Genomic DNA, 69,437 nt, shown 5'->3' with positions numbered 1-69,437 from the left:
GGCTGAAACTGTCTCGGGTGGGCAAACGATCATCTTTGATGGCATCCTGGCACTTGAGAGAAGAATCCTCCTCATGGAAGGATCCCAGTTTACGTTGCACCAGCAGATGGCAGACAGGGTGGGCGAGAGGTTTACATCATTCAGGAAGTTAGGCTAACAAGAGGTTCTCTGTTATCACCATCTGGACTAAGTGTTCACTTTCACCATTGCAGAGCTTGCAGAGAAGCACATCGATCGGTCTGGATGTGAGCTGGTGAAGTGCTGTCGTGATCAATTATTTCTGCAAGCCCCAGGCAGTGTTGTTCGCCTTTTGGTATAGATGTATTCCTATTGATCATTTCACAAATCAAAACCGCACCAAATTCAACTCTGCAGGTTTGTGATCTCCCGGCAACAAGTAACAGAGTTCAGACATTATTCTTAAGGAAGGTGCGTTACAGAGTTCAGACATTATTCTTAAGGAAGGTGCGTTACAGAGTTCAGACATTATTCTTAAGGAAGGTGCGTTAGAGAGTTCAGACATTATTCTTAAGGAAGGTGCGTTACAGAGTTCAGACATTATTCTTAAGGAAGGTGCGTTACAGAGTTCAGACATTATTCTTAAGGAAGGTGCGTTACAGAGTTCAGACATTATTCTTAAGGAAGGTGCGTTACAGAGTTCAGACATTATTCTTAAGGAAGGTGCGTTAGAGAGTTCAGACATTATTCTTAAGGAAGGTGCGTTACAGAGTTCAGACATTATTCTTAAGGAAGGTGCGTTACAGAGTTCAGACATTATTCTTAAGGAAGGTGCGTTACAGAGTTCAGACATTATTCTTAAGGAAGGTGCGTTACAGAGTTCAGACATTATTCTAAAGGAAGGTGCGTTACAGAGTTCAGACATTATTCTCAAGGAAGGTGCTTTACAGAGTTCAGACATTATTCTAAAGGAAGGTGCGTTACAGAGTCCAGACATTATTCTTAAGGAAGGTGCGTTAGAGAGTTCAGACATTATTCTTAAGGAAGGTGCGTTACAGAGTTCAGACATTATTCTTAAGGAAGGTGCGTTACAGAGTTCAGACACTATTCTTAAGGAAGGTGCATTAGAGAGTTCAGACATTATTCTTAAGGAAGGTGCGTTAGAGAGTTCAGACATTATTCTTAAGTTGCGTTACAGAGTTCAGACACTATTCTTAAGGAAGGTGCGTTACAGAGTTCAGACATTATTCCTAAGGTGTGCTACATAGTTCAGACATTTTTCTTAAGGTGCGTCAGAGTTCAGACACTATTCTTAAGGAAGGTGCGTTACAGAGTTCAGACATTATTCTAAAGGAAGGTGCGTTACAGAGTTCAGACATTATTCTTAAGGAAGGTGCGTTACAGAGTTCAGACATTATTCTTAAGGAAGGTGCGTTACAGAGTTCAGACACTATTCTTAAGGAAGGTGCATTAGAGAGTTCAGACATTATTCTTAAGGAAGGTGCGTTACGGAGTTCAGACATTATTCTTAAGGAAGGTGCGTTAGAGAGTTCAGACATTATTCTTAAGTTGCGTTACAGAGTTCAGACACTATTCTTAAGGAAGGTGCGTTACAGAGTTCAGACATTATTCCTAAGGTGTGCTACATAGTTCAGACATTTTTCTTAAGGTGCGTCAGAGTTCAGACACTATTCTTAAGGAAGGTGCGTTAGAGAGTTCAGACATTATTCTTAAGGAAGGTGCGTTAGAGAGTTCAGACATTATTCTTAAGGAAGGTGCGTTACAGAGTTCAGACATTATTCTTAAGGAAGGGGCATTACAGAGTTCAGACATTATTCTTAAGGAAGGTGCGTTACAGAGTTCAGACATTATTCTTAAGGAAGGTGCGTTACAGAGTTCAGACATTATTCTCAAGGAAGGTGCGTTACAGAGTTCAGACATTATTCTAAAGGAAGTTGCGTTACAGAGTCCAGACATTATTCTTAAGGAAGGTGCGTTAGAGAGTTCAGACATTATTCTTAAGGAAGGTGCGTTACAGAGTTCAGACATTATTCTTAAGGAAGGTGCGTTACAGAGTTCAGACACTATTCTTAAGGAAGGTGCATTAGAGAGTTCAGACATTATTCTTAAGGAAGGTGCGTTACAGAGTTCAGACATTATTCTTAAGGAAGGTGCGTTACAGAGTTCAGACATTATTCTAAAGGAAGGTGCGTTACAAAGTTCAGACATTATTCTTAAGGAAGGTGCGTTACAGAGTTCAGACATTATTCTTAAGGAAGGTGCGTTACAGAGTTCAGACATTATTCTTAAGGAAGGTGCGTTACAGAGTTCAGACATTATTCTTAAGGAAGGTGCGTTACAGAGTTCAGACATTATTCTTAAGTTGCGTTACAGAGTTCAGACACTATTCTTAAGGAAGGTGCGTTACAGAGTTCAGACATTATTCTTAAGGAAGGTGCGTTAGAGAGTTCAGACATTATTCTTAAGTTGCGTTACAGAGTTCAGACATTATTCTTAAGGAAGGTGCGTTACAGAGTTCAGACATTATTCTTAAGGAAGGTGCGTTACAGAGTTCAGACACTATTCTTAAGTTGCGTTACAGAGTTCAGACACTATTCTTAAGTTGCGTTACAGAGTTCAAACATTATTCTTAAGGTAGTTGCGTTACAGAGTTCAGATATTACTCTTAAGGTGTGCTACATAGTTCAGACATTTTATCTTAAGGTGCGTCAGAGTTTAGACATTATTCTTATTATTATATGTCTTGCTGAATATTACACCCCCGTTCATCATCATAACGCTAAGCCGTCACTGAGCTGGCGCTTACCTTTATTGAAATATCAATGGCCCAATTAAGGGGGCCATTGATATTAACACAACTCTTTTTTTTCTTTCAACAATGATAATCACCTTTCAAACTGAAATGCGAGGCGAAGACGTGACATTTATTCTGACTTAAAGTAGCAGAAACAGTCAAAAGGGTGTCCTGTGACAAATATCGCTTGTCTCAGGCAGATCCTTTCTCGACTCTTGAATCCGAGACGCGCTGCGTTTCACGTCTTGTTTCTCGCTCCCTGCTCGACGCCATGCTTTGTGTCCTTTGGCGTTGCAGGCGGGGGCTGCTCATTGGACAGGAGAACGGTGTCACCTCCTTTAAGGAGTTTGTAAATGTTCTAAATAATCCTCTTACTGTTGTAATGAATGAAGAGCGGTCCTCTCCATCGATGCCCTTCCACCCTTCCGTCCTCCTGCTTCACTCTTTTTGCTGTGCTCACTCCATTTTTGATTCCCATCACGTGCCTGCTTCCACCTCACGCGAGGCTTTTCGTACGATGTTTATTATGATCACTGAACTGTTACTAATGGTAGCTAACGACGCCACGATGACACGCGTCTCAGCCTCTGGCTCACTCGTGTTGACAGAGAGCAGAGCGAGTCGAGGGAAATCTGTCGGGTTCCAGTTTCAGCTAAACACATTCCAATTTCAAAGTCCTCATTGTGTTTCTTCTGATTGTAATTACAATGTGTCCACTTGGCACATTGACTACATTTAGCACGGTGCCGCTACGCAGCCCTTCATCACGTGCGATAGCAACGACCTGACATTTCTATTATGCTGACTGTAACTGCCAGAGTTGTATTTTGTCATTTATAGCGGCTGTCATTCTGGCCGACCCTTTAGCATACAAATCCATTATTCCCCCCAGAAAACTCATAATTCATAAGCTCATTACAGAGAGAGTGAATTAAAGAGGCTGTGCCCCCCCCCCCCCCCCCCCTTTGTGCAGTTTCCTGATCAGGAGTGGCCAACTTTTGAAAGTCAAGAGCAGCTTGAAAAGGATTTTATTCTTTCAACTTCTGGAAATTCTTTCCCTGACTTTGAGAGGATTCTGTTTGTCCTTGTTTGACGGACAGTTCAGACCACACAGAGAGAGTTCCGGGATGTTCTGAACACTTCTCCTTGATAGTACTCGTCGCTCTGCAGCCATGAACCAGGGACGGCCCACTCGGGCTTCTCCAGCCCTCTGAAAGGAGACGTTAACTGTTGTCCTGCTGCCAGCAGGGGGCAGACGTGGTCCATATTTCATGCTTTGAGTAATCTAATATACCTCCTATCTAATATAGCACAGGAGGGAGAACGCCTTTAGGCTCTGCTGCCTCTATAGGCCCAGATGCATGAGCGATGGTCTGCTGATCCAAGGTCAGCGTTCTGAGGGCCAGCAGGGCTCGCAGCTCTTCTCCGTCCACTGATGCTCGCTGGACTAATTGGCTGCGGGAGCTTCTGCAGCACTGAAGATGAAACTGAAGCGACATGACAGCCACTCTGGACTCTCTGAAGTGCAGCTTTTTAAAGGTCCCGTACGGCAAGAGACTGTTTGATCGTAGCTCTCAATATCCTCTTTCATTGGTTGTAATGTGGTGACAAAGCGTCTCAGTGCAACCTTTCCAGTCACAGCTGTGGAGCCCCCACGGTGGCACGCAGGCCTCGTGGGGGCTGATTGATGCAGCTAAATCTATTAAGAGGATTTGGAAGGGTTTAATATTCGGGGCAGAATGAGCTTAGACATTCTGAAATAAAACTTTAGGAAGGGGGGGGGGGGGGGGTATTCATTAGCTGTGAAAGCTGTTCAGTAGCAACGTGCTGTCTGTGTCGACAGCGTTTCACACAACTTCCTGACGCTATAGAAGATAAGACACTTTGAGTAACATCTATTTTATCATGCTGATAAAACTAGTCCAACATGCGTTCAATCAAGCTGTGCTGCTGCAACGAGTCATTGTACGCAAACAAATGAATAACCAGACCGGCACCCTGGCACTCTCACCATCACCAATATGTGTGATCTTTATATCGTAGAAATCATTTAAACTCTACCAGAGGTCCTGTATTCACCGCTCTATCAGCATCTAGGTAGCTGGATGGAGAGAACTTTATTAATCCCTCCGGAGGACTCACTCAGAGAAATTCATTTAACATCCAAATTAATTAGAAAAACACCCAAATCAAAGCTAATAACAATGGAAAACACACACACACACACACCTACACACACACACACACACACACACACACACACACACACACACACACACACACTAAATGATATATTACTGAAATATAAAATAAAATGTGTTTTATTATGAATTCTTACCTTCCAGACAGACGATAGTGCTAACGGCGGTGAGCAGTACAAGGAGGAGGGGAGTTGGGCGGTACGTAACACTTTATGCAGTAATTGTACCTTACAGGTACTCGTACATAAACTTAGACATAGTAGTTCTGCCTCAGGAAGGCTTCATGTTCTTGATAGCATCCTTCTGGTTGAGGATTGTACACGTTGATGTACTCCACTCGTACTGGCGTGTCCCATCACTTACGGACACCACGGTCCTGTTGATGAATTATTTCCTGCTTCATCTCCATCGTCATCATCGTCTTTTCTCCTCACACTCTCTCACAGGTACAGCCAGAATCACTGAACGAGTGAAGCGCGCTCGGAGCGCTCGTAATCTAGCGCCACCATCTGGAAGTTGCTCGCGTCTCAATTTTATGCTCGTATCTCGGAATGCTCGTATGTTCAACTGCAACAGGTCCATCTGGAAGCGATGGCACATGGCTCTCAAAACCATCTGTCCTCAGAGGACTGTCCCTTAAGGCCTCGGTAGGCTCATTCTATGTACATAATTGGACACATCTGTCCATAAATGTTCTGTTCAACAACGCCTACATACTTCCATCCATCATTTATTACATTAAAAACTAGGCGAAGGTCATCGAGGAGGTCTGTTTTCCTGTTTCCTTCTGCTTCTCTGTGTTTTAGGGGCAGACTTGGAGGAGGAGAATAGTTTCACGTATTCATTGTACACGTGTTGTGCTTGGCCTGAATTGTCGTTACACTGCGCCCAAACATTCTGCTTGTGTTTCTCCGTTTCATTCATCGGGTCCCGGACTCTCTGAAGATGTACCAATATACAAAAGTCATGCTTGTAAGGAAGGTTCCCACCATATCTGTCTGTAGCACAGAGCCATTAAAGGTTCATACGCTTCTAGCTCCGCCTCCTGTCTTTCCCTCAGAGACACTGTCTCTGAGCCGTCCATCATGCTGTCCTCACCACTGTCTCTGAGCCGTCCATCATGTCTGTCCTCACCACTGTCTCTAAGCCGTCCACCATGTCTGTCCTCACGACTGTCTCTGAGCCGTCCATCATGTCTGTCCTCACCACTGTCTCTAAGCCGTCCATCATGTCTGTCCTCACCACTGTCTCTGAGCCGTCCATCATGCTGTCCTCACCACTGTCTCTGAGCCATCCATCATGCTGTCCTCACCACTGTCTCTAAGCCGTCCATCATGGCTGTCCTCACCACTGTCTCTAAGCCGTCCATCATGGCTGTCCTCACCACTGTCTCTAAGCCGTCCATCATGGCTGTCCTCACCACTGTCTCTAAGCCGTCCATCATGGCTGTCCTCACCACTGTCTCTCAGCCGTCCATCATGCTGTCCTCACCACTGTCTCTAAGCCGTCCATCATGGCTGTCCTCACCACTGTCTCTAAGCCGTCCATCATGTCTGTCCTCACCACTGTCTCTAAGCCGTCCATCATGGCTGTCCTCACCACTGTCTCTAAGCCGTCCATCATGGCTGTCCTCACCACTGTCTCTCAGCCGTCCATCATGGCTGTCCTCACCACTGTCTCTAAGCCGTCCATCATGGCTGTCCTCACCACTGTCTCTGAGCCGTCCATCATGGCTGTCCTCACCACTGTCTTGTAGACCTGTCCCTTCGTCCTATCACAGAGCCCACCTGATACTTTCCTCCCCCCGTTCCAGCCTGCCTGCACACGATTCTTCACCTCCTTTCCACATTCTCTCCATGTTAGAGTAGAGTTGTATTTTCATTGTTTCATTGTAGAGTTTTTTAAGATGGAGGTGACCATGAGCGTTTCTCTAGGTAGAGATTCCTTTGTCTCTAGGGGGTAGGGATCTATGTAAATACCTGGGACAACCCACTTTCACCGTGTGAATAAAAAGACCGCGAGGTTTCGGGGGACAGGTTCTTTTGGTCGCAGCCGCTGGGCGAGCAGGGTCCCTCCTTACCGGTAAAGTATCGAAGTTTGTCTGCCTGATTCATTTTGTGTGCGTTTAATTATTTCTTACACAGTGTGTCGGGGAATAACCCCTACATAAGTTGGTCCTTCGAAGTGCCGGCGCTCAATATAACCGACGTCTCCGAGCCGCGGTGAGGAAGCTGAACGTGCACGCGCTCCGACGGAGCGGATCTAAAGTCCAGTGGAGCAACTTCTTCACTGGCCAGCCTTTCTCTTTCGGTTCGCCGACGGACGGTTTGACGAGCCCGAACAGCGATCCTACGCACGTTTTAAAGAAGGTAAGACAAACTTGTGTTAAAGTACTGCAGCTGCTTTAACCCGCGCTGGTCGCGCAAATAGTTACGCGCGTGCGGGTTCACGTGTATGGGTTTCGCACACGCCGGTCATGTGCATGAATAGTTACGCGCGTGCGGGTTCACGCGTATGAGTTTCGCGCACGCCGGTCGTGTGCATGAATAGTTACGCGCGTGCGGGTTCACGCGTATGAGTTACGCGCACGCCGGTCGTGTGCATGAAAAGTTACGCGCAAGAAGGAATCATTATTACAATGTTTACCTTAAAAATAAGTGAGAACTAGTCTGGCCAGAGGAGGAGGGGGAGAGAGAGAGAAAGAGAGCGAGAGAGCGAGCAAGCGGTTAGCCACGTGGGGAGTGTGTCTGTGTTTTGAATGCGTATTGCGTGAATGAAGTCTGAGCATTATTGGTCATCTGGCTGACGGTCCGTTAACGGCTGAAGATCATTTTGGCTTGATATTGTTTTGGCTTATGAGGAATCTAGGTGGCTATCAATTGCATCGAAAACAATATTAGTTCTGAGCAAAAGCTCCGGTGAAAGGCTGAATTTGAGGCCTCATCTGGCTAGCTTGCTGTTCAGAATCTGAATATTGGTCCGTGAGAACTTTGTATTTTGATAAACCACACTCTGTATTTAGCATAATGGGGATTTGTAACGGGAAAAAGAAAAAAGAGCCTGTTGTTAGTGAGCAACAGATCCCAACAGGGGATGAAAAATACATGAAATATCGCTACCCTGGTTCTTCTGAGCATGTTAAACACTGGAAAGCAGCTTATGGATTCACTGGTCATTTAAAAGTAGAACCGTTGAGGGAGATGCGGGTTCGCATGAAGGTTAGAACTAAAAATGATCCAGAGAGGGAGGAAGTTGAAGGTTTGCACCACTTAGAATTGTGGATTACTGAGGCGCTTAACAGAAGAGAAGGGTTGGTAAAATCAAAAAACAAAAAAAAAGGTGAAGACCAAAAAGACATAAATTATGTTTGTCAGGAAGATAATGAGGGAGGGGCGAGGCGAAGACTGCAGGCTTCGTCGCCGCCATTTGAAGGAGCTGCGGGGGGACGGTCAACTCCCCCGCCTATATATAAGCAAATAAATGAGGAAGTGCAGGACCAGATTAAACAGCAAAACAGGTATGATCTGCGTTCAAATGAAAAATCTAAGAGAGAGCAGCTGTGTAACTTTAAAAGGGAATCCGGAGAAGATGAGGGAGATAGAATAAAGGCAACATTTGATTTGCACCCACTTATAGAAGTGCCCAATCCAGCATGGGATGGACTTAATCCTGGTGATAGAATAATGAGAGTCTATAGAACATGGACCACAACAGATGTAAAAAAAACTGTAGAAGGCATCCCCTCTCCAAAAGAAGACGCTGAAGGATTCTTGGAGGGAATGCGTCAAATCGTAGAGTCATATTGGCTTAATGGCATTGAGGTGCAACAATCTTTCATGGCAGCCCTGGGAAAAGATTGGCACAAGATTAGAGGAAATTGGGATCCCACTGATGATGGACAGCCATTACCAGCTAGAAGCCATGAGCTACAACAGCGAATTCGGATTCTAGAAAATCAAATAAGAGAGCAGTTCAGAAGGAGAGCAGATTACGGCGTGATAAATCAAACTAAACAAAAAGATGATGAATCTATGGAAGATTTCCGTTACAGAATGGAAAAGGTTTTTGCTCAGAATAGTGGCCTTAACAATGATAATAATGAGCAGGGACCGTTTCAACAGCAGCTAAAAAATGCTATTCTCCAGAATTGCAAAGCAGAAATCGGACACTGGTTAACAAAAAATAATGTGGGGATGGCGAATCAAACTATAAGTCAGTTCATGACTTGGGCTATTCATGCTGAAAAAGTGACTGCCAACAAGAAGACAAGAGGGAAGAATGATGTGTTCTGGCAAGAACTTGAAGAGGAAGCAGAGGAAGTGTATTATTTTGGAGGACACGACAGACGAAGACGAGAGCGCAGTCGTGGAAGAGGTCGGGGACGAGATGGACAAGAAGTAAGTTGGAGAGATGGAGATCCAGAAGAAGACGACGGACTGTGCTGGAACTGCAACAGAAGAGGACATATTGCAAGAACCTGTCGTGCAAGGAGAAACAATGGAAGGAACTTTTCAGCATGACGAGTCAATCCAAAAGAAAAACAGGAGGCCTCGCAGCCAGCTACACTCACACATGACACTACTGATGAAACAGGAAAAGTGAATGTTTGAAGAACATAAATAAATAAGAAAAGTGATGTTTAAAAGGTGTTTAAAGAATTTTTGAGTGTTTCAGAAGCAGACAAAGACACGCCGCATGGTGAATTGAAGATGGACGCTGCACAGAAACCTCATGCAGACAACAACTCCAAAATGGCGACCAGTTCTGCAGGCCTCGACTGGACATTCGTGCGAGGGGGGATATCTTTCCCTGTTGAAAATAGACATCTAGGAAGGTAGACTGTTTGTTTGTAAATAGATTTTTTCTAGCAGAGAAGAAGGAAAAAGTGATGTTTTAGTAATTAAGGTACAAGAGGAAGTTTAATGATGGAGGAGATTTAAGAAGGATTGAGAAGGTCGCTTAGATGGAGGAGTGGAGAAGAACGTCAGAAGGAAGAAGCAGGAACCGGTGAGTATACGGAAAGTATTGAGAATGTGTGGAGGAACAGCTAAGTTGAGGAAAAGAAACCAGAATGTGGTAAGTGTTGGAAACGTAACATGTAAGAAATATGATGTGTAAAGATTGTTTTGAGCATTTCAGAAGAGACAAAGACGCAGCATGGCGAAACAGCATGCTGAGACCACATGGCACCTCCAAGATGGAGACCAGGACAACCACAAAATGGAGGCTTAAGCAGAAAAAGTCTTTGTGAATTCCAAATTAGCATGACAGAACCATCCATGTCTGTGCTGTGAGAGAGTAGCTAACTCTTGCGGCACAGCCATTTGATGTGCAAATTTTTCTGGAGACACCTTTTGTTTGAGAGAGACTGGCTGGTTGCAGACCCATTGTCCATGGTTTGTGGAATGCATAGCCACAAAAGGTCTTCTGAAACAAAGGCTGAATCCATGAAGACATGTAGCAGGAGTTCAGAGTTTGTTGATAGATTAAAAACTAAAGTAATCTCAGGATCTAAATAAAATCTAAAAAAAATTGGTGATGATTCAACGGCGGACAGGTAATTGCACAAACACACGCACACATCTAAAGGGACTTTTGACTACGGTACAAGACAGATAAGGAGGTTAGAGACTGACTTCAGACTGAAGGAAGATGAGACGACTAGAGACAGACTTGAATCAATTCGGACGTGAATTGGGAACTTGACATTTGTGAATATAACATGTAAATTTAATGCTATTGCTTTTTCTACCATAGCAGGAGGGTCCCGGACTGGACTGGGAGCAGATAAACTCTGCCAACATATGGGTTCTCAATAGTGAAACGTGAAAGGAAGGAAGGAAGAGGTTCAAAGATTTTATCGTGTGTCAATAAAGAAATGTGTTTTGTTCTGAGTTGCAAATGCCGATAGCAGCTCCAGGAACACCAGGAGAGACTGCTAAGCTGTGATGCAGAAACGACAGCCAACGGAAGCGCTGTACGGTCGAAGGAACATCTCAGACGAGCATAGGGTGAGAGGCACATGGAAACTCTTTTGAACTTATTTCATCCCAAATTGAGTGATGTATATAATATGTTGTGAATATGATGTAAGAGTAGGAATTATTTTGAGACATTGTATTAACCAAGTTAGACTAATGCTGATAAGAGTAGACTAGATTTACTAATGGAAGCAAGTTTGAACCATGGACTACGTTCATAGTTCAAACAGGAGGGATTGCACAGCAGTAATTAAATCAATAGTTACTCTGGAAGAACAAAAATAATACTAAAAAATTGTTTGCTGTATATATGTGTGTAGAATCACTAAATGCTGTTCCAGTAGCCATAATAACTAGTTATAACGGTGATGATTTTGTGAATCAGGTGGTAAGATGTAAAACAACACGCAGATCAGATGTCACTGTATATCAGAGCGCTAGGCTAGTGTAGAGAAGGCTAAAATGAGGTTTGGCCAATGCACGGAAGAAACCAAAAGCCATGGATGCAGTACATCGATTTGGTGAAGAGGAAGCGTTGAGTGAATAGATGAAGCACACTCTTTCTGAACGATGTCCAGAGAGCAAATGATCTGCCGAAGTTTTTCTTTGTCCCGACAGGAGGGCGAATCTACAGAGCATGTTTGGTGTTGCGTCTTCATGGAAACCATCAGGAAGCAGCAGACGGTCCGGACCGAGGAAGGGAGGACCACTCAGGGTCATGCTGACGACACCAACGAGACGTGAACATCCAGAGTTCTTCCTGAATCCATCCGTTGCACTGTAGGAGGAAACGGCTCTTGCCAAACTGATCCAGAGATGCAGACAGGAAGTCTGATCAGAGAGAGGTGGTGAGAGATAGAATCACACTCATTTTAAGATCCGTGAGGAAGAGGCCCTCACAGTGTAACGCAGGACAAGAACACTGACAGTGAAGCTGAATCACTTTCAAGAAGATTTGCTGATGGACAAGGAACGAGAACAACCAGACTGACCTAACACCAAGAACAGTTTGCATATTCCAAAGTGTAATCTGTTTGAATGTTTGTCTAGAGATGTGTGACTAGAAGAACGTCATAAAGTAATCTATGCAGATTAGGAGAGTTTCATAGGAGTAGTTAACCAACACCTGGTATCGTTATACTATATTAATTGCAACTGTCAGAAATTTATGATTAAGTGGAGAAGCGTACGATGCAATTAGAATCCTAAAATAGATCAAATAACACTAATGAGCAGGATGTAGATTTAAATTCATAAACTAAATTTAACTAAACCATTGCTATTTGATATTCCAATAGGCATGAAATTAATAGAAAGATAGGTTAACAATTATACTAAAATAGAAGTAAGAAGTCTACAACAACGTAAAAGTGTGTAAGCATGTGACTTTTGATAATGTTAGAGTAAGTAAAAGTAGCTAAATTATAGTGACAAGTTGAGTTAATAAGACAGTAAAAGATTGTTATGATTTTCCATCCATAATAAAGACATTGTAATAATTTAATTTAGAGTTCAGAATGTTCCAGATGTGTTAAAACTTTGGAGCAATAAAGATAAAATAATCATGTCACTGTTTTCAAATTTCAGTGTAGAGAAGATAATGCTGGTAAAATATTAAAGTAATTCAAACTAGGAGAAATATCCGTAATGCTCTAACGTAGGATTTGTGAATAAAGGGTTTGACAGTAACATTTAGATTGTGGAAATGAATGTTGATTGTTTTTGTACGGATTTGAATTTATGTTTTTTCATGTTTGTTTTCCTTGTTGACGATGAATGAGATGTTTGATATTGTATTAGGAAGATTGTTAAAATGCCTGGATTGGGGGTCGTTAAGATAATCGCAGGTGCAGCTGGATTGTGGAAGGAATTTTCCCGTTTGAAAGATGTATGCTATATGAAGATGGAATCTGCAAACTACGGGTTTTTCGCCTTCCTCCCTGATTCAGGTCAGATCTTGAATGTAAGAACTCAGATCATGAATGTAATAACTCAAGTATTGATTTTGATTGTATTGATTTTGTTCTGTGATTGTTTTCTGATAGTGTTTGAAGCATGTTTAGTTATCACCGAATGTTTTGTAGTAACCATAGAGATAAGGATGTTACAGTATAAGTATTAGGCCATGTGAAATGAAAATTCCAGGAGGGAAATGTTAGAGTAGAGTTGTATTTTCATTGTTTCATTGTAGAGTTTTTTAAGATGGAGGTGACCATGAGCGTTTCTCTAGGTAGAGATTCCTTTGTCTCTAGGGGGTAGGGATCTATGTAAATACCTGGGACAACCCACTTTCACCGTGTGAATAAAAAGACCGCGAGGTTTCGGGGGACAGGTTCTTTTGGTCGCAGCCGCTGGGCGAGCAGGGTCCCTCCTTACCGGTAAAGTATCGAAGTTTGTCTGCCTGATTCATTTTGTGTGCGTTTAATTATTTCTTACACAGTGTGTCGGGGAATAACCCCTACACTCCATCACTCTGCTCTGTTGACCCGAGGTACCTGAAGTCCTCTCCCTTCTTTACGTCTATTCCTTGTAGCTTCACTGTCCCCCCTGGGACCTTCTCATGTACACACCTGTACTCTGTTTTACTGCTGCTCACCTTCATCCCTCTCTTTTCTAGAGCAGACCTCCACTTCTCTAGATTCTCCTCTACCTGCAGATCACAATGTCATCTGCAAACATCATATTCAGAGGAGCTTCCTGTCTCACCTCATCTGTTAGTCTATCCATCACCATGGCAACAAAAAGGGGCTCAGAGCTGATCCCTGGTGCATCCCACCTCTACACTAAACTCACCTGTTACTCCGACTGCACACTTCACTGCTGTCCTACATGTCCTGAACTACTCTGACATACTTCTCTGTCCCTCCAGACGTCCTCATACAGTACCACAGTACCTCATACAGTACTACAGTACCTAATGCAGTACCACAGTACCTCATACAGTACTACAGTACCTCATGCAGTACTACAGTTCCTCTCTGGACACCCTGTCCTAGGCTTTCTCTAGATCTACAAAGACACAATGCAGCTCCTTCTGACCTTCCCTGTACTTCTCCATTGCTAGCATCAATGCTAACGCTGCGTCTGTGGTACTCTTCCTCAGCATAAAACTATACTGCTGCTCACAAATACTCACTTCTGTCTCCAGACTCAACTACGTTTTTGCAGAACCTCATCGTATGAAGTTCTGGGAACTTAAATAGCTGACTTAAACAGCTATTTAAAAAAATACTGGCTTTGTAACTTGTCTTCAGAGATTTACAGGAAAACCAGTGCGGTCCTTTCAGATAATTTATTTCAGAGATCATTTTGATGAGACAAGTCAGAGAGAAGATTCATCTTGTTGCTCTGCTTCTTATTGGATTTCACTTTGTTTTATGTGAAAGGGTGCTGAACCGTTGGCTTCTGAGAGTATGGGGGCCATTTGATAAGAAAGCACTGTCAGGATTCACTGGTGCAATTACCCCCAGGGTGTGGGCAGCAGTAACTGAAGGACACGAGTGTGTGTCTCTGTGTGGACATGGTCAATGTCAGCCAAGGCCTATCAACGTGGAGCTGAATTAGTTGCTATTTATACTTGAATACCAACTTTCTCAGAGACCTTTTGAAGCGTGCTTCCTCTTCAGATACCTGATACAATCATTTGGCAATGACAGGGATCAATACTCCGATAATAAAACATTGCAATAAAGGCTTAGTATTTAATTCTATTTCAGGGTTCTTGCAGGCGTCAATGTGTCTTTCTATAACTGTGCTAAACCACAGCTGAACCTAAATGTTCTCAACGACTTTGCTTCCAGGTTGGTGGTGGTCAGCGGTTGATCAGGTGTTCTTCACCTGAAGCAGGTCCCTGCTGCGTCTGTACACAATGCAGGTGAGCTCTGTGAGAGGGAAACAGCCGAGCCTGAGATAAGTCACCGTATTCTTTACCCAAATCACAGTAGAAATTGTTATTTAGCGCTGGGAGCGGAACAGTACTTCACAGTGCAGAGTCGTTATGTTCTCCCCGTGTCTGCGTGGGGGTTCTCCGGGTTCTCCCCACCTTTAAAAACATGCCACTTAGGTGAATTGATCACTCCAAAATTGTCCGTAGGTGTGAGTGTTAGCATGAATAGTCATTTGCCGATGTGTAGCCCTGCGATGCGTTGGCGACTCATCTGGGGTGTGCCCCGCCGCTCGCCCATAGTCAGCTGGGATCGGCTCCAGTAACTCCCGTGACCCTCAAGGAGCATTTTAGTCAGTCATTGTGCAACGACTCAAGAACAAATGACACAACTTCTGTTACTACTATCCTGCATGAGAAAATGAGGCTTTTTCTTTTTTCTTTAAGCTGAACTATCGTCTTGACCTGTAAGTTGGGGAACTGGACAATTGACATGTTATTGATTTGATGTCAGTCGGATGATTTTGATCAAAACAATACTTCACTGATCCCTAAATAAAAATCAGCATTCATGAGAACGCCCGTTGAACAGGAGGGACTTTGGTGTCTCTTGTGTACGTAACAAGGTCATTTAAAAGGTCGAGGGTAAAAACGTGGACACACAGCAGAGCATCTGCAAAGCGCTCTTCTGAAAGGGCTGGCGAAGGCGTTCCATCATTGGCTGAGTATTACTTGGCTTTACCTTGACCTTCGTGGAGAGGGCACGTGCACCCCAATCTGGCTGTCATCGGGTGCGTCTGTGGACGTACATTCAGCTCTGGACAAACCCATCCACACATTGCAACATGGGCGATTTAAAATGGCTTCAAGGAAAAGACAAAAAGACGAAGTGAAGGTCTTTCTACCGCCGTCACTGATAATCAATAATCGATTGATCCCATTAGGCTTTCCTTTGTAAATTCACATTTCCTCACAGTGTCTTGTCAGTGATGGAAGCAGCGTTCCATTAGACAGACACGGCTGTTACCTGCCCGTCTTCTAATTCACACCCCAGTGAATTCAATAGACGATAGACACGTTTAATAATCTAATTATTCTTTTTCTAATTACGGTCATGATTAGTTATGATTTTTCTGGACCTGCTATTTCACAAAGTGGGGAAGATCACAGATGGCATCAATGTTCAATCCAGATAAATACAACATTTTAAAAACCATCGTAACACTGGTGAATTAAAAATACAATTTATATTATTACATTTACCAAAGATTATTTTAATTAGTAGGTTATTATTATTATTGTGACATAAGAACAGGCTCATTCATGATGTCATTGTCACCAGATGAGTTTTCCAGGGTGCCAGCAGCTGTCACAAGAACATCGAAGCAGCGGCACGGGTGAAGTTTTATGGCCAAATAAAAAAACACAGTAAAAACCCCAAACAAACCTTTGTTACATACATAAAATGGATTCTATGAGTTCCAGGTCTTTAGTAGAGAAGGTGTTTGTTTCTACATGACAAACCAAACACGTTCACCCAGAAGGAGATTCACTCTTACTCTGCTCGACATGAACAGTGTCCATATATTTGGGTTTTGATATCAAGTAGAAGTGAGTGCAGCACTGATGCATATCGTTAGCCTAATTGTCTAATTGTTAGTCAATGCCTATTTATGATGGACAATTGTGCTATGAGCCTAACAATATAAAAACTGAGTAAAAGAAAAGAGCCTTCGGTGAAATATTTAAATCCCTTCAGTTTGTTCCTCAGCGAAATATCGATATCCTTGAAAAGCATGACCGAGAAATCACCAGGAAGATCTTCCTATTGTACTACATTGAATTTTCATCCATTTTGGTGAATATAAATATATGTCAGTAATCTCTCTCTCTCTGTTTGTCCCTCTTTCTGTCTCTGTCTGCAGGTCCTTCTGTCCGTGGTGCTGCAGAACCTGGACCAGTGTCACAGACTATATGTTGAAAATCACTGGATGCAGCGTAAATACATTATGTTTGAGTCTGTTTGTGCTCTCTCTATCTCTCGCTCTCCCTCTCTGTCTTTGACTCTCCTATACCTGTCCTTAATGTTTTCTCATACAGCCGTACCAGTCGGAGGGCGTTCATCCCAAAGTTTGTTCTCAAAGGTAAAAAACAAAGAATCAAATGGACGTCTTCAAGTCTGATTGAAGACGTTTCATCTCTCGTCCAAGACTCTTCTAGAAAACTGGCAAACTACAGGAACCACCTTCGTTTTAATATAAAATGCAGGCAGATTCAGATCCACTTTATTGTCACTTAGATGCACTGTTTAGGTACATACATGTGAAAAACTTATGCTCTAACGCTCCAATACAATAAAACATGATCATAAAAACACGATAAGAAAGACCTGAAAATACTAAGTAAGTCAGCTAAAAACTCTTAATTAACAAACAGAAGGCAAGTATCAGTCAAAAGAAACAACAAGTGCAGGTGCAGTACTTTTGCAAAGTCACCTTTCAATGTCCTTCAGCAGTCTGATAGCCTGATAGGAGAACAAGACTCTTATTGTCCTGCTGCTTTGGGTCCTACGTTTGTTTTAGTGTCTGGACTCTCTACCAGTCCTTTAGGACTGAAGACGCCTCTTGGATGAGAGGCAAACGTCTTCATCCAGACTTAAACATAGTCCAGTTGATTCGGTTTCTTCTCTTGGTGATTTACCTCGACCTGGATGTTGTTACCGTCTCACACGGGGCAGGGTGGCACTGCTTGGTGATGCAGTGCACACAGGAACCGACGGTCCTCTGCTTACGATTCGTGGCTGGGACGGAGCGACCTGTCTTTGAATGACACCTCGACTCTCTTGACAGGTGGGAGCTGCCGTCACCTCAGCCTGCTTGTGCATCAGCAGCAGTTTGTCTCTCAGCGTCCTGGAGTTTCAGAGACAAGTGGTGAGCATGAGACGGAAATAGACCAGCTGAGGACAGGACACCGTTTTTGGGGGATTTATTTTTACCCATCAGGCTAATTAACCTATCTGCAGTGAGGCTGCTGCTCTGTATCGCCAACCATCTGCTGATGCGATGTCTGTGCCATTACGGTCTCCCTGCCCACGTCTCTGAAGACACACCACCCATCAATCACAATCTGCTGCTCTCAGGATTAAAGCCTTCTGCTTCATCACAGGCTAATTATTAATGAGGGGGACATGCTGAAGGATATATGGCTGGACAAAGACATGGCGTCTGCTTATCTGCCGTGGCGTCCTACATTCAGGCATGGGGGGAGAGATGGTCGACGTGATGTTCATTCACTTTGTGAAGACAGTGTGACACAAAACACTTTACATTCCTGTAGATATAATTACAACACCTGAACTCGATGAGTAACAAAGCGCATGTTACATGTTACATGTTACATGTTTAGGCAGGAAATCTACCTGGATAGATTTAGGTAAATATTTCTAACATGCCACCGGACCTTTAGTACATGGAGATAAACAGGACATTCGCGTAGCATCAGGAGATCTGCTAGTCATTATCATTAGGGCAGGATGAAGGTCTCAGGATACGTGGTACAGCTCGATTAACACGTCACAAGATGATCAATACCATCTCCAGGTCGACTCCAAACCAAACAGACAGATGGAGACCAATCACAATCGGTTTATTACTTGTCAATACTAGGAATATTCTTTGGCGCAATCGTGCAACATGTAACAGAACGGCGTGTACATGTAGAATAAATTAGCTCAAATGTGCATTTAAAGGAGACATTGAAAGGTGGGTTTTGAGTTCTTTCTTCAGAGCAGGCTCGTTGGGGTCGTGAGTTCCAGAGGGTGGGGGCAGCGATGGAGAAGGCTCTGTCTCCCCAGGTACGGAGCTTGGTCCTACAAGGGAGGGACAGGAGGTTGGGGTCGGAGGAGCGGAGGGAACGAGATGGGGTGTGATGGTGGAGCAGATCTGTGAGGTAGGGGGGGGCAGATTATGGAGCGCTTTGAATGTGATGAGGAGGACTTTGAACTGTATTCGTTGGGGGGCCGGGAGCCAGTGAAGGTTTTGAAGGACCGGGGTGATGTGTTCACGGGAGCGGGTGTGGGTGAGGAGGCGAGCAGCGGAGTTTTGGATGTATTGCAGTTTATTGAGGGTTTTTGATGATGTACCACAGAGAGTACTATTGCAGTAGTTCATTATTGTTGACTTATCAATGAGTTGAGAATAATTTGCACATTTGATGGCGACTCAGGTGAAGCTGTGGTAAGTAAGACGTGACCCCCTCCAGCACCGGCAGATGCCTCACTTTATTATAGCTGCTGGAAAGAAGAGATTAAGGGTGCGTTCACACTGCGCTGTTTGTTCCCTTTTAAACTGACCAGAGTTCCTTTCCTCGGTTTGGGCCAGTGGGAACGCGCCTCCGGACTCTGGAGAGGATCAAAAAAGTCCGCCTGAAAAGGAGGGTCTCGGTCCCTTTGGGCGGAGCAAAGGACGGAGCAACGTACGTAGTGACGCTACGCGGTGCGTCTCCGGAAGAGGAAGTACAGCGGGTACTCCAAGCTGCTCCAAGTGGTGAAATATGCACTGCTGTGTGTAGATTTCATGAACTAAATACTTTAATATTTTGTTTAGAACCAGCTACGTATCACCGGTAACTGACGCGACTTCTCCCTGCAGCTCCGCGGCGCTTTAACAGTCCAGCGCGGAGCGGAGAATCAGCTGATCGGCAGCGACAGTTTCTCATTCCGTTGTTCTGAACTGATCCGGAGACTTTACGGATCCCCAGCGACTTTGTGTTTGTTAAAAACATTTATGATTTGGGCCAGAACTAAATGAGCTTCCCTCCGTGAATGAGCAGCAGCCGTAACGGCGCACTCAAAAAATCTACTTTGTCCAATCGACGAGCGCCCTTTTCAGCGACGCGACGTTGCTCCGAAAGTTCGTTCCGTGAAGAGATCACAGTGTGAACGCAGACCTTTCAACGAATTATAAATGCAGGAATTTGCTCCCAAAGGAACCGAGTCCTCTTGGTGCAGTGGGAACACACCCTTAGTGCGATTGATCACATTTTTTCACCCAAGCATGGGACTCTGGGGGAGCCCACCTGTCCAGACGGGACCCACGCAGCAGGCTACACCATGGATCCCTGGGAGAAATGGAGAGTGGTCTGTCTCTCGGTCCTATCTGTAGAGGATGTGGAAGATATTTGGCTGTTTGGCTTATTGGTGGGGGCGGGGCATCTGCTAATCGGGACGGGAGTTGCCCTGGTGTACCGGAAAGTCTCCAAGACGGCGGCTTTCAAAGTTCTGGATAAATTGACCATGGATCTAAAAGTGCTCTTGGGTGCTCTGGGGGACCGTGTGATGGCCTTATAATCAAGGCAACACATGCTGTATCTATCTATATTCCCAAACGGCTCTTTTTCTCTCATCTCCATCCGGATATTTTTGAGCAAAGTATGTGTGTTTATTCTGAAAATGTTTTGCGTATCATTAAACGTTCGGTTTTCTTCAGACACTTTTCTTTTCTTAGATTTATCCATAGTTGTCCTCCCATAGTTGGGAGACATCCGTGTTGGGCAGAGTGTTCTGGTATCTGCAGTTTAACCCTTCCTCTGCCGCCCGATATCACATCCTGCCACAGCGCTGCTGCTGCAGAGATTCACTTTCAAAGGTGAGTTTTACTGCCATCATTTTCGTTTATCTATTTTAGTTTTTGCGTTAAGCATATTTATAGTCATTTAATAGCGGAACTATTGTTAAGGAAATGTTTTCCGCACGTACACTAATTAGTGATGCACGCTCGTTAAGGAGAAGTTACAGAGAAGTACGACCAATAAGTGTTACGGTCAAGGTTAAAGTCCTCATTTCTGCCTCGAAGTAAGGGTCAGCCAGCGAGGTATGTTATTTACGGTTATATATTTATTTGTATGCAATTATTTGTACTTCATTGTATTTTACGTTGCTTTTAGTTCGACGGTGGCACTGATGGTGGCGTCGTATGCATGTAAAGCAAGCAAAGTCCTACAGCCTACATTAAACAGAACTCTTGATTGACTTTGAACGGACAAGATGAGGTGGAAGTGATAGTGAGGTCAAAGGTGAGCTAGCAGCGTTCAAAGTAGGACTGAACGTCTTTGTGCTAAATATTGAGCAGCTCTATCTCAGATTGCAGCTAACAAGTAAGATGTATCCTAGTACCCGCTGGCAGCACGATATCACGAGCCTCCATTTACATTTAAAGGTAGTGTGTTTTATTGGTGCATTGTGAAGCGGCTTCATTATGTCAGGCTCTGTCAGGATACCGTTGATTATAAAGAAAGCCGCCACTGGAGCCCTGAATGACAGATGAGGTTACGTTTTGCCTGATATAAACAACATGCTGCTTGTTCAAAGGAGAACAGGAAGGGAAAAGCTGGCCATGGAGCTGCACCATAAAAGACAAAGCATTGTATTGTTAAAGTTAATCTGCATGGGTAGCACGGTTAGCAGGAGCTGGTGTAGCCAGCCAGTGTCTCCCTCGAGCCGGTCCCAAGCCCAGTTTGGTGGACCGGGCTTGGGACCACCAAGCGGTGGCAGCTGCCATTTGTGGTTCTGCCTGTTACTTGCGTACCACGGTTAATAGCTGTGGTTGTCTTCCTCTGACATCACTGTTTCTTTTTCTTTTATTATAGTCTTGTTTGTGTTCATAATGAACGATTAATGTGGACTTGTCTGATTATTATATTCGGAAATCAGATGATTCCACTGTTCTTCTGTTTTATTAAATAAATATGCTTTCTGCCATCGTGGAACCTATTGAACCTGTGCTCTTGGAGAGCTCCAAGAGCACAGGTTCACATATACATATATTTATGATTAGATTTTCTGAACAAATCTTTTTTTTCTGAAATACCTGATTAGTGTCATGGACCAAGGCAGGAAAAAACCCAAACGCAGGACAGTAGAGTGGGAATCCAAAAACGGAGCTTTATTTTTTGTTACCGGGTAGTCAGTTCAAACCAGCAGACAGCTCCAAAGGGGCAGGCGAAGGGAAGGTCCAAAAGACAGGCAGTAGTTTGGCACTAGTTTTGATTCTGTGAGCAGAGAAACACAAACATCACGGACCCGTCCAGAACGAGACGATCGTCGCTGTGAAGACTCCGATAATTCAGAAAGTCCTTCAAAGAGTCAAATGGGCTGGGTCGAAAGATGAGGTCATTTATTACGTCCGGGTAGGAAACATCAGGGAACAGGAAGTGATCGCTTCTCTACTCAGACTTGTCTATCTTGTAAGGATCTTCACCCCCCAGTCAGCCGTTTTCTCCTTGGAATGAGTTAAAGCCTTCTTGTCGAGCGACTCGTAATACTTCATGTTACAGAATCCAATGAAAAGTTCATGTCCAGTGAGTACTTGGGGGGGGGGGGGGGGGTGGGGGGGGGTGGAGCTTTATGATTAGCGATCGTGTACGTCTCTGTAAACACAGCCTACGAATATGGCTGGCAGCGTTGCATCTCATGTTACAACGTGGATAGCTGGCTCATAGACAGGATGGTGGAGTTTCCTAATGGAGCAACCTGAATATCACACCCTAGCAAAGACGGTGAAAAACGCCGGAGCAGCGAGCGGACTGAGAAGTGCGTGTTCGGGCTGCTTGGTCAAACCGCCTTGAGTCTTCATTTTCCGTAAGATCGCCGCCGTGAAAAGGGAATATCATGGAGCATTTGAAGTGAGCACGTTCAAACGGACTTTCCCAGTGGGTTGCGATGTCTGTTGCTTTTAATTTAACAATTCCCTTTATTATTTATAATGCCACTGAATAAATTGGTTGCAAAATGTTAATGATAAGACTAATTCTAACTCGTTATTATTGCTGTCATGCGGATGCGAGATTATGTGGTTCCTGCTTAAAGTTCATTGTCATTATGCAGCTCCATTCTCTGATAATTGAATCTGCATTGGCTTTCTCTGAAGTGCATACATCCAGTGGGACATTTTAATTAAGACATATCAGGACAACTTCCCATGTCTAATATAAAGTATTCTGCTGCTGTTTGGTAGCAGGAAACTTTCACGTTTCTCATCAACGCGGAGAACATCTGAAAGGGTTCCTCTTCGAGTCGCGTTCGCCCTGATCAGACCCGTCGAGCTCCAATTCAATCCTCCACTTTTATTTTGCACATCATATATGCAGTGAAATATGAAATGACTTTGAGATAAAAATAAATAATAAAAATCTATAACTCTTTGAGTGCCATTCACGTCTAAAGACGTATTTTCAAACCCAAACACTCACTGCCAACCCTGACATTGAAATCTGCCTCTCTTCAACGGCCAATAACTCCGGAATGAAAAATGGTAGGAACACAATTTTATTTCTAATGAAAGAAGAGATGTGAATCTTTCATTTGGTAGGTTCGACGTTTGCATAGTCATAGTTAAGAATATTCTGTTGGGCTTGGACAATCGGGAAACTGCGCGAAAACTGGGGCATTCAGCATATAGCTGAGTTGAAAATGGCTGGCACTCAAGTTAGTCGTCACTGTTTGCTTCTTTTATTACAGACTGCTCACGGCAAATGTAAAACTGTACAGTAGTTGAATTCCACAGACTCAGATTTCAATTGATGTCTCAGCTCCAACCACCTGGATATAAATGATGGCATGAGAACTGCATGATGATGATTTTTTCAGAGGATTAGTGGACAACAGGAACAGTACAAACAGTCTGACTTTAATAACGCTACTCAGAGTTCAAGCACAAAGTCTGAGGTAAGAACAAGGTGGGAATGAACTTGAATGCTAATCCTGATATTTCACACAGTTGCCTACAAACGCTCTTACTGTTGTAGCGCAATGAAGTCAACAGAAAGCATGACTGAGAATTTTGAAATAAAAGCTGCTGTTTTTGCGTTGTCATCCAGCAAACAGTCAAATGTGAACTCTTATTTTACTCTGTTTTTCTTTTCATAATTTAGCCACTCAATTCTGCCGTTCTTATCAGCTAGTTTCTAAGCCAGCTTTGTCTTTGGTCTGTGTGGGAAGCATGAAGCTGGCTCATCACAGCCTTTCTGAGGAAAACATCAGTTTTCTTCATTTGGAAAGGAGTGATGAGAGTGATGAGGGTGATGAGTGGTGTGAGTGATGAGAGTGATGCGAGTGGCGAGTGATGCGAGTGATGAGTGAGATGAGTGGTGCGAGTGACAAGTGATGAGAGTGAGACGAGTGGCGAGTGATGCGAGTGGCGAGTGATGAGTGGCGAGTGATGCGAGTGATGAGTGAGATGAGAGTGAGACGAGTGGCGAGTGATGCGAGTGATGAGTGAGATGAGTGACGAGTGATGAGAGTGACGAGTGATGCGAGTGACGAGTGTTTACTAGACAAGCACTTTGACCAGCTAAGCCACAATGCCATGTCTTCAAATGTTTGGAAGAAGAAAGTTCATTACACCCATCTCACGTTCAATACTTTAGTCAAAGTTCTTATGGATCATGCTTCTTACAAGATTTTTCAACTCTTCAAGACACTCATTCTGTCTCAAGGTATGATGGGGAGAAATATGGCCTCCAGCAATCATAGCTAAGAGTATCCATTTTCATATCTTCGTGTTTGTCGACATGTCCTTGAAACGTCATTGATTGCAGTTTTAGTCATTCTCTCCAGCATGACATAAAACCAAAAGGCCAGGCACTGCTGGGATTTGAACCCAGGATCTCTTGTTTACTAGACAAGCACTTTGACCAGCTAAGCCACAGCACCTTGTTTGCAGAAGTTTACAACAATTTTCTTGTGAACATTTGAAAAGCAATGCAATTCATCAAATGATTCATTTATTTCACTGAATAAAAGGGTTGTACTTGTTGCGCATGAGTCCACGTTGGTTTTCAACGAATATCATAAAGAGATGGACGAAGGCACCGCTGGGATTTGAAGCCAGGATCTCCCGTTCACAAGACAGGCGCTTTCACCAGCTAAGCCACAAGGCCACGATTCCAAACACCTTGAAGAAGGAGGATCTCGTGAACTCTTGAAGAGTACTGGAATTCAGCCTAATCTGAGTCCCTTTTTTATGAAAAAACATTTTAGTTTGAAGTCATTTTGATTAGGATCCCTGTGATGTCAATGAAGGACAGTCTGAGGGTCTTCTGAGCTTTCACCATCTTTGTCAAAGATCTGTCAAGTCCCCATTTTTCAAGTTTTTCTTTCAAAGACTCAGAAAATAAAATTAGTTCAAAATGATTGACCTTTACTTCAAACACGCCCACATGAATTAGTCGACCATCCTGATACGACACGTAATGTCTGGTCGGCATGTGCGTGCATACATTTTTTGGGGGAAAACACTGCCTCAGACAAACAAACCTACTGCCCCTTAGTGTCTCGTACAAATGCTGAAACATTGTAGTCAGTCACGATCGTAATGCTGTAAAGGAACTCTTTCTCCAACACTTCCACGAAGGGCAGAAACGCTTGTGCAATATTACACACCGTCCCCGGGTGGGCTTGAACCACCAACCTCTCGGTTAACAGCCGAGCGCGCTGACCAATTGCGCCACAGAGACATAAGCAGCGGTGTTGTTTGATAAATAGGAGCACAGAAACTTGCTGGTCACTCCTCTTCCTCACAATGAATACAACCCCACCAATGGACTATTCTGACAGTCCAGCAGGCTGTCCATTACACCCATCTCACGTTCAATACTTTAGTCAAAGTGCTTATGGATCATGCTTCTTACAAGATTTTTCAACTCTTCAAGACACTCATTCTGTCTCAAGGTATGATGGGGAGAAATATGGCCTCCAGCAATGATAGCTAAGAGTATCCATTTTCATATCTTCGTGTTTGTCGACATGTCCTTGAAACCTCATTGATTGCAGTTTTAGTCGTTCTCTCCAGCATGACATAAAACCAAAAGGCCAGGCACTGCTGGGATTTGAACCCAGGATTTCTTGTTTACTAGACAAGCACTTTGACCAGCTAAGCCACAGCACCTTGTTTGCAGAAGTTTACAACAATTTTCTTGTGAACATTTGAAAAGCAATGCAATTCATCAAATGATCCATTTATTTCACTGAATAAAAGGGTTGTACTTGTTGCGCATGAGTCCACGTTGGTTTTCAACGAATATCATCAAGAGATGGACAAAGGCACTGCTGGGATTTGAAGCCAGGATCTCCCGTTCACAAGACAGGCGCTTTCACCAGCTAAGCCACAAGGCCATGATTCCAAACACCTTGAAGAAGGAAGATCTCGTGGACTCTTGAAGAGTACTGGAATTCAGCCTAATATGAGTCCCTTTTTTATGAAAAAACATTTTAGTTTGAAGTCATTTTGATTAGGATCCCTGTGATGTCAATGAAGGACAGTCTGAGGGTCTTCTGAGCTTTCATCATCTTTGTCAAAGATCTGTCAAGTCCCCATTTTTCAAGTTTTTCTTTCAAAGACTCAGAAAATAAAATTTCAAAATGACTGACCTTTACTTCAAACACGCCCACGTGAATTAGTCGACCATCCTGATACTACACGTCATGTCTGGTTGGCATGTGCGTGCATACATTTTTTTGGGGAAAACACCACCTCAGACAAACAAACCTACCGCCCCTTAGTGTCTCGTACAGATGCTGAAACATTGTAGTCACTTACAATCATGAAGCTGGAAAGGAACTCTTTCTCCGACGGTCCAAGACTTCCACGAAGGGCAGAAACGCTTGTGCAATATTACACACCGTCCCCGGGTGGGCTCGAACCACCAACCTCTCGGTTAACAGCCGAGCGCGCTGACCAATTGCGCCACGGAGACATAAGCGGCAGTGTCGTTTGATAAATAGGAGCACAGAAACTTGCTGGTCACTCCTCTTCCTCACAATGAATACAACCCCACCAATGGACTATTCCGACAGTCCAGCAGGCTGTCCATTACACCCATCTCACGTTCAATACTTTAGTCAAAGTGCTTATGGATCATGCTTCTTAAAAGATTTTTCAACTCTTCAAGACACTCATTCTGTCTCAAGGTATGATGGGGTGAAATATGGCCTCCAGCAACGACAGCTAAGAGTATCCATTTTCATATCTTCGTGTTTGTCGACATGTCCTTGAAACCTCATTGATTGCAGTTTTAGTCATTCTCTCCAGCATGACATAAAACCAGAAGGCCAGGCACTGCTGGGATTTGAACCCAGGATTTCCTGTTTATAAGACAGGTGCTTTCACCAGCTAAGCCACAATGCCATGTCTTCAACCGTTCGGAAGAAGAAATTTCTTGTGAACTCTTCAAGAGTACTGGAATTCAGCCTAATCTGAGTCCCTTTTTTATGAAAAAACATTTTAGTTTTTTCAGCCCAAATAGGTAATCCCAAATAGGTAATCAGCCCAAATAGGTAATCTCTTCTTTGCTGGAGATTACTGTATTATCGACTGTGACCTTGAAATCATTAACATTTATCTCACGCAGAGAGTGTTTAGACCCAAAAAGAATCGATTCGGTTTTACCAAGATGTAGTGACAGTTTGTTATCGGTAAGCCAAGTACGGATTCTGGTGAGCTCAGAGCTGAGAGCCTCCTCAACCTGCACTTTGTCCTCTCCCGAAATCAGGAGTGCTGAGTCATCAGCAAACAGGAACAATTTGCAGTTACAGGCAGCATTCATGTCGTTAATGTATAGGAGGAACAGTAACGGACCCAGAATGCTGCCTTGAGGAACCCCGCAGCTTACCGGGAGGGACGAGGACAAGGTTCCGTTTATGTCCACCATTTGTTCTCGTCCCTCAAGGTACGATTTCATCCAGTTTGTTGATGTGCTATCAAAACCAATCGCCCCTAGTTTATTCAATAGGATTGAATGGTTGACCGTGTCAAAGGCCTTCTGGAGGTCCAGCATGACCATGCCGCAATACTTGCCCGAGTCTACTTCACGCTTAATGTAGTCGGTCAGATATATGAGGCACGTGTCAGTGGAGTGGGATGTTCTGAAGCCTGATTGGAATTCAAAGAGCAGGCTATGCTCGGCGAGGTAGCGGTTGATTTGCTCCTGGATTATTCTCTCCATAACCTTTGAGATGGAACAAAGGATGGAAACAGGGCGGTAGTTGCCAGGTTCTAATTTGTTTCCTTTTTTATACAGAGGGATAACCCGCGCCGTCTTGAGTTCCTGTGGGACGTGGCACTGATTGATGGATAAATTTATCAGATGGGTTACCACGGGGGCGATAGAGACAGCTGCGTCTCTGAGGAACCGGGTGGGTATGTTGTCAAGGCCTGTGGCCTTGTTAGGTTGAAGGGCAATTAGTTGTTTTAGCACATCAACGGTATTTACAGGTGTGAAAGAGAAAGTGTCCTTTTTAGCACCTAGCTTCTCATAGTGAGTTTGGATGTGGTCAGAACCGTACAGACCTGAATGCGGGGGGAGTTTGCTGACCAACAGGGTGGCAATAGTGGTGAAAAAGCTGTTAAAACAATTTGCTACCACCAACCTGTCGGTCTGGAGCAAACCACTTGAGTTAATGCAGATATTACTGGTTTTTGTTTGGAGTCTGTTGCTGCAGCCTAATTGTTTTAGGGCCTCCCACAGTTTTTGTGGGTTGCTTTTGTTTGCCTCAATGTTCTCATTTAAGAAATTCTTTTTGGCATTTTTTATCATTTTGTTAACCTCATTGCGTAGTTTTCTGCTTTTTTCAAGTAGTTCCTCGTTGTTGGTTTTTCTGTACTCAGAGTAACATTTGTTTCTGAGCTTGATGGCATTCAATATTTCCCCCTTCATCCAAGGTTCTGTACGGGCTCTGACCCGAACAGCAGTTATGGGTGCTATCTTATCGATTACGGACAGAAATGCAGATTTAAAGGAAGACCAGGTCCCCTCGACAGAGGCGGAGTTTAAAGTTTCAGACCAATCAGTTTCCTCCAGCGCTGTTGTTAGAGCTTCTGGGGAGTAATGCTTCAACAATACGTCTACAATACGTCTACAATACGGCCACCCAAGGGTGGAACGGATTGACTCCCGCCCTCAAAACATGCACCTCTTTGGCCTCCTTCAAAAAGGCCCTAAAAATACACCTTTCAGGGGGACAGAAACGGAGATAGTCATCACGACTCTCTCCGGGTCAAACCCCCCCTCCTTTTTTTTTGTCCACCTATGTTGCACGTATTAATTGCTTTAGTAATTTATTGTAATTTATGTAAGTTATTTATTGTCATCTCGCATCAGTGGTGTAATTTATTTTAGATTAATTGTTAGTTTGCACTGGCGGTGTAATAACATTTTATTTTTGTCTTTCTAATGTTACGTTGCATCAATTGCGTAATTTAATATTGGATTTATTTTTATTTGTATTGTTATTTGTATTGTTCTTTGTGGATGATTTATGTACGAAGGACTTTCAACGGAAACAAGCCCGCAAGGGCTTTTTTGAAATGCTCCTCTTAGACAGGATGTTTGACGTTATTTGTACTGTAATACATGCTACTGTTTGACTGTACTTGTACTGTAATACATGCTACTATGTGACTGTACTTGTACTGTAAATACATGCTACTGTGTGACTGTACTTGTACTCTAACATTCTATCTAATAAATATATTCATCATCATCATCAGTTGATGTGATTGAAGTCAGTTTGATTAGGATCCCTGTGATGTCAATGAAGGACAGTCTGAGGGTCTTCTGAGCTTTCATCATCTTTGTCAAAGATCTGTCAAGTCCCCATTTTTCAAGTTTTTCTTTCAAAGACTCAGAAAATAAAATTAGTTCAAAATGATTGACCTTTACTTCAAACACGCCCACATGAATTAGTCGACCATCCTGATACTACACGTCATGTCTGGCCGGCATGTGCGTGCATACATTTTTTGGGGGAAAACACCGCCTCAGACAAACAAACCTACTGCCCCTTAGTGTCTCGTACAAATGCTGAAACATTGTAGTCACTTACAATCATGAAGCTGGAAAGGAACTCTTTCTCCGACAGTCCAAGACCTCCACGAAGGGCAGAAACGCTTGTGCAATATTACACACCGTCCCCGGGTGGGCTTGAACCACCAACCTCTCGGTTAACAGCCGAGCGCGCTGACCAATTGTGCCACAGAGACACAAGCGGCAGTGTCGTTTGATAAATAGGAGCACAGAAACTTGCTGGTCACTCCTCTTCCTCACAATGAATACAACCCCACCAATGGACTATTCCGACAGTCCAGCAGGCTGTCCATTACACCCATCTCACGTTCAATACTTTAGTCAAAGTGCTTATGGATCATGCTTCTTACAAGATTTTTCAACTCTTCAAGACACTCATTCTGTCTCAAGATATGATGGGGAGAAATATGGCCTCCAGCAATGATAGCTAAGAGTATCCATTTTCATATCTTCGTGTTTGTCGACATGTCCTTGAAACCTCATTGATTGCAGTTTTAGTCATTCTCTCCAGCATGACATAAAACCAAAAGGCCAGGCACCGCTGGGATTTGAACCCAGGATCTCTTGTTTACTAGACAATCACTTTGACCAGCTAAGCCACAGCACCTTGTTTGCAGAAGTTTACAACAATCTTCTTGTGAACATTTGAAAAGCAATGCAATTCATCAAATGATCCATTTATTTCACTGAATAAAAGGGTTGTACTTGTTGCGCATGAGTCCACGTTGGTTTTCAACGAATATCATAAAGAGATGGACGAAGGCACCGCTGGGATTTGAAGCCAGGCTCTCCCGTTCACAAGACAGGCGCTTTCACCAGCTAAGCCACAAGGCCACGATTCCAAACACCTTGAAGAAGGAAGATCTCGTGAACTCTTGAAAAGTACTGGAATTCAGCCTAATCTGAGTCCCTTTTTTATGAAAAAACATTTTAGTTTGAAGTCATTTTGATTAGGATCCCTGTGATGTCAATGAAGGACAGTCTGAGGGTCTTCTGAGCTTTCACCATCTTTGTCAAAGATCTGTCAAGTCCCCATTTTTCAAGTTTTTCTTTCAAAGACTCAGAAAATAAAATTATTTCAAAATGGCTGACCTTTACTTCAAACACGCCCACGTGAATTAGTCGACCATCCTGATACTACACGTCATGTCTGGTTGGCATGTGCGTGCATACATTTTTTTGGGGAAAACACCACCTCAGACAAACAAACCTACCGCCCCTTAGTGTCTCGTACAGATGCTGAAACATTGTAGTCACTTACAATCATGAAGCTGGAAAGGAACTCTTTCTCCGACAGTCCAAGACTTCCATGAAGGGCAGAAACGCTTGTGCAATATTACACACCGTCCCCGGGTGGGCTCGAACCACCAACCTCCCGGTTAACAGCCGAGCGCGCTGACCAATTGCACCACGGAGACATAAGCGGCAGTGTTGTTTGATAAATAGGAGCACAGAAACTTGCTGGTCACTCCTCTTCCTCACAATGAATACAACCCCACCAATGGACTATTCCGACAGTCCAGCAGGCTGTCCATTACACCCATCTCACGTTCAATACTTTAGTCAAAGTGCTTATGGATCATGCTTCTTAAAAGATTTTTCAACTCTTCAAGACACTCATTCTGTCTCAAGGTATGATGGGGAGAAATATGGCCTCCAGCAACGACAGCTAAGAGTATCCATTTTCATATCTTCGTGTTTGTCGACATGTCCTTGAAACCTCATTGATTGCAGTTTTAGTCATTCTCTCCAGCATGACATAAAACCAGAAGGCCAGGCACTGCTGGGATTTGAACCCAGGATTTCCTGTTTACAAGACAGGTGCTTTCACCAGCTAAGCCACAATGCCACGTCTTCAACCGTTCGGAAGAAGAAATTTCTTGTGAACTCTTCAAGAGTACTGGAATTCAGCCTAATCTGAGTCCCTTTTTTATGAAAAAACATTTTAGTTGATGTGATTGAAGTCAGTTTGATTAGGATCCCTGTGATGTCAATGAAGGACAGTCTGAGGGTCTTCTGAGCTTTCATCATCTTTGTCAAAGATCTGTCAAGTCCCCATTTTTCAAGTTTTTCTTTCAAAGACTCAGAAAATAAAATTAGTTCAAAATGATTGACCTTTACTTCAAACACGCCCACATGAATTAGTCGACCATCCTGATACCACACGTCATGTCTGGCCGGCATGTGCGTGCATACATTTTTTGGGGGAAAACACCGCCTCAGACAAACAAACCTACTGCCCCTTAGTGTCTCGTACAAATGCTGAAACATTGTAGTCACTTACAATCATGAAGCTGGAAAGGAACTCTTTCTCCGACAGTCCAAGACCTCCACGAAGGGCAGAAACGCTTGTGCAATATTACACACCGTCCCCGGGTGGGCTTGAACCACCAACCTCTCGGTTAACAGCCGAGCGCGCTGACCAATTGTGCCACAGAGACATAAGCGGCAGTGTTGTTTGATAAATAGGAGCACAGAAACTTGCTGGTCACTCCTCTTCCTCACAATGAATACAACCCCACCAATGGACTATTCCGACAGTCCAGCAGGCTGTCCATTACACCCATCTCAAGTTCAATACTTTAGTCAAAGTTCTTATGGATCATGCTTCTTACAAGATTTTTCAACTCTTCAAGACACTCATTCTGTCTCAAGATATGATGGGGAGAAATATGGCCTCCAGCAATGATAGCTAAGAGTATCCATTTTCATATCTTCGTGTTTGTCGACAGGTCCTTGAAACATCATTGATTGCAGTTTTAGTCATTCTCTCCAGCATGACATAAAACCAAAAGGCCAGGCACTGCTGGGATTTGAACCCAGGATCTCTTGTTTACTAGACAAGCACTTTGACCAGCTAAGCCACAGCACCTTGTTTGCGGAAGTTTACAACAATTTTCTTGTGAACATTTGAAAAGCAATGCAATTCATCAAATGATCCATTTATTTCACTGAATAAAAGGGTTGTACTTGTCGCGCATGAGTCCACGTTGGTTTTCAACGAATATCATAAAGAGATGGACAAAGGCACTGCTGGGATTTGAAGCCAGGATCTCCCGTTCACAAGACAGGCGCTTTCACCAGCTAAGCCACAAGGCCACGATTCCAAACACCTCGAAGAAGGAAGATCTCGTGAACTCTTGAAGAGTACTGGAATTCAGCCTAATCTGAGTCCCTTTTTTATGAAAAAACATTTTAGTTTGAAGTCATTTTGATTAGGATCCCTGTGATGTCAATGAAGGACAGTCTGAGGGTCTTCTGAGCTTTCACCATCTTTGTCAAAGATCTGTCAAGTCCCCATTTTTCAAGTTTTTCTTTGAAAGACTCAGAAAATAAAATTATTTCAAAATGATTGACCTTTACTTCAAACATGCCCACATGAATTAGTCGACCATCCTGATACTACACGTCATGTCTGGTCGGCATACATTTTTTGGGGGAAAACACCGCCTCAGACAAACAAACCTACTGCCCCTTAGTGTCTCGTACAAATGCTGAAACATTGTAGTCAGTCACAATCATAAAGCTGTAAAGGAACTCTTCCTCCGACAGTCCAAGACCTCCACGAAGGGCAGAAACGCTTGTGCAATATTACACACCGTGCCCGGGTGGGCTTGAACCACCAACCTCTCGGTTAACAGCCGAGCGCGCTAACCAATTGCGCCACAGAGACATAGGGGGCAGTGTTGTTTGATAAATAGGAGCACAGAAACTTGCTGGTCACTCCTCTTCCTCACAATGAATACAACCCCACCAATGGACTATTCCGACAGTCCAGCAGGCTGTCCATTACACCCATCTCACGTTCAATACTTTAGTCAAAGTTCTTATGGATCATGCTTCTTACAAGATTTTTCAACTCTTCAAGACACTCATTCTGTCTCAAGATATGATGGGGAGAAATATGGCCTCCAGCAACGATAGCTAAGAGTATCCATTTTCATATCTTCGTGTTTGTCGACAGGTCCTTGAAACCTCATTGATTGCAGTTTTAGTCATTCTCTCCAGCATGACATAAAACCAAAAGGCCAGGCACTGCTGGGATTTGAACCCAGGATCTCTTGTTTACTAGACAAGCACTTTGACCAGCTAAGCCACAGCACCTCGTTTGCAGAAGTTTACAACAATTTTCTTGTGAACATTTGAAAAGCAATGCAATTCATCAAATGATCCATTTATTTCACTGAATAAAAGGGTTGTACTTGTTGCGCATGAGTCCACGTTGGTTTTCAACGAATATCATAAAGAGATGGACAAAGGCACTGCTGGGATTTGAAGCCAGGATCTCCCGTTCACAAGACAGGCGCTTTCACCAGCTAAGCCACAAGGCCACGATTCCAAACACCTCGAAGAAGGAAGATCTCGTGAACTCTTGAAGAGTACTGGAATTCAGCCTAATCTGAGTCCCTTTTTTATGAAAAAACATTTTAGTTTGAAGTCATTTTGATTAGGATCCCTGTGATGTCAATGAAGGACAGTCTGAGGGTCTTCTGAGCTTTCACCATCTTTGTCAAAGATCTGTCAAGTCCCCATTTTTCAAGTTTTTCTTTGAAAGACTCAGAAAATAAAATTATTTCAAAATGATTGACCTTTACTTCAAACATGCCCACATGAATTAGTCGACCATCCTGATACTACACGTCATGTCTGGTCGGCATACATTTTTTGGGGGAAAACACCGCCTCAGACAAACAAACCTACTGCCCCTTAGTGTCTCGTACAAATGCTGAAACATTGTAGTCAGTCACAATCATAAGGCTGTAAAGGAACTCTTCCTCCGACAGTCCAAGACCTCCACGAAGGGCAGAAACGCTTGTGCAATATTACACACCGTCCCCGGGTGGGCTTGAACCACCAACCCCTCGGTTAACAGCCGAGCGCGCTAACCAATTGCGCCACAGAGACATAGGGGGCAGTGTTGTTTGATAAATAGGAGCACAGAAACTTGCTGGTCACTCCTCTTCCTCACAATGAATACAACCCCACCAATGGACTATTCCGACAGTCCAGCAGGCTGTCCATTACACCCATCTCACGTTCAATACTTTAGTCAAAGTTCTTATGGATCATGCTTCTTACAAGATTTTTCAACTCTTCAAGACACTCATTCTGTCTCAAGATATGATGGGGAGAAATATGGCCTCCAGCAACGATAGCTAAGAGTATCCATTTTCATATCTTCGTGTTTGTCGACAGGTCCTTGAAACCTCATTGATTGCAGTTTTAGTCATTCTCTCCAGCATGACATAAAACCAAAAGGCCAGGCACTGCTGGGATTTGAACCCAGGATCTCTTGTTTACTAGACAAGCACTTTGACCAGCTAAGCCACAGCACCTTGTTTGCAGAAGTTTACAACAATTTTCTTGTGAACATTTGAAAAGCAATGCAATTCATCAAATGATCCATTTATTTCACTGAATAAAAGGGTTGTACTTGTCGCGCATGAGTCCACGTTGGTTTTCAACGAATATCATAAGGAGATGGACAAAGGCACTGCTGGGATTTGAAGCCAGGATCTCCCGTTCACAAGACAGGCGCTTTCACCAGCCAAGCCACAAGGCCACGATTCCGAACACCTTGAAGAAGGAAGATCTCGTGAACTCTTGAAGAGTACTGGAATTCAGCCTAATCTGAGTCCCTTTTTTATAAAAAGACATTTTAGTTTGAAGTCATTTTGATTAGGATCCCTGTGATGTCAATGAAGGACAGTCTGAGGGTCTTCTGAGCTTTCACCATCTTTGTCAAAGATCTGTCAAGTCCCCATTTTTCAAGTTTTTCTTTCAAAGACTCAGAAAATAAAATTAGTTCAAAATGATTGAGCTTTACTTCAAACACGCCCACATGAATTAGTCGACCATCCTGACACTACACGTCATGTCTGGTCGGCATGTGCGTGCATACATTTTTTGGGGAAAAGCACTGCCTCAGACAAACAAACCTACTGCCACTTAGTGTCTCGTACAAATGCTGAAACATTGTAGTCAGTCACGATCATAATGCTGTAAAGGAACTCTTTCCCCGACAGTCCAAGACTTCCATGAAGGGCAGAAACGCTTGTGCAATATTACACACCGTCCCCGGGTGGGCTCGAACCACCAACCTCTCGGTTAACAGCCAAGCGCGCTAACCAATTGCGCCACAGAGACATAAGCGGCGGTGTTGTTTGATAAATAGGAGCACAGAAACTTGCTGGTCACTCCTCTTCCTCACAATGAATACAACCCCACCAATGGACTATTCCGACAGTCCAGCAGGCTGTCCATTACACCCATCTCACGTTCAATACTTTAGTCAAAGTGCTTATGGATCATGCTTCTTAAAAGATTTTTCAACTCTTCAAGACACTCATTCTGTCTCAAGGTATGATGGGGAGAAATATGGCCTCCAGCAACGACAGCTAAGAGTATCCATTTTCATATCTTCGTGTATGTCGACATGTCCTTGAAACCTCATTGATTGCAGTTTTAGTCATTCTCTCCAGCATGACATAAAACCAAAAGGCCAGGCACTGCTGGGATTTGAACCCAGGATTTCCTGTTTACAAGACAGGTGCTTTCACCAGCTAAGCCACAATGCCATGTCTTCAACCGTCTGGAGGGGGAAATTTCTCGTGAACTCTTCAAGAGTACTGGAATTCAGCCTAATCTGAGTCCCTTTTTTATGAAAAAACATTTTAGTTGATGTGATTGAAGTCAGTTTGATTAGGATCCCTGTGATGTCAATGAAGGACAGTCTGAGGGTCTTCTGAGCTTTCACCATCTTTGTCAAAGATCTGTCAAGTCCCCATTTTTCAAGTTTTTCTTTCAAAAACTCAGAAAATAAAATTAGTTCATAAGAATTGACCTTTACTTCAAACATGCCCACATGAATTAGTCGACCATCCTGATACTACACGTCACGTCTGGTCGGCATGTGCGTACATACATTTTTGGGGAAAAACACTGCCTCAGACAAACAAACCTACTGCCCCTTAGTGTCTCGTCCAAATGCTGAAACATTGTAGTCACTTCCAATCATGGAGCTGGAAAGGAACTCTTTCTCCGACACTCCAAGACTTCCATGAAGGGCAGAAACGCTTGCGCAATATCATACACCGTCCCCGGGTGGGCTTGAACCACCAACCTCTTGGTTAACAGCCAAGCACGCTAACCAATTGCGCCACAGAGACGTAAGCTATGGTGTTGTTTGATAAATAGGAGCACAGAAACTTGCTGGTCACTCCTCTTCCTCACAATGAATACAACCCCACCAATGGACTATTCTGACAGTCCAGCAGGCTGTCCATTACACCCATCTCACGTTCAATACTTTAGTCAAAGTTCTTATGGATCATGCTTCTTACAAGATTTTTCAACTCTTCAAGACACTCATTCTGTCTCAAGATATGATGGGGAGAAATATGGCCTCCAGCAATCATAGCTAAGAGTATCCATTTTCATATCTTCGTGTTTGTCGACATGTCCTTGAAACGTCATTGATTGCAGTCTTTGTCATTCTCTCCAGCATGACACTAAACCAAAAGCCCAGGCACTGCTGGGACTTGAACCCAGGATCTCTTGTTTACTAGACAAGCACTTTGACCAGCTAAGCCACAGCACCTTGTTTGCAGAAGTTTACAACAATTTTCTTGTGAACATTTGAAAAGCAATGCAATTCATCAAATGATCCATTTATTTCACTGAATAAAAGGGTTGTACTTGTTGCGCATGAGTCCACGTTGGTTTTCAACGAATATCATCAAGAGACGGACAAAGGCACTGCTGGGATTTGAAGCCAGGATCTCCCGTTCACAGGACAGGCGCTTTCACCAGCTAAGCCACAAGGCCACGATTCCAAACACCTTGAAGAAGTAAGATCTCGTGAACTCTTGAAGAGTACTGGAATTCAGCCTAATCTGAGTCCCTTTTTTATGAAAAAACATTTTAGTTTGAAGTCATTTTGATTAGGATCCCTGTGATGTCAATGAAGGACAGTCTGAGGGTCTTCTGAGCTTTCACCATCTTTGTCAAAGATCTGTCAAGTCCCCATTTTTCAAGTTTTTCTTTGAAAGACTCAGAAAATAAAATTAGTTCAAAATGATTGACCTTTACTTCAAACACGCCCACACGAATTAGTCGACCATCCTGATACTACACGTCATGTCTGGTCGGCATACATTTTTTGGGGGAAAACACCGCCTCAGACAAACAAACCTACTGCCCCTTAGTGTCTCGTACAAATGCTGAAACATTGTAGTCAGTCACAATCATAAAGCTGAAAAGGAACTCTTTCTCCGACAGTCCAAGACCTCCACGAAGGGCAGAAACGCTTGTGCAATATTACACACCGTCCCCGGGTGGGCTTGGACCACCAACCTCTCGGTTAACAGCCGAGCGCGCTAACCAATTGCGCCACAGAGACATAAGGGGCACTGTTGTTTGATAAATAGGAGCACAGAAACTTGCTGGTCACTCCTCTTCCTCACAATGAATACAACCCCACCAATGGACTATTCCGACAGTCCAGCAGGCTGTCCATTACACCCATCTCACGTTCAATACTTTAGTCAAAGTGCTTATGGATCATGCTTCTTAAAAGATTTTTCAACTCTTCAAGACACTCATTCTGTCTCAAGGTATGATGGGGAGAAATATGGCCTCCAGCAACGACAGCTAAGAGTATCCATTTTCATATCTTCGTGTTTGTCGACATGTCCTTGAAACCTCATTGATTGCAGTTTTAGTCATTCTCTCCAGCATGACATAAAACCAAAAGGCCAGGCACTGCTGGGATTTGAACCCAGGATTTCCTGTTTACAAGACAGGTGCTTTCACCAGCTAAGCCACAATGCCATGTCTTCAACCGTCTGGAGGGAGAAATTTCTCGTGAACTCTTCAAGAGTACTGGAATTCAGCCTAATCTGAGTCCCTTTTTTATGAAAAAACATTTTAGTTGATGTGATTGAAGTCAGTTTGATTAGGATCCCTGTGATGTCAATGAAGGACAGTCTGAGGGTCTTCTGAGCTTTCACCATCTTTGTCAAAGATCTGTCAAGTCCCCATTTTTCAAGTTTTTCTTTCAAAAACTCAGAAAATAAAATTAGTTCATAAGAATTGACCTTTACTTCAAACATGCCCACATGAATTAGTCGACCATCCTGATACTACACGTCACGTCTGGTCGGCATGTGCGTACATACATTTTTGGGGAAAAGCACTGCCTCAGACAAACAAACCTACCACCCCTTAGTGTCTCGTCCAAATGCTGAAACATCGTAGTCACTTCCAATCATGGAGCTGGAAAGGAACTCCTTCTCCAACACTCCAAGACTTCCATGAAGGGCAGAAACGCTTGCGCAATACCATACACCGTCCCCGGGTGGGCTTGAACCACCAACCTCTTGGTTAACAGCCAAGCGTGCTAACCAATTGCGCCACAGAGACATAAGCTATGGTGTTGTTTGATAAATAGGAGCACAGAAACTTGCTGGTCACTCCTCTTCCTCACAATGAATACAACCCCACCAATGGACTATTCTGACAGTCCAGCAGGCTGTCCATTACACCCATCTCACGTTCAATACTTTAGTCAAAGTTCTTATGGATCATGCTTCTTACAAGATTTTTCAACTCTTCAAGACACTCATTCTGTCTCAAGATATGATGGGGAGAAATATGGCCTCCAGCAATCATAGCTAAGAGTATCCATTTTCATATCTTCGTGTTTGTCGACATGTCCTTGAAACGTCATTGATTGCAGTCTTTGTCATTCTCTCCAGCATGACACTAAACCAAAAGTCCAGGCACTGCTGGGACTTGAACCCAGGATCTCTTGTTTACTAGACAAGCACTTTGACCAGCTAAGCCACAGCACCTTGTTTGCAGAAGTTTACAACAATTTTCTTGTGAACATTTGAAAAGCAATGCAATTCATCAAATGATCCATTTATTTCACTGAATAAAAGGGTTGTACTTGTTGCGCATGAGTCCACATTGGTTTTCAACGAATATCATCAAGAGACAGACAAAGGCACTGCTGGGATTTGAAGCCAGGATCTCCCGTTCACAAGACAGGCACTTTCACCAGTTAAGCCACAAGGCCACGATTCCAAACACCTTGAAGAAGTAAGATCTCGTGAACTCTTGAAGAGTACTGGAATTCAGCCTAATCTGAGTCCCTTTTTTATGAAAAAACATTTTAGTTTGAAGTCATTTTGATTAGGATCCCTGTGATGTCAATGAAGGACAGTCTGAGGGTCTTCTGAGCTTTCACCATCTTTGTCAAAGATCTGTCAAGTCCCCATTTTTCAAGTTTTTCTTTGAAAGACTCAGAAAATAAAATTAGTTCAAAATGGTTGACCTTTACTTCAAACAAGCCCACACGAATTAGTCGACCATCCTGATACTACACGTCATGTCTGGTCGGCATACATTTTTTGGGGGAAAACACCGCCTCAGACAAACAAACCTACTGCCCCTTAGCGTCTCGTACAAATGCTGAAACATTGTAGTCAGTCACAATCATAAAGCTGTAAAGGAACTCTTTCTCCGACAGTCCAAGACCTCCACGAAGGGCAGAAACGCTTGTGCGATATTACACACCGTCCCCGGGTGGGCTTGAACCACCAACCTCTCGGTTAACAGCTGAGCGCGCTAAACAATTGCGCCACAGAGACATAAGGGGCAGTGTTGTTTGATAAATAGGAGCACAGAAACTTGCTGGTCACTCCTCTTCCTCACAATGAATACAACCCCACCAATGGACTATTCCGACAGTCCAGCAGGCTGTCCATTACACCCATCTCACGTTCAATACTTTAGTCAAAGTGCTTATGGATCATGCTTCTTAAAAGATTTTTCAACTCTTCAAGACACTCATTCTGTCTCAAGGTATGATGGGGAGAAATATGGCCTCCAGCAACGACAGCTAAGAGTATCCATTTTCATATCTTCGTGTTTGTCGACATGTCCTTGAAACGTCATTGATTGCAGTTTTAGTCATTCTCTCCAGCATGACATAAAACCAAAAGTCCAGGCACTGCTGGGACTTGAACCCAGGATTTCCTGTTTACAAGACAAGCACTTTGACCAGCTAAGCCACAGCACCTTGTTTGCAGAAGTTTACAACAATTTTCTTGTGAACATTTGAAAAGCAATGCAATTCATCAAATGATCCATTTATTTCACTGAATAAAAGGGTTGTACTTGTTGCACATGAGTCCACATTGGTTTTCAACGAATATCATCAAGAGACGGACAAAGGCACTGCTGGGATTTGAAGCCAGGATCTCCCGTTCACAAGACAGGCGCTTTCACCAGTTAAGCCACAAGGCCACGATTCCAAACACCTTGAAGAAGTAAGATCTCGTGAACTCTTGAAGAGTACTGGAATTCAGCCTAATCTGAGTCCCTTTTTTATGAAAAAACATTTTAGTTTGAAGTCATTTTGATTAGGATCCCTGTGATGTCAATGATGGACAGTCTGAGGGTCTTCTGAGCTTTCACCATCTTTGTCAAAGATCTGTCAAGTCCCCATTTTTCAAGTTTTTCTTTGAAAGACTCAGAAAATAAAATTAGTTCAAAATGATTGACCTTTACTTCAAACACGCCCACACGAATTAGTCGACCATCCTGATACTACACGTCATGTCTGGTCGGCATACATTTTTTGGGGGAAAACACCGCCTCAGACAAACAAACCTACTGCCCCTTAGTGTCTCGTACAAATGCTGAAACATTGTAGTCAGTCACAATCATAAAGCTGTAAAGGAACTCTTCCTCCGACAGTCCAAGACCTCCACGAAGGGCAGAAACGCTTGTGCAATATTACACACCGTCCCCGGGTGGGCTTGAACCACCAACCTCTCGGTTAACAGCCGAGCGCGCTAACCAATTGCGCCACAGAGACATAAGGGGCAGTGTTGTTTGATAAATAGGAGCACAGAAACTTGCTGGTCACTCCTCTTCCTCACAATGAATACAACCCCACCAATGGACTATTCCGACAGTCCAGCAGGCTGTCCATTACACCCATCTCACGTTCAATACTTTAGTCAAAGTGCTTATGGATCATGCTTCTTAAAAGATTTTTCAACTCTTCAAGACACTCATTCTGTCTCAAGGTATGATGGGGAGAAATATGGCCTCCAGCAACGACAGCTAAGAGTATCCATTTTCATATCTTCGTGTTTGTCGACATGTCCTTGAAACGTCATTGATTGCAGTTTTAGTCATTCTCTCCAGCATGACATAAAACCAAAAGCCCAGGCACTGCTGGGACTTGAACCCAGGATCTCTTGTTTACTAGACAAGCACTTTGACCAGCTAAGCCACAGCACCTTGTTTGCAGAAGTTTACAACAATTTTCTTGTGAACATTTGAAAAGCAATGCAATTCATCAAATTATCCATTTATTTCACTGAATAAAAGGGTTGTACTTGTTGCGCATGAGTCCACATTGGTTTTCAACAAATATCATCAAGAGATGGACAAAGGCACTGCTGGGATTTGAAGCCAGGATCTCCCGTTCACAAGACAGGCGCTTTCACCAGTTAAGCCACAAGGCCACGATTCCAAACACCTTGAAGAAGTAAGATCTCGTGAACTCTTGAAGAGTACTGGAATTCAGCCTAATCTGAGTCCCTTTTTTATGAAAAAACATTTTAGTTTGAAGTCATTTTGATTAGGATCCCTGTGATGTCAATGAAGGACAGTCTGAGGGTCTTCTGAGCTTTCACCATCTTTGTCAAAGATCTGTCAAGTCCCCATTTTTCAAGTTTTTCTTTCAAAAACTCAGAAAATAAAATTAGTTCATAAGAATTGACCTTTACTTCAAACATGCCCACATGAATTAGTCGACCATCCTGATACTACACGTCACGTCTGGTCGGCATGTGCGTACATACATTTTTGGGGAAAAACACTGCCTCAGACAAACAAACCTACCACCCCTTAGTGTCTCGTCCAAATGCTGAAACATTGTCGTCACTTCCAATCATGGAGCTGGAAAGGAACTCCTTCTCCGACACTCCAAGACTTCCATGAAGGGCAGAAACGCTTGTGCAATATCATACACCGTCCCCGGGTGGGCTTGAACCACCAACCTCTTGGTTAACAGCCAAGCGCGCTAACCAATTGCGCCACAGAGACATAAGCTATGGTGCTGTTTGATAAATAGGAGCACAGAAACTTGCTGGTCACTCCTCTTCCTCACAATGAATACAACCCCACCAATGGACTATTCTGACAGTCCAGCAGGCTGTCCATTACACCCATCTCACGTTCAATACTTTAGTCAAAGTTCTTATGGATCATGCTTCTTACAAGATTTTTCATCTCTTCAAGACACTCATTCTGTCTCAAGGTGTCTATGATGGGGAGAAATATGGCCTCCAGCAATGATAGCTAAGAGTATCCATTTTCATATCTTCGTGTTTGTCGACATGTCCTTGAAACCTCATTGATTGCAGTTTTAGTCATTCTCTCCAGCATGACATAAAAACGAAGGGGCAGACACTGCTGGGACTTGAACCCAGGGTCCCTTGTTTCCTAGACAAGCACCTCGACCAGCTAAGCCACAGCACCTTGCTAGCCGAAGTCTACAACAATTTCCTTGTGAACATTTGAAAAGCAATGCAATTATGCCTGCTTGCAAAGCATAATCAGGCAGAGGACATCCTAAACTCTCCAAACTATATAAACACTATCCAGACTCTCAAACTCCCCTTCAACAACCCACATCTTGAATGGAGCCTGAGCGGTCTCTATCGCTGTCAAACCGCGTGGCAAAATCTGAATCCCCTCCCCAAAGCAATCACGTGGTACAGCCGGGCAGCGAGGCTTTGGACATCATCATTTGTGGCTCCTCCCCTAAGCGAAGCAAGCCTCGATACGCGCTTCCCGGAAACGCCCCCCTCATTACTCGACGCACGCTTCGAAGCCTCGACACATCTCGTAACGTCACTAATATTCGGGGTGCTCTTGATAAGTGTGCTCTCTGAGTGGCCTTCAAAACGATTATTGCTTCAAAACTATGTGCAACAGTAAATTTGCACTATTTTTAACATAAAAATAAAATAAAATCCTTACATAAAGCACCTTCAACTTTTGTCCCTGGACCTGAAGTGTCGTTGAGCTTCTCTTCACGCAACATCAACATAATCCGTCACTGGGTCAGTAGAACACACTAATAAAGAATTAACCCCAAAAGGAAACACGCCTCAAACACGCATCACCTAGCTGAGATGGAGACACTATGTTTTTCCGAGAGAAATAAAGGTCTGCAGTGAAGCTCAAGCTGGGAAGCAGCTCTCTCCACGTAAACCACCCGCTGGTTTATGGGCCTGGCGCGTTCTGCTCCTGTTGTTGTTTAGTGCTGACGTTCTCGGATTCCCACAGAGAGCTGGCTGAACAGACCTGATGTCAGCCTGAGGTTTTTCCACCAGCTGTTGAGAAGCATTTTGAGCTGGAAAAAACTTCGGCGCAGAAGTCATCCCCGGAGCCGCGTTGGTTTGCTCGGGTCAGGTCGGATCACAGGTCAGGTCGGGTCACAGCCGAGCAGTTTCTCTTGTTAAGGCTGAACCAACAAAACCTCACATCCCCCGCGTGGCTCGGTTTTACGGGGGGGGGGGGGTCTTCACCACGCCATTGATTTGTTTTCTTGCAAATGGGGAGCTGTCACAAAGTGTCGGCTGGTTGAAGCTGAGAGGAGGCCCAACTGCAAGTGCTGTGCTCTGGGCATCCTGCTGGCTTCACAAGGCTCATATGAATACATTTGTTTGTCAAAAGAAGATCATCTTAAAACGTTAAGATTCTGGGAGGCGCGTTTCCTGGCGTGTGACGTTATCCACTCGCCGTCTCAGCAGCTTGTTGCCTATTCCTCCAGCTCTTGGTGATCGTTTGAGAAACCCAGAAGTAGCGTTCTGACGTTCCAGAGTTTGTCTGTCTTTGTTTGGTGCTGGGTTTGCAGTCCATGATTCACAATTCCGGCTTCCTCCCACCACCAAAAACCGCTTAAACCAACTTGCCTGAATGATATTCTGCCTGTGATGAACTGGCGGCTTGTCCAGGGTGCACATTCCGCCAGAGCTGGGACTTGAACTGGGGAAGCGGTGGACTTCTCCACTCCCCAGCCCAGTGCCCAACCCACTGCCGTCCCTGCTTTCATGGACGGCAGCGGCTGAATGTAAAATCAGAAGGTGCACTTCTGCTGTCCAGCTCATCAGACATCGTCACCACAGCAATGCTATTTCACAGTATTTCCATTTCAGTGTGATATTTCTAGGAAGCTGCACGCTGTTCAAAAGCCAGCAGAAACATGAGATATCTGCTGCGATGATGGATGTGGGATCGCATCGGGTGATGAGAAGCATCACAGCGGTGGTGATATTTAATGAGGCCTGTGGAGGTGACCGTTTAGGTGTTTGACAGATGCCTTTTGATGTGACTGAGAGTATCACTGCAAAGCTTATTTTTAAATGTAAATGCCATAGTGTGTAATCCTGCTACTACTACTGTACTTCCTGCTTGTCCAATGAGCGGTTGCCACATCAAATCAACCTTCTCCACCTCACCCTGTCCTTTGCATCGTCCTCCCCAACACCAGCCACTCTCATGTCCTCCCTCACTACGTCCATGTCTCTTCTCCTGGGTCGTCCTCTAGCCCTGTCCTTTGCATCGCCCTCCCCAACACCAGCCACTCTCATGTCCTCCCTCACTACGTCCATGTCTCTTCTGAAAAAAAAGAAAACGCTACGCCGCGGTCGGCAAGGACGAGGCGAGACCCAGGGGCGGGGAGCGGCAAAAGGACGAGCTGCACGTAGAGACAAGATCCAAAGAATATTCCGACGGGGAACAGCGGGCGGCGCAGGGCTTATGAGGGCTGGTGGTGATTTGCATCAATCTGCCTCAGGTGCGCCCGGGGTGACCGCAGCCAATCCGCACGCCGCCGGTCCTGGAGCGAGAAGCTGAAACAGGTGTGCGTGATAAGGCAAATTAGCAAGCGCAGCAACATGACCCTCACAAATGTCCCACTTCTTCTTAGCTAACCTCTTTTCCTATCTACACCTGCACTTCCTGGTTCCACCACCAGCTCTCCTTATCTCCTGTCCTTCCAGAAGACACACCCAGTCCTCTCCTACCTGTCTCCCTGATCACCTGAGTTGTTGTATTCCAGTCTTCTGGAAGCCTCTCTTGTCCACACAGAGTCTGTCTCACCTCGTCCCTGAAAGACACACAACACTCTTTGTTCTTCAGCCTCCACCACTTTGTCCTCTGCTCTGCCTTCGTCCTCTTCATCTTCTTCACCACTAGAGTCCTCTTCCTCACCACCAGCCTATGCTGGCTGGCTACACTCTCTCCTACCACGACCTTAAGGTCACCAACCTCCTCTAAACTGTCGTCCACCTGCGTGGTCCTTCCTCCACGCATCCATCACCCAGGCTGAAGTTACTGAGGTGGTTGTCAAGCACCTCGGTGGCAGGTCACCGGGGGTGGATGAGATTGAACCTGCGTATCTTAAGTCTCTGGATGTTCAGGGACTGTCTTGGTTGACATGTCTCTGTAACATTGCAGGGCAGTTGGGGTCAGTGCCTCTGGACTGGGGTGGCGGTTCCCCTTTTCAAGAAGGGGGACTGGAGGGTGTCCTCCAACTATCGGGTGATCACTCTCCTCACCTTCCCAGGGAAAGTCTATTCCAGGGTGCTGGAGAGGAGGATCCGACCAATAGTCACACCTTGGATGCAGGAGGAACAATGCTGTATTTGTCCCCATCATGTAACACTGGATCAACTCTCCACCCTCCGTCGGGTGCTCAAGGGTTCATGGGAGTTCGCATGTGTTTTGTGGATTTGGAGAGGGAGTTTGACCGCGTCCCTTGTAGCATCTGTGTGAATGTAGCGAGCGAGTGAATGTCGGTCGCGGTCAGGAGGGTCGATGGCGCAAATTGGCAGCCTCGCTTCTGTCAGTCTGCCCCGGGTAACTGTCATTGTCTTGTCATTTCGGTCATTTCTTCGTTTTCTGCTCAGACAGGAGTAAAAGTATCTGGACTCTTTACCAGTCATTTAGAACTGAAGAAGCTTCTTGGATAAGAGGACTTTCAACAGAAACAAGACCGCAAGGGCTTTTTTGAAATGCTCCTCTTAGACAGGATGTTTGACTGTACTTGTACTGTAATACATGCTACTGTGTGACTGTACTTGTACGCTAACATTCTATCTAATAAATATATTCATTATCCTAATCAAACTTAAGCAAGTCCAGCTGATTTATTTTTTCCCATCTTGAGTTTAAAATGTGGTGAATAACTGGAGGCCACCTTATTCTCCCACTCTGTGACAGTTAGATGATATGGTACCATATCTTTTAAAACATTTAATTTAAGTATGATTATTGTTTAAATACAATTTTGGAAGAATTTCTATGACAGTATGAAATATGGTAGTTGGGTCATTGCTTCCTATTGGTGCCTTTTCTGTCCCCAGGAAATAACTCTCAATATCACATGTGTATAATTAAAGGCTTTTATTAGAGATTGAGGTCTTCTTTATAACAATAAAACAAAATAATGCATGTAATAAACTAAATAAATAAATAAATGCACACCATTTTCTGATGTCCTCAAAGCAAATTTACCAGCAGCTTTGAGTAATCGGACCTCTCGTTTGTCAGAAAAACTTTAAGTTCTTCTCGTAGCTCATACACACGGGCCAGCCACCGGACCTCCATGTGGAGCAATAAGACTTGATGCTCTGCTCCCACTTTAGCTATCTCTTAGCGTAAGCGTAAGCGTATTGTGTTTAGGCAAAGGCAACAAGGCCAACGCCTTAAAAATAAACAGAAAAAGAAGCTGGAACGAGAAATTGAACATCTCAAAGCTGCCTTGTCTAAAAAAAAAATTGAAAAAGACAATCAGAGATTGCAGACCCCGCCTCCAATAGACTATTGGATCTTGTGAGACAGTAAACAGGGCTTCCGGATCAGAGGGGCCAAACCTGCTCTAGCTTGCTGCTCCGGAATGTCCTACAAGACACCTTCTGGACTCTATTTCCCATCATGCCATTCGTGTCCCTCCCTCTTAAAGTGACAGTTTACAGCACAGGCACAATTCCAGATGTATAAATAATTCTAGAATCTGGACCCAGATCCGGATCAACCCCATTCTTGGGGAGGACCGAGCCACGGACAGAACCTTGCTTGTGTAAAAATTTCAAGTCGATTGGGTTACTAGTTTTTGAGTTATGCGCTCGGACAGACAAACGCACCCAATTGCAATACCCTCGCCTCCTCTTCGGCGAGGGTAAATATAAGAAGAAGTGGCAACATCACACAAAATGACAAACCCTGTCACCTCGCAAACAACTTAAGCAGTTTTTAAAGCATCCTGTCCTTCCCAGCTCGTGCAGAAAACTGCTTCTACATGCCTGTGTGGTTGAAGAACTTAGAAAGAAGTACTGCATTCCAAAAAAACTAAGGGACAAGCATGTACTTGTTAGAGCAACCATGGGTCATGTGATTCAGAAGTACAGAGCTTCAGAGGTTAGGTCAGCAAACCCTGGGCTTCTCAAAGCTACCAAAAGACAAGCAGTATTAGCATGCTACTTGTGAGACGACGTAAGCCAAATGACAACCGGCAAGAAGCAAACCATCACTCTTCAGAAAAAAAATGCAAAAGAGGTTGCTGACAGGTACCATTAAAGACATATACAGGAAATATGTCTCTGAAAGTACACACCATGCAGGTGTCACTCATTCTTCTGCAGTCAGGGGACATTTTGGGTTGTGGCACCAACTGAAGCTGACAGAAACCTGTCTGTGCAAGACACATGAGAATCTGCAGTTCATGGCAACTAGCCTTTTCAGTGGTGGGCTTCTGTCCTCTAAAGATGTAGAGAAGATGGAAGATACCACCGTCTGCGATGTGTTTGTGGAGAGTGCCAATTAACTGCTGTTCCGTTGGTTCAGCCCGTGACAACAGATTCCATTGCGCTCACTCAGTGGTCAACTGAGGTCAATAAAGATGAAAATGACCATTGTGACACTCAAAAAAGAGATAGTGCTGACAGAGAATGAAGCAGTAGATCAGTTCCAAGATCGTATGGCAAACTTCCGGCAACATATTTTCAAAATCTGGTGGGAGAAACTCGCGGACAATGAATACCTCATTCATGTTGACTTCAGCGAGAATTATGGGTCTGAGTACACAAATGAGGTTCAGACTGTCCACTTTGGGGGATCCTACCAGCAAGCCACCCTCCACACCGGTGTTTTGTACACATCGTCACTGTCCCCTCTGAGTTTTTGTTCCATCTCCCCTTCTCGGGGGCATGACCCACCAGCCATCTGGGCACACCTCCACCCGGTGCTGGAGATGGCAAAGGAGAAGTTCCCACAGAGAGAGAAAGATTTCTGCGATGTAAATATGTTAAAAGTTGGCCGTGGAACAGAGAAGTCTTTCCACCCTGTTAGTCACATTTTATTTTTAAATAACTAAACACCTATATTAAATGTTTTGCATGTTTCTAAGTTCATTTGTAGAGTTCAAAAGTGTTAAGCGTATACATGTTTTTTTATTGTGCAAATGTTTGTTATTATTTAACATTTTGGGTAAATTTGGTTCATATAAGTAACTGTTTTAAATAACAAATGCATGTTCTACTCAACAATTTTAGTTTCATTATTATTCAAATAAAAAAGATATATATGATGGAATAAGGGACACATACGATGTAAGAAAAGCTAGGTGTTGTTAAATATTTACATTATTAACACTTTACAATACCTATGTATATGTCCTCTCACAGTCCACGTCTGAACAAACCACCCATAATTATTACTAAGTACTTGAGCTCTACTAATACAAGTACCTGAAGGTTCAATATGTCATTTACCTGATATGCTGTAAAGCGTCTTTGAGTTCCCAGAAAAGCACTATATAAATAAAATGCATTATTATTATTATTACAAAGTTAAAAACATGAAAAAAGGTTTCACAAAGGTTAGCACAGGGAAAAGTCACCAATATCCAGGAATGACCCAGCTAGTACTGTAGTACATAGTACTTAGCACTTAGGGCTGCACAAAACTATAGGAACTTGACAAACCTGGGTCTTCACCACCAATCCTCCTTTTGCTTCAGGTGTGACACCAGCTTTACACTTCCGTAAGAGAAAATGTGGACGGGTATTTGTGAAACCAAAACGCTGCACAGCAATTCAACGCTTTCTATATGTGACAACTCAAACCTTACCTTGTGTTACGACTGACTTGTTCTTTCCATGGTGTGGGCTGATGAAGGGCGTTAGAGGGGGAGGATACATATTCATGTATCGAACACGGCGAGGGCATGAACACAAAGAGAGAGCAGATCCTTGATGTTCTGAAGGGTCGGCCAGTGCCATCAAAAGAAAAATGCAAACTTCTGCTGTAACACTTTTGATGTGTTGCACCTTCATGCAGCTCTTGTGTGTCTGGGCCTTTAATTAAATGCATACTTTGATTAAAACATCGTCTTTGGTGACCTCTACTTTGTGTGTCTGGGATAAGGCTTAATCCAAAGTTCACTGCTGCATCCAAAAGGATATTAAATGCTGACGAGGCGTGATCGGCTAATTTTATTGCGAGGAAATTAAAATCCGGAGTCTGAGCAAAGGACTTAAAGGGCCAATAACTGCTTTTATAAAATAAGTAATGAGAAGCTCTACGTGAAAGCATCACTTAGAGTAGCACTGCTATGTAATAGCACAAGGATATTATTATCTGCACAGTAATATAAAAGTAATATAAATTAAGTCCGTTAAGCATAAGTACTTCTATTGCTGGTGTTTTAATCATTATTATACTTATCCCTGGATTAATATGATTAATGCTGTTTAATATGGAAGCAATATTTTAATGTAGCTGATTGAGGATTGATGTCACTTCTTAATATATGGCTTTTGGAACTACATGATTAACAAGCTCAGTGCGGGCTTGCGTGTGAAATATTAATCTGCGAAGTAACTATCAGCTAAAACTATATGATGAATGCAGTGGAGTAAGAACTGCTCTCAGAAAACGCACTAACGCAGCAGCATAAAGTGCTGCTATGCCGGAGAGAAGCAAAAGCTTTGTAGTTTTGTTTGAGGTTAGGTAATCGCATGGCGCTGCAGGAAGATAAGGAATATTTGAATTACTATTTGGTTTGTCGCACGTAACATTCAGTAACAAATATTGCTACAGACCCACAAACACCAGTAACACGCTCCTCGCCGCTCCCCGAGGCCTCGTTACTGGCTTGTTTGTTGCGAGTCCTTGTCTTCCTGTTTCATTTCGGCACTCACCCTTGTCTCTCTTCTCAGTCCCTCTACTTCCTGCCCCTGGGTGATTATCTGCCCCACCCTGCCCCTCATACCCTTCCTCCCTTGTGTATTTAGTCCGTGTTCCAGTCTTTCAGTCTGTGCATGCTACTAGATTCTCTCTCTCTTTGGACCTGATTTTTGGTACCTTTTCCACCTGCTTAATTTGGATGGTTCCTCGGGTACCGTTGCTTCTGTTTTTGGACTGGCTTTTTGTGAACACAACTTTGTTCTGAAGTAAGGGCCTTGGGTATGTGGAGCACTGGCTCTGAGACCCCTCTGACACTCATACAATAAATGTTCCTTTCACGTTGTTGTATTGTACAAATCTGAGGCTAAACAAGACGAATGAGATCAAAGATAGCGAGGCTGTTGTAGGCATGGCAAAGCAGGACGTGTATGTAAAACGTTTATCTGTAGTTATTTGTTAGTCTTCCATACGTGACCATGACCAATGGTTTTGTAATCATTGTTCGATAGAGGGATTGTTTGCCCTAGTCTTTACTCTTTACGTCCACTAGCTCCAGATCAATGTCTCCAAAGCTTCCTTACCCAGAACCAAGCTCACCATAATAATACTTTATAAATAAAAGATAAATATAGTAGTACATTTAAGGGATAATTCATATGACTAGTGTTGGAATTTTGTATGCTGCAACCCAGAGTATGAGGCTTGACTGTAAAAAATGCCGACCCACTTTACTGTCCCCATTACTCAAAGGAAACCGTGCAACTTGACTCAATACACGTATCAGGTCTGTAACAAATGGGAGCAATTATTCTAAAGCACCATTTAGTTATGCAGGGGGGGAATTGACTTGAATATATTTAATGGAGGATTTGGCGTGATGACGCATATCTGTGAGATATTACTAGGGCAGTGCGCTGGATGGCTCGAGGTTGGAAACGGTATACGACGATGTTTTGCAGTTTTCCCCTTTAAAAATACGCAGTCGCTCAGCTTTGTGCTCGCAAGCCGACATATTCTCAAAAACTCCACCTCTCAGCAACAAGCAAGGCCGAGAACAATGAAGACAAAGAGGTCAGACTTGTAAAGAAAGAAGAACGGCGAGGGGGGGGGGGGGGCAGTGTCAGCCCGCCCACTCTTTGCTGCTCATTAACTACAGCGTTGGTGCCACGGCGTGCACATTGAACTAAAGCAGCTTTATTTTATAAACCTGCAGAGTCACAGCACCGGGCTACGCCAGCCCATCAGGCTTCTGAGACTAACGTGCCAGATTCGTCTGCTACGTCTTGATTATTTCACATATAATTCATTTCTTTGAATTCTCCACTTATGGATGAAGTTTAATTCCAGTGTCAGATGTCTGCCTGCTATACTGAATAAATCATCATAACCCTTAATGGACATTATTTGGCTTTCCTTTGCAGAGCTTTGGATTATAAATTACATTTTTTATTTTACAAAATGTGTAACCCTAATAGAGTAGGCCGTTAAGGTACAGGAAAGATGGAGGGAAACTGAGACAAGCTACTATAAAATCCAGGAAGTTTGCTTCTTTGTACAAGGATGATCTAGGCTAAAAATGTATTATGATAATGCATTTGTGAAGGAATCTCGGTTTCTGTCGTTGCAGTGGTGAATGCATTATTATATTCTGTTTTGGACCATTTGATCTAAATATGGTTTGCCACAGCAACATCCCGACAGGGCAAAAGGGTGGAGCTAAAGGACTTGTTCATTCGCACTGCCTGACAGCATTCAGCCTGTCAGTCACATAATCTCGCTCTGCCTGTGGGTAACCTTCTAAAGGACAAGGGGGCAAGGCGCCTGGAAACATCAGAGAACCCCCCCCCCCCCCAGGAGCTAGTTGGATGTTGAAAATATCCAACCAAGAATATCCTCCAGGCCTAACTGGAACGTGGCTTGCTGTTAGCACAGGAACGTGAGCCGCCTGGCTGCCTCCTCGTCTTCATCGATGTCAAATCAAACCCAGCATATACATGTTGTTGTTCTAATTCTATCACGTTTATTGCAGTATTCCCTTTATATATTTAGTCCCATTTATCAACTTATTTTATTTTATTAACTAACAAATAGAGCTTTGGTGGTTCTGAACAATTTAAACTGGTTTATTCCTATTTATTATGTGCAAAGCACTCATAAGTGATACAATAATTATCTATATATCTATTCATTATTACAAAGTTAATGCTGGACCTGCTGTAAACCTCACTACCACGTATTTTAAACTGTATTAGCCCTGAAATATTTTCTGGTGAGCTGAAATAAGCGATGCTCCTGTGCCCCTGTCCAATTTAATAAGTATTTAATAATAAGTGTCCCGCCTAGGTCTTTGCTGCTGCGTGTTTGTGCGTGCTAACGAAGCACTTTGTGTATTAGGGAGACACCGAGCACAGCAGAAGAGTTAATATTAGATAGCCGGAAGCAACGTCTCTTAGATCACCTTTTCGATATCTCGATATATTAGGTAGTCGGGGCGCTGTCTCACCCTTGTCTCACCCTTGTCTCACCCTTGTCTCATGATTGTACTTTTCTTTTCCTTAGTTGCGAGACGTCTTTTGTGTTTTCTTTCTTTAACTTGAGTAGCACCCATTTCCCTGTCTCCATTAGTTGTTTTTTTTCCGCCGTTGTCCATCACTGGACTGGACCTGTGTTACAAATCTATTTATTTTGTGTTTTGTATGCTACAGAGTTGTATCAGAGTTGCGTAGATGGTAAGTTTTCATGGACAGGACAAGGAATAGTCAGGGGAACTAATAATTTACTGTATCTGAGAATTATATACATTTTATTTAAAAAAAACTAAACCTATAATTTAAAAAGACTCAGTTCTATGTTAATGCATTATTCATTTATCAATGTTACTTACGGTGGAACTCGATAGCATTACCCTCTTTGTCTGCCCCCATGCCTCCCCGATTGTCGCACTGCTGTCCCACATCCTTTGGGATGCGTTTCCACATGTGACTTATGTTATTGTAAGAGAGGATGACATTTTAAACAGACTACCACTTAATCTGTTTGAGCAAGGGCAGTATTTGTTTGCTGAACTTGGAACTTTGAGGGTGAGAGCTTTTGAAATGTCAGCTGCAGTGACAAATTGCTCAGTGGTTCTGGATGAAGGAGAATCCAGTCCGTGTCAAAATGGCTTGATATACAGCCGGTCGCCGCCAGGAATTAAAAAGTGTATCTCTGTCACTGTTCTGTACTGTTAGATTCATGCCTTGCACAGAAAAATGAAGGAAATTACATTTCACTTATTTTCTAATTGGATATTTATTTGGCACTTTGAATTGTCTTTCTATTTCACGTTTTTTGAAGTGTGAGAAGGCCAGGATCTACAGAAGGCTGAGACAATTTGAACCCTAGCAAGTCACGCCATTTTTATTTATATGACAATGATCTTTTGAGGCAAAGCTGTCAGAATTGTTAATCTCAAACTCTATTTAATCTGGTGTCATTGGTGAGTATACTTTTGTCTCATTTGCGTGACAATGAAAATTAGTTCTACAATAATATTCCCGAAAGCCGAGCTCCATGGTTTGAACTCTGAAATTAGATTGTTAAAGCAAACAGCCCGAAGACTGGAGAGAATATGGTGCTCAACTAAATTGGAGGATTCCTGTTTAATCTGGAAAAACAGCCTCAAAATTTACAGGACGGGTGCTCTGCAAATATGAGGAGAATGTGGGTTAAGATTAAGATATTTATATAAGTAACAGATCAGTTACAGTTGGTTCAGATATCAGCGCTGAGATTCGAGCATGTCTCTCGCGCTTGCGTCATGCTTGAATGAAGATTCTTCCTGCTTCGTTATCACGTCAGTCCATCCCCTGAAGGTGGAGCCTCTCCCCAGCCAATCAAAGGCCTTGTTTATCTGTGTTGTGTGACGTCACTAATGAGACGTTCAATGGAAATCAGTCATAGCAATACCAAAATAAATGTCGTGTTTTCCTGGTGTGTGGAATTCCATCTGGTATGGAAATTCCCTACGTTGCTTGCAGCAACTAAGTTAAACGATGGCCTCTTCTCAGAGACGACTCGAGTCCAATTCAAGTCCATGTTTTTAGGGACTCGTGACTCGACTTGTACTCGCACCCTAAAGACTCGAGACTTGACTTGGCCTTGTGGTTTGGGACTTGTGAATAACACGAGTCCCAAACGAGTCTGTAGCACACCCGTCTCTCGTCTCCCTCGCTTATCCATTGACTCGGGAGTGGAGAAGTGGATCTCCATGAAGAAACCATGTATCAGCTGGACAGAATAAATCAGCACTATTTTATTATGTTCGCATAATGATAATAAAGTATCTTGAATCTTGAACACGTTAATCTGATATTGAATTCTTCCTAAATGCAGTGTTTTGGATGACAGAGGTCTGAAAAGTCCATATTTGATCTGCCACGGTGATGTTTTCAGATGAATACTCTTCGGACACATTCTCTGTAACCCTAAACTTGTCAGTTTAGCGAGGCGTTTTGGATGCCGCTGTGCCTTCTGGTCTCCACTCTGTTGGCATGATGGGTCGCTGATCACATTCGCGCAGTCGTCTGGTCTCTTGGTGGAGTTTTCTACAGGCAGCTTTGAGGAGGCGAGTTAGAGCTGTCATTCCACTCTGCCTGCTGAGGGCTGTTTAAAAGGGTCCACGTGCTGAGACGTGTCTCCAGTGTGCTCAGCCTCACCTCCAACATGGCAAATACATTACAGTTTGATTATTGCAAAGTGAATACATAAAGTACATGGATTAAACATGACACACCAAGCAACCCATCACTGGTTCAGTGAGAGATATATTTATTTTTTAGCAAAAACAAATGTCGGTTCATTGTGAAGCAGGCAATGAATAATTTCCTGAGTGAATCGAAACAGCAGAATAGAGGTGCTGACTGTTGATGTAAAACAATGCCTCTCTCTGGGTAGGAAGACATGCAGAGTCAAAAGCGGGAACAAATAGCCCCGTCCAAATGTGCACCTCGCTTCCCCTCCATCACTGACATTGGCAGCAGTGAAATACGGGGCTCCAGGCACTGCCAGAAGGAATAAAATCTCCGCTGATTCTGATCCAATTTGTGAGAGCTGGGCTAGAGACTTGTGCATTCATTGAAAAAGACACGGGTTTTTGAATTGATATTCTGCAAGGTGCTCTCTGAGTGTGCAGATGGGCAGTGGTGTTACCTGCCCCACCACACACACGCACACGCTCGTCCATCAACCCTCTCATAGTGAACCATGTGCTTACATGAAAGGCAACGTTCTAATTCAGTAGTCCACTGGAAAAGGCCGTGGCCCCCCCGAAGGCTCTGCCTCCCGAGTCAGTTCCTCCACGTGCGGGAGCAGCAATCGGGATGGTGAGTGGGTGAACAGGGTGTGACGTTCCGCAGGAGACAAGATCGTCCTGTTTGCACAGCACAAATAATTAAGTGTTGTAATTTTGATCCCATTTCTTAAGCATTTTGCACTGCATGTCTTCTTTCCAGAATCATTTCAGCAGCGATGGAACGTTACCCTGTCTGGAAGGAGACTTGGGCGTATGCAGAGGTGCAGCTCGGTCAGATATCAATCACATCTATGGAAACATTGGTATTGGTGTCTGTTAAGACTCCTGAATAAGATGTTTTGCTGTGTTTTTGTGTTGTATGTTTTTAGTATTGGGTCTAGAGCCTGTAATAAAGTTTATATATTTTACAGGTGTTTAACTCACTGCTTTAAACCTGATGTTGTGTTCGCTCCATGTACCCATCATAGAAACTGTAATAACACATATATTATCACTACTTCACTTCTTGTGAACATTACAAGTGATTATTTATGGCCTGTATTCTTCACTGATCTGAGCGCAGACGTCTTGAATTCGAGTTCTGAAAAGCATCATTTCTGGATTATTTTGACCATAAAAAAATTATCTGATGAAACATAGTATGTCCTTATCACAGACGACTGAGGGCCAAAGTGTCTCATCAGGTTTCCGGTCAAACGTGACCAGAATATGTTATTTGTGTACAAAGGAAATTATCCCAAAACAATTTCACAATATTACAAGATTGCTTTCTTAATACATCAAAGAACGATTAACAAGACCAATAATAATAACAATATTCATAACTCTTTCAACTGAAAACTGTTAAAGTAAGGCTTCTAAAGTTGGAGTGGGTTGACTCAAACTTCTCGTGCACGTTTTGACAGTGTGAGCAGGCTGTTGCATGTGCTTGCACAAAGACTGCCCCTCTTCCTTTTGCCACCGCTCTCTCTTGCAGCGGGGATCTTGCTTCTCCACCTTGTAGCTTTCTCACCAATCCTGCAGAGGCTGGCGTTCGGGGTGCCGGCGTTGTTGAATGGAGGGTGCTAGCATGGCTTTCCCCAGCTCTTCCAGGAATAACCTCCACCTGAAACATTTCCCCTGCTTCCATCTTGTATTTGCCTCCATCCGCAGCACGTAAGCGTTGTCTAACATCTACATGTTGAGAAACGCCACCATGTGCCAACGTGCTGTCTTCCTCTGACATTTCTTCCTCTTTGTAGACAAAGTCATGGACTCTTAGGTCAGTCTGATCGAATTCAGTAAATGTTTCAGAGATGAAACTTTTAAATTGGTCTGTCAGATTTGACCAGAACACAACCTCAGGTAAGCGGTGCATCCAATCAGCTCCATCCCCTCTACAGAGTGAGCAGCAGTCACCAGTCCACCTCACTCTGATGTTTTTGCTGTACCAATTGGCTTATATATAGTTTGTTTTAATGCAACAGCCCTGCAAGGTAACCTCCGGCTAATAAACAGTCTCGTGCTGACTGATCACAGCCGTGTTCCTCCGGTACATCTGAAGGTGCAACCTAAAAAAAAAACTTTAAAAGGGTTAATATTGATGAAAATAACACCTTCAAGGTGTTTTTCCCATTCAGGAACGCTGTAATGCTGTAATGTAATTAATTATTAATAGTAATAGCAGTAATAGAGAACGGGAATCGGCTGAATCATTTGTTTACTCTAGGTGATGATTTCAGATGAAACTGAGCTGTTCCAAAGACCTCGTCTCATGCTGCATGCACATACAGGGCATGCCTCATGCTGCATGCACATACAGGTTCACGTCTCATGCTGCATGCACATACAGGGCACGTCTCATGCTGCATGCACATGCAGGTTCACGTATCATGCTGCATGCACATACAGGCTCACGTCTCATGCTGCATGCACATGCAGGTTCACGTATCATGCTGCATGCACATACAGGCTCACGTCTCATGCTGCATGCACATGCAGGTTCACGTATCATGCTGCATGCACATGCAGGTTCACGTCTCATGCTGCATGCACATACAGGCTCACGTCTCATTCTGCATGCACATACAGGTTCACGTCTCATGCTGCATGCACATACAGGGCACGTCTCATGCTGCATGCACATGCAGGTTCACGTCTCATGCTGCATGCACATACAGGCTCACGTCTCATTCTGCATGCACATACAGGTTCACGTCTCATGCTGCATGCACATACAGGGCACGTCTCATGCTGCATGCACATACAGGTTCACGTCTCATGCTGCATGCACATACAGGCTCACGTCTCATTCTGCATGCACATACAGGTTCACGTCTCATGCTGCATGCACATACAGGTTCACGTCTCATGCTGCATGCACATACAGGTTCACGTCTCATGCTGCATTCACATACAGGTTCAGGTCTCATGTTGCATGCACATACAGGTTCACGTCTCATGCTGCATGCACATACAGGTTCAGGTCTCATGCTGCATGCACATACAGGCTCACGTCTCATGCTGCATGCACATACAGGTTCACGTCTCATTCTGCATGCACATACAGGTTCACGTCTCATGCTGCATGCACATACAGGCTCACGTCTCATTCTGCATGCACATACAGGTTCACGTCTCATGCTGCATGCACATACAGGGCACGTCTCATGCTGCATGCACATACAGGTTCACGTCTCATGCTGCATGCACATACAGGCTCACGTCTCATTCTGCATGCACATACAGGTTCACGTCTCATGCTGCATGCACATACAGGGCACGTCTCATGCTGCATGCACATACAGGGCACGTCTCATGCTGCATGCACATACAGGTTCACGTCTCATGCTGCATGCACATACAGGTTCAGGTCTGATGCTGCATGCACATACAGGTTCAGGTCTGATGCTGCATGCACATACAGGTTCACGTCTGATGCTGCATGCACATACAGGTTCACGTCTCATGCTGCATGCACATACAGGTTCACGTCTCATGCTGCATGCACATACAGGGTACGTCTCATGCTGCATGCACATACAGGGCACGTCTCATGCTGCATGCACATACAGGTTCACGTCTCATGTTGCATGCACATACAGGGCACGTCTCATGCTGCATGCACATACAGGTTCACGTCTCATGCTGCATGCACATACAGGGCACGTCTCATGCTGCATGCACATACAGGGCACGTCTCATGTTGCATGCACATACAGGTTCACGTCTCATGCTGCATGCACATGCAGGTTCACGTCTCATGCTACATGCACATACAGGTTCACGTCTCATGCTGCATGCACATACAGGTTCACGTCTCATGCTGCATGCACATACAGGGCACGTCTCATGCTGCATGCACATACAGGTTCACGTCTCATGCTGCATGCACATACAGGTTCACGTCTCATGCTGCATGCACATACAGGTTCACGTCTCATGCTGCATGCACATACAGGGCACGTCTCATGCTGCATGCACATACAGGTTCACGTCTCATGCTGCATGCACATGCAGGTGGGCCTCACTTAACCACGTGCAGTAACACCTCGACATACGCGCCATCCTGCAAGTTATATTTTGCTCTGAGATGCAAGCACGCTTCCAGATGATGGCGCTAGAGGGGCGAGCGCTCCGAGGTTCTGGCTGTGTCTGTGGATCCCTGATCAGTGATTGGTCCAAAGAAAGTGTGAGGAGGGCAGTGAGAAGAAAAGACGATGATGACGATGGAGATGAAGCAGGAAATGATCCATCAACAGGACCGTGGTGTCCGTAAGTGATGGGACACGCCAGTACGAACCAGAAGGATGCTGTAAAGAACACAAATCCTTCCAGAGGCAGAACTACGATGTCTAAGTTCACTCACAATTCACAGAGAAAGCCAGACAATGTTCTTTTTAGAAGTATTAATTCTGAACAATTTTCCTTCGTAAAATGAATAAATATATTGAATAATGCATAAATTCACTCATAATAATCTGTGCTCCCTCTCAATGCGCGATAAAACTCTGACGTTGTGCCAGTGGTTTGTATGAGTAGCACACCGCAGGATGGGTGGAGGGTGCTGGGAGGGGGGCGGGTGGTTGTGGGGGGCGTGGTGTTGGGTGCTGGTGGGGCGCCAGGCCGGCCCGCTGTGCCCCGTGCCGCTGCGCTGGCCTAGGTTTCGTCGGCTGTGTTGGTGTAAGTCGCCCCCGGGCCCTGGACTGGTTCTTCTGCGTGTGGCTCTGGGGGGGCCATGGTGGTCGTTCTTGGGTTGCTGTGGCTGCTTGGGGTGATCTGGGGGCTTATGTCGCCATTGTTGGGTCCGGGATGGCTGCCCCGTTCTTAGGTGGAGGTTTCACGCATGCCAGATCCACCACCCCAGCACCTATTAAAACTCGATCTGAGAGTTAACTCCGCCCACAGGTCTCTGAGTCAGTGGAGGTTGCTGGGTCAGTGCTTGTGGCTCTCACTATGCTCTCTCTCTTTTTCCTCAGATCTGAGAACTTGGTGATCCAGACTTTCCTCTAGAGACTGATGTGAACCTGGTGTATTGGGACAACTCTTGGTGATGATTGGATGGAAGGGGTAGAATTAAGGGGCACAAATAAATCCATTGCACTCTCCCCTCAGAACACTGTGTATTTGTCACTTTTTGTTTGTTCATGTTGTGTGTTCACTGCGGTGTGCACAGCCCTCTACGGCGGTAAGCAGGTAATAAAACTAATAAAACATGAATAGGCTAGTCTGCCAAGAGGACAGGTGACGGTCACAATCACTATCAGAATAAAAAGCACAGAATCTAGCAGAGACTGACGTTGTGTCCGTCACTGTGGAGCACGAATGCAGACAAGGTAAAAAAAAAAAAAAAGAAGAAGAAAAAAAAAAAAATCTCTTTTTGTTTTGTGTTGGATTAGATTTCCGGTGACCTTTTTACTAGCGTGTTAATCTCTTCAGCGTTGAATGGCAGCGGTAAACCTGCTCATTTAGCGCTTACTGAGTTGGGCCTCGTCCTGCTTTCATGAATAGAGCTGAAAGCCACAACTGGATCATTAGGAGAGATCTCTTCACACCCAGAGAGGCACAATGACGAAAATTAGAACGCAACCTTAAACACACACGCTTAAACACACTGTCGCTGTGAGCCCCACCTCAGTTTTGACTGAGATAAACTGGGATAAAATAACAAATGGTGGAGGAAACAATTTCATGTTTCTGTGCTTTGAAAGTTTCAAGCTATACACAGTAACAGTAACTCCATACAGACTGAATGCCTGAATGTTAGGTGACGCATATTAAGCCTATTAAAACATGACGCATTTGAATGTATATCAAATGTGGAGATAGGAAAAGGACCCGCATCAAAACTTAGGAAAATTGAACTATTCTGAGAACGTTGAGATATTGTGCTAAAAAAACAAATAGATATTCAAATAATTTTCTAAGCAAATGCTATGAGTTATGTCGTTGGTGGAGGTGATAAATTTTTCCTGAAGTGAATAAAAGTACGAAATGAAACTATTCTCTATGAAAATCCATTGGATTTCCGATGTAAAAATAGTCACAAAATGTGTCTGTGGTTTTTACTTCCGTGTAAAAGTAGTTTGGTGTGAAGTACACACCTGACAGACCTTACCTGCCAGGGGAAACACACTATCGCAGCAGCACAGGACGTCACCTTCCAAGGCGCCGTTTCTCAGAAGCCTCTTGGTTGAGCTCATCTTAGTCTCATTATCTCTGTGTATATATATCGTTGTTTTAGGAGAGATTTTGTTTTTCGTTTTATGTCCCGATGTGTGCCTGAAGCCGTGGGCCTTCACACGATATTGTTATGTTAGCATAATGACAATAAAAACTCTTGAATCGTGAGTCTTGTTGTTAATCTGAAAATGACTGTACAACACTTCAAATGTAAAGCAGCTCTATCTTCAAAAGAAAGATTCATTGATAGAAATTGTCTTCTTTGTAGACATATGCTATGATTTTGTGAGATGAGGATCTCAATTCTGGATTAACAACCCTGCATCAGAGAGATTTACATATTATTTACCACGGCGGGTTGAGAGCCTCGACTTGTTGCCCAGACACAAACCAAACTGGAGTTGGATACAGGTAAATATGGGAAGTGAGCCAGCCTGGAGCCATGAGCAATAGTGAGTCATGAAGATATATAGCAGCTCAATATGCACTGTGAATGTTTGCAGGCCCACAGACCGTCCTCACGGCATTTCATTTTGCTTCCTCTTCACTGCAGAATTGCGTTTTAGCTAATGGTGCGATTAGGAGCTGATGTATTAGCGGCCATCTTAGCCATCTTAGCCAGCCATCTTAGCCACCCTAGCCATTTTGGTGCCCTAGGCGAGATTATGATTTTGCGCCCCCCCCCCCCCCCCATACACGGCAACCATTATATATATAAAACATTAATAACAACAGCCATATGACAGACCTTAAAAGTTTAATTATTCTTCAAAACAACTAGCACACGCTATACAATACAAATAATAATAATAAAATAAAATAAAATAAATAAACAGAAATAAAACAGGGTTACTGTTCAGATTAAGAGGAAATTAAAAGTCCTGACAGCTTCCACACAAACAATGCAAAACAGATACATAGCAAATAATTTTGCATTATAGCTTACATTTAAAATGTTACACGTCTGGACTTCCTTGCAGCAAAGGCATCGATGGTATCATCAAATGATGCCTGTCTGAAAGCTCATGATTTATGCTTACTAAAGTAAGTCCATTGAGACGCTCTTGTGACATCGTGGATCTCAGGTAAGTTTTTATAAGCTTTAGTTTGGAGAAGCTCCTCTGCAGCAGCAACTGTCTCGGTCTAGCTGAGGTGCGCACTGATAAATCGCCCCCTCCCCCCTCTCCTTGGACGGTCAAGGCATTGTGTTTCAGGTCATACCAAGAATGACACACAACGAGGGAGGGGTTGTTTTTAATTTTTTCTGTATTTGTTTGTTTTTTATTTTCTAGGCAGAGCATGAGAAAAGGGCGCCTGTTGGGTCAATAAATTATAACTATTATGAGTTTATTTTCATTTTTATTTATTTTTATTATTTTTTTTATATATATTTTTTTCGAGGCTTGGAGTGGCGCCCCCTCCAGCTGGTGGCGCCCTAGGCAACCGCCTAGTTCGCCTATGCCTAGAGCCAGCTCTGATCTTAGCACTAGAGTAAAGGATTTTTATTAAGATGCTTGTGTACAGTTTCGATTAAGCAGATACGGTTGATTAAAGTTCAGGTTATTCAAATCAGCTAATTAAATCGAATTTCAACAGGGGCCAGATAAATCTGACAACTAAAGCATATTGTCACTATCTCTATTTACAAAGGTTATTATTCACCTAATCATGACATTTGCAGGTGTACATAGGAATCCCAACACAAACAAGATGTCTTATTTTACACACGCCATGACTTTTAAATACAAATCCCCAGCATGCATGTGCAGCTAAACATGCTCAGCTGCACCCATATGAAAACATCTGTTGAAGGTTGCGTCAAGAAGAAGGGAGACAACAGAGTTGTGGAAACTACAGGGGGATAAAGCTGATGAAGTTATGGGAAAAGGTGGTTGAGGCTACACTAAGGACAGAAGTGAGTATTTGTGAGCAGCTGCATAGTTTTATGCTGAGGAAGAGTACCACAGACGCAGCGTTAGCATTGAGGCTAGCAATGGAGAAGTACAGGGAAGGTCAGAAGGAGCTGCATTGTGTCTTTGTAGATCTAGAGAAAGCCTAGGACAGGGTGTCCAGAGAGGAACTGTAGTACTGCATGAGGTACTGTGGTACTGTATGAGGTACTGTGGTACTGCATGAGGTACTGTGGTACTGCATGAGGAGGTCTGGAGGGACAGAGAAGTATGTCAGAGTAGTTCAGGACATGTAGGACAGCAGTGAAGTGTGCAGTAAGAGTAGCAGGGGAGTTTAGGGTGGGGTGGGATTTCTGGTTTATTTGAATATGGACATAGACACATGTAGCACAAGTATCTGATGTTTGCATTATAGCGCTTATAGCTGAAGCTAATTTGCAGCACTTGTCCATAGATGGGCTTTTAACACAGATATTCATAAAAACATGGAAAGGAAGGAAAATTTTTAAAAAGTCAACTATCCATGTTTTTATCACAGGGATCAGCTCTGAGCCACTTTTTGGTTGTCATGGTGATGGATAGACTAACAGATGAGGTGAGACAGGAAGCTCCTCTGAATATGTTTGCAGATGACATTGTGATCTGCAGGTAGAGGAGAATCTAGAGAAGTGGAGGTCTGCTCTAGAAAAGAGAGGGATGAAGGTGAGCAGGAGTAAAACAGAGTACATGTGTGTACATGAGAAGGTCCCAGGGGGGACAGTGAAGCTACAAGGAAGAGACGTAAAGAAGGGAGAGGACTTCAGGTACCTCGGGTCAACAGAGCAGAGTGATGGAGAGAATGTGGAAAGGAGGTGAAGAATCGTGTGCAGGCAGGCTGGAACGGGGGGAGGAAAGTATCAGGTGTGCTCTGTGATAGGACGAAGGGACAGGTCTACAAGACAGTGGTGAGGACAGCCATGATGGACGGCTTAGAGACAGTGGTGAGGACAGCCATGATGGACGGCTTAGAGACAGTGGTGAGGACAGCCATGATGGACGGCTCAGAGACAGTGGTGAGGACAGCCATGATGGACGGCTCAGAGACAGTGGTGAGGACAGCCATGATGGACGGCTCAGAGACAGTGGTGAGGACAGCCATGATGGACGGCTTAGAGACAGTGGTGAGGACAGCCATGATGGACGGCTTAGAGACAGTGGTGAGGACAGTCATGATGGACGGCTTAGAGACAGTGGTGAGGGCAGCCATGATGGACGGCTTAGAGACAGTGGTGAGGACAGTCATGATGGACGGCTTAGAGACAGTGGTGAGGACAGCCATGATGGACGGCTTAGAGACAGTGGTGAGGACAGCCATGATGGATGGCTCAGAGACAGTGGTGAGGACAGACATGATGGATGGCTTAGAAACAGTGGTGAGGACAGACATGATGGACGGCTTAGAGACAGTGGTGAGGACAGCATGATGGACGGCTTAGAGACAGTGGTGAGGACAGCCATGATGGACGGCTCAGAGACAGTGGTGAGGACAGACATGATGGACGGCTTAGAGACAGTGGTGAGGACAGGCATGATGGACGGCTCAGAGACAGTGGTGAGGACAGCCATGATGAACGGCTTAAAGACAGTGGTGAGGACAGCCATGATGGACGGCTTAGAGACAGTGTCTCTTAGGAAAGGACAGGAGGCGGAGCTAGAAGTGGAGGAGATGAAGATGCTGAGGTTCTCCTTGGGAGTGACCAGGTTGGACAGGATTAGAAATGAGACAATAAGAGGGACAGTGAAGGTTAGACGTTTTGGAGACAAGGTCAGAGAGACCAGACTTTGATGGTTTGGACATGTCCAGAGGAGAGACAGGGACTATATTGGTAGAAGGATGCTGAGGATGGAACTGCCAGGGAACAGGACTAGAGGACGACCCAGGAGAAGAGACATGGACGTAGTGAGGGAGGACATGAGAGTGGCTGGTGTTGGGAGGACGATGCAAAGGACAGGGCTAGAGGACGACCCAGGAGAAGAGACATGGACGTAGTGAGGGAGGACATGAGAGTGGCTGGTGTTGGGAGGACGATGCAAAGGACAGGACTAGAGGACGACCCAGGAGAAGAGACATGGACGTAGTGAGGGAGGACATGAGAGTGGCTGGTGTTGGGGAGGACGATGCAAAGGACAGGGTGAGGTGGAGACGGTCGGTTATCCTCTAACTGTGTTTCCAGGATAATTGACGAGCCTCGCCGTTGGCCAGGTCCGTACCTTTGCTGATTTTCACACACAGATGCACAAAGTATTGTTCAGATCTAGAAACCTGCCCCCCCCCCCCTTTCCTGGAATGTAAGATTCTACAGGACCCCCCCCCCCCCCCCCATCGGCATTGGCAGATAAGGGTGAAACTTCCGCGTCGGTTTTACGATCAATGGAGACCGAACCCACACATCCTCAGGGACAATGGGCGTGTCCAATTCATCTTGGTTGCATGTTTATGTAGGTGAGAGGAAGAAGCTGCAGAGGAGCCACTCCGTGGAGAACGAGCAAACTCCGCTCAGAAATGCCCCGGGTGGAATGGAACCGACTGCGCCTGCCCCAAGTTGCCTCAACGTTTGGAAACTGGTCAGAACTCTGTCGTTGGTCGTTCCTCTGCCATGCGGCAGAGATGAAGAAGAGCTTTAAGAACAGCGTTAAAAGGCGATCGATCAGAACAAGCAGATCAAGACACACTTTAAAGAGGCTCCCTGCTGCTACAACATTCCCGTCGCTGCGGTGCTGCTTTCATGTGCCAAGTCAAACCAAATCAATAGAGACGTGCATAGAAAAGCCCCCCCAAACCGCCTGCCGTTCCCACAGCGCGTTCATCCTCCCTGCTCTATCATATATAAATGCATTTTGGACAAATTATTTTTTCAAAATTTAAAATGTAGATTTAACATTGACCGAATGTAGTGCCTTGCAAAATAAAATTATCCCATTTCAACAAAACACAATTATCCCAAAACACCAATTTATTTGATTTACTGCCTTTTTAGTTTGGTTCATTCATTTTGTTTGTTTTGTTATAGCATAAACAAATTTAAGAGAAATGTGTAACTAAAAATGAATGAAGTGACGTGACATTATCATCCTGAAAGCAGATTACTTTCATGTTTCCTTATGGCTCTTTGCGTTCTCGCTAACAGAACCGACCAGATTCCAAACAGTAATTATGATTTTTTAATTCGGCCAGTATAAAATACGCACTTCAAATACGAGATGGTGTATTTTTTCCAGATGCCGGTACAACTATCGACATCATTTAATTGCTAATCTCCACATGACCGAGTTGAGTTGTTTGGTTGAGCGATGGGATCCCGATCCCTGATGCTGCAGCGATTATAACCCAACGAAGCCCCGCTGCATGCCTATCGGAGGTCAGCGGCAGCCACCGTGTCTTTGCTGCGAGAAACAAAACTTCAAACAAAATGCAGAGATGAGATAAAAAGGAGATCAAGATCCTCCTTTTCCCAGATCAGATGGCTACTGGGCGCTGGAACGTGTTTAAGGCTGCTGCTGTTAAAAGCAGACCATCATAGGGCTCGCATCCTGTGACATGAAAACTAGAGTTCGTAGGATTCACCTCTTCTTAGAATAGAGTAGAATAGAGTATAATATAATATAATAGAGTAGAATAGAGTAGAGTAGAGTAGAATAGAATAGAGTAGAATAGAGTATAATATAACATAATAGAGTAGAATAGAATAGAATAGCACTTTATTGTCATAACACACGGTGATGCAATGAAATTAAGCAGACTCTGCAAAAGTACAATACAAAGGACAGTTCAAGTATGACCATTATTTTACTGGGGGGGGGGGGGTCTAGCTGGGTCCCCTGCTGTTCTCGGTACTGCTGTAATTATTCTGTTGTTTGGGAATTATGTGGCCTGACATTCCTTTGGAATCCTGAAGGGGGGGGGGCAAACATTAGGGCTCCTCACGAGGCCTTGTTCCTGAACTGCAGTTAGATCGCTGTCGGGCTGCATTCGACACGGTGCTGATTGCACTTACGTCTGCTCTGCTTTGTTTTCAGCTGGATGCAGAAAATATCAGAATGATTCTGACATAGTTGCAGAACGTCTGTGACGCCATGCGGTCTGGTCCGTATATGCTACTTCAGTAGCTGGCTGACGAGCGCATACGTGGAAGGTCATGGAGCGCTGTGAACACGAGAGAGTTCATGCTCCGTCACAATCAAACGTAAAGAATGAACTCCCTCAGACGCTCAGCTTACCAGCCAGACTCCTCTCAGGTCACCTGACAGGTCCATCTATGCTCCTCTGGCGAGGCCTGTGTCTGTCCCTTCAGTCTACTGCATCGATACTGATGGAACTGCAGGAGGGCAGTGACGAGTCAGACGTGTCAAACAACAAATATGATGACGGTCGGAGGAGCTTCAAAGTGTGAAAGACGGCGACGTGCTCAGCGGAGGACGTGAGGCCATCCGGTACCTGGAGACACGAGGACGGGCCACAAGTTAGTTCACTTTCTCGCTTCACCTTTTCTTCCATTGCGGCGTTCAGATTTAAGAACTCATGGTGAAGCTGTTTCAGTCAATTAGAATGTGCATTTACTGAAAATACGCTCAGGAATATACAGAATGACAGGAGTTGGAATATATATATATAAACACACTATCATAAAAAACGGAAGCTCGGATTGGCTTTGGTAGGTCCTAGAAAAACACGCACAAAAAAAAAATACAAGCAAAACAAAATACTCAAGACTAAAAATATACAACGGGCAGGTGCTGGAAAAAAAGAAATATCAAAAAGAACTGCAAAAAAAAAAAAACAATTATGCAAATCTGACAGTCACAGGAGAGAGCGCGTAAGCTAACAATGGGACACAGCAGGGCAGGGCCTGAGTAGAAGGCAATCATCATCATCCTGAAATGGATGGCAGGTGGGTCTCCAGGTGTTCTGCTGACTGTGCCCGGGGCCACGCCCACACTGCAAAACAAGGAAACGCAGGATCAGAACGGCAAGTCAAACAGAGCATCATAAAAAGCAACACTGGGTACCAAAAAAGGGGAAATAAAGTATATTTTGGGTTTTTTATTAGGATTTTACAGCATTTTTGCTTTCTTGAGACTGTCCTTTCTTTCTTAATGACACTGATTCCGGCTGAGCGATATCTTTGATGCCGTATCCTGTCAGAGCATCGCGGTGATACAATAATTAGGTGTTTAATTAAGAGGACAGAACTGAAGGCCTCAGTGTAAAATGCATGGTGCCCAACTGCAATGCGTTTTAAATTAACTGGTGGCTTAATTTAAACAACTTGTGTTTGGCACAGCCGTTGGCACAGCAGTTGCCCTTTTATTGCACCTTAAAGTGTCTTTGCTGCAACCATGATAACCAAAAAAAAACAAAAGCAGAGCTTTGTGTTGAGAGAAGCCTGAGGTGTCTGACTCTTAATTAATTAATCAGACAAGAAGGAGCAGTGAGGATAATGTGACAGGGACAGAGGACCCCCGTCCGGCCCTGTGTCCTGCCATTGTAGCCTGTCATTATGAAGAAGAGAACACAAAGTGCTTTAACCCTCACTTGAGAAAATGTTGTCACCAAA

The 69,437-nt window shown here is 44.0% G+C and overlaps 32 non-coding genes across 32 annotated transcripts; all 32 read right to left on the bottom strand.

Moving 5' to 3' along the window:
* Positions 1 to 24,473: 24,473 nt before the first annotated feature.
* On the bottom strand, positions 24,474 to 24,547 carry trnat-agu (transfer RNA threonine (anticodon AGU)). Its single transcript has one exon. It is a non-coding gene; the product is annotated as a tRNA-Thr (tRNA).
* A 729-nt stretch (positions 24,548 to 25,276) lies between these two features.
* Positions 25,277 to 25,350, bottom strand: trnan-guu (transfer RNA asparagine (anticodon GUU)). Its single transcript has one exon. It is a non-coding gene; the product is annotated as a tRNA-Asn (tRNA).
* Positions 25,351 to 25,707: 357 nt separating this feature from the next.
* Positions 25,708 to 25,781, bottom strand: trnat-agu (transfer RNA threonine (anticodon AGU)). Its single transcript has one exon. It is a non-coding gene; the product is annotated as a tRNA-Thr (tRNA).
* A 153-nt stretch (positions 25,782 to 25,934) lies between these two features.
* Positions 25,935 to 26,008, bottom strand: trnat-ugu (transfer RNA threonine (anticodon UGU)). The gene has a single exon. It is a non-coding gene; the product is annotated as a tRNA-Thr (tRNA).
* A 507-nt stretch (positions 26,009 to 26,515) lies between these two features.
* Positions 26,516 to 26,589, bottom strand: trnan-guu (transfer RNA asparagine (anticodon GUU)). The gene has a single exon. It is a non-coding gene; the product is annotated as a tRNA-Asn (tRNA).
* A 357-nt stretch (positions 26,590 to 26,946) lies between these two features.
* On the bottom strand, positions 26,947 to 27,020 carry trnai-uau (transfer RNA isoleucine (anticodon UAU)). The gene has a single exon. It is a non-coding gene; the product is annotated as a tRNA-Ile (tRNA).
* Positions 27,021 to 29,799: 2,779 nt separating this feature from the next.
* trnan-guu (transfer RNA asparagine (anticodon GUU)) lies at positions 29,800 to 29,873 on the bottom strand. The gene has a single exon. It is a non-coding gene; the product is annotated as a tRNA-Asn (tRNA).
* Positions 29,874 to 30,230: 357 nt separating this feature from the next.
* On the bottom strand, positions 30,231 to 30,304 carry trnat-agu (transfer RNA threonine (anticodon AGU)). The gene has a single exon. It is a non-coding gene; the product is annotated as a tRNA-Thr (tRNA).
* Positions 30,305 to 31,041: 737 nt separating this feature from the next.
* Positions 31,042 to 31,115, bottom strand: trnan-guu (transfer RNA asparagine (anticodon GUU)). The gene has a single exon. It is a non-coding gene; the product is annotated as a tRNA-Asn (tRNA).
* Positions 31,116 to 31,472: 357 nt separating this feature from the next.
* On the bottom strand, positions 31,473 to 31,546 carry trnat-ugu (transfer RNA threonine (anticodon UGU)). The gene has a single exon. It is a non-coding gene; the product is annotated as a tRNA-Thr (tRNA).
* Positions 31,547 to 32,064: 518 nt separating this feature from the next.
* Positions 32,065 to 32,138, bottom strand: trnan-guu (transfer RNA asparagine (anticodon GUU)). Its single transcript has one exon. It is a non-coding gene; the product is annotated as a tRNA-Asn (tRNA).
* Positions 32,139 to 32,495: 357 nt separating this feature from the next.
* trnat-agu (transfer RNA threonine (anticodon AGU)) lies at positions 32,496 to 32,569 on the bottom strand. Its single transcript has one exon. It is a non-coding gene; the product is annotated as a tRNA-Thr (tRNA).
* A 153-nt stretch (positions 32,570 to 32,722) lies between these two features.
* Positions 32,723 to 32,796, bottom strand: trnat-ugu (transfer RNA threonine (anticodon UGU)). Its single transcript has one exon. It is a non-coding gene; the product is annotated as a tRNA-Thr (tRNA).
* Positions 32,797 to 33,296: 500 nt separating this feature from the next.
* trnan-guu (transfer RNA asparagine (anticodon GUU)) lies at positions 33,297 to 33,370 on the bottom strand. The gene has a single exon. It is a non-coding gene; the product is annotated as a tRNA-Asn (tRNA).
* Positions 33,371 to 33,727: 357 nt separating this feature from the next.
* Positions 33,728 to 33,801, bottom strand: trnat-agu (transfer RNA threonine (anticodon AGU)). Its single transcript has one exon. It is a non-coding gene; the product is annotated as a tRNA-Thr (tRNA).
* Positions 33,802 to 33,954: 153 nt separating this feature from the next.
* On the bottom strand, positions 33,955 to 34,028 carry trnat-ugu (transfer RNA threonine (anticodon UGU)). The gene has a single exon. It is a non-coding gene; the product is annotated as a tRNA-Thr (tRNA).
* Positions 34,029 to 34,528: 500 nt separating this feature from the next.
* trnan-guu (transfer RNA asparagine (anticodon GUU)) lies at positions 34,529 to 34,602 on the bottom strand. Its single transcript has one exon. It is a non-coding gene; the product is annotated as a tRNA-Asn (tRNA).
* A 357-nt stretch (positions 34,603 to 34,959) lies between these two features.
* On the bottom strand, positions 34,960 to 35,033 carry trnat-agu (transfer RNA threonine (anticodon AGU)). The gene has a single exon. It is a non-coding gene; the product is annotated as a tRNA-Thr (tRNA).
* Positions 35,034 to 35,770: 737 nt separating this feature from the next.
* trnan-guu (transfer RNA asparagine (anticodon GUU)) lies at positions 35,771 to 35,844 on the bottom strand. The gene has a single exon. It is a non-coding gene; the product is annotated as a tRNA-Asn (tRNA).
* Positions 35,845 to 36,201: 357 nt separating this feature from the next.
* Positions 36,202 to 36,275, bottom strand: trnat-ugu (transfer RNA threonine (anticodon UGU)). The gene has a single exon. It is a non-coding gene; the product is annotated as a tRNA-Thr (tRNA).
* Positions 36,276 to 36,792: 517 nt separating this feature from the next.
* trnan-guu (transfer RNA asparagine (anticodon GUU)) lies at positions 36,793 to 36,866 on the bottom strand. The gene has a single exon. It is a non-coding gene; the product is annotated as a tRNA-Asn (tRNA).
* A 357-nt stretch (positions 36,867 to 37,223) lies between these two features.
* Positions 37,224 to 37,297, bottom strand: trnat-agu (transfer RNA threonine (anticodon AGU)). The gene has a single exon. It is a non-coding gene; the product is annotated as a tRNA-Thr (tRNA).
* A 727-nt stretch (positions 37,298 to 38,024) lies between these two features.
* Positions 38,025 to 38,098, bottom strand: trnan-guu (transfer RNA asparagine (anticodon GUU)). Its single transcript has one exon. It is a non-coding gene; the product is annotated as a tRNA-Asn (tRNA).
* A 357-nt stretch (positions 38,099 to 38,455) lies between these two features.
* On the bottom strand, positions 38,456 to 38,529 carry trnat-ugu (transfer RNA threonine (anticodon UGU)). Its single transcript has one exon. It is a non-coding gene; the product is annotated as a tRNA-Thr (tRNA).
* Positions 38,530 to 39,046: 517 nt separating this feature from the next.
* On the bottom strand, positions 39,047 to 39,120 carry trnan-guu (transfer RNA asparagine (anticodon GUU)). The gene has a single exon. It is a non-coding gene; the product is annotated as a tRNA-Asn (tRNA).
* A 357-nt stretch (positions 39,121 to 39,477) lies between these two features.
* Positions 39,478 to 39,551, bottom strand: trnat-agu (transfer RNA threonine (anticodon AGU)). Its single transcript has one exon. It is a non-coding gene; the product is annotated as a tRNA-Thr (tRNA).
* Positions 39,552 to 40,278: 727 nt separating this feature from the next.
* trnan-guu (transfer RNA asparagine (anticodon GUU)) lies at positions 40,279 to 40,352 on the bottom strand. Its single transcript has one exon. It is a non-coding gene; the product is annotated as a tRNA-Asn (tRNA).
* Positions 40,353 to 40,709: 357 nt separating this feature from the next.
* On the bottom strand, positions 40,710 to 40,783 carry trnat-ugu (transfer RNA threonine (anticodon UGU)). The gene has a single exon. It is a non-coding gene; the product is annotated as a tRNA-Thr (tRNA).
* A 727-nt stretch (positions 40,784 to 41,510) lies between these two features.
* Positions 41,511 to 41,584, bottom strand: trnan-guu (transfer RNA asparagine (anticodon GUU)). The gene has a single exon. It is a non-coding gene; the product is annotated as a tRNA-Asn (tRNA).
* Positions 41,585 to 41,941: 357 nt separating this feature from the next.
* trnat-agu (transfer RNA threonine (anticodon AGU)) lies at positions 41,942 to 42,015 on the bottom strand. Its single transcript has one exon. It is a non-coding gene; the product is annotated as a tRNA-Thr (tRNA).
* Positions 42,016 to 42,751: 736 nt separating this feature from the next.
* Positions 42,752 to 42,825, bottom strand: trnan-guu (transfer RNA asparagine (anticodon GUU)). Its single transcript has one exon. It is a non-coding gene; the product is annotated as a tRNA-Asn (tRNA).
* Positions 42,826 to 43,186: 361 nt separating this feature from the next.
* On the bottom strand, positions 43,187 to 43,260 carry trnap-agg (transfer RNA proline (anticodon AGG)). Its single transcript has one exon. It is a non-coding gene; the product is annotated as a tRNA-Pro (tRNA).
* Positions 43,261 to 69,437: the final 26,177 nt, after the last annotated feature.

Source organism: Brachionichthys hirsutus, chromosome 4, assembly GCF_040956055.1.
Source record: "Brachionichthys hirsutus isolate HB-005 chromosome 4, CSIRO-AGI_Bhir_v1, whole genome shotgun sequence".
In the NCBI taxonomy this organism is placed as follows: Eukaryota; Metazoa; Chordata; class Actinopteri; order Lophiiformes; family Brachionichthyidae; genus Brachionichthys; species Brachionichthys hirsutus.
Note: the sequence above shows the minus strand (reverse complement) of the source record. Positions and strands in the feature narration are given on the sequence as shown.